General features: G+C 42.7%; 1 protein-coding gene across 1 annotated transcript; it reads right to left on the reverse strand.

Annotated features, from left to right (window-relative positions):
• Positions 1-18,485: 18,485 nt before the first annotated feature.
• On the reverse strand, positions 18,486-47,978 carry emc2 (ER membrane protein complex subunit 2). The gene is made up of 11 exons (XM_039805509.1): positions 47,891-47,978; positions 46,944-47,057; positions 41,081-41,145; positions 39,843-39,930; positions 37,875-37,930; positions 32,340-32,425; positions 31,990-32,049; positions 27,932-28,013; positions 27,565-27,675; positions 25,630-25,734; positions 18,486-19,164 (listed from the first exon to the last, which is right to left on the reverse strand). Exons 1-11 carry the CDS (start codon positions 47,928-47,930, stop codon positions 19,078-19,080), a joined length of 894 nt encoding a protein of 297 aa, XP_039661443.1. The 5' UTR covers positions 47,931-47,978; the 3' UTR covers positions 18,486-19,077.
• Between the last annotated feature and the right edge of the window lie 8,942 nt (positions 47,979-56,920).

Here is a 56,920-nt window from a genome sequence, read left to right on the forward strand (position 1 = left end):
CGTCTACTTCTTGCGAGTTCAAACTTGGCAAGTTGAAGTCGGGAGTCCAACCTCCTGAGAACGCATGTAGCCTACATTGTACACTCAATTTGCAACTGGGACAGAAGCATTCTTGTTATCCATCACAGTGTCTCAGTTCATTTTCAGTTATGTAGCGAGCCTAAAATCAAACCGTACATCCAATGCACCATTGTGATCATGTACTTAAGCCGTCAGTGCTTTGCTCCCTCTTTTGCTGCTGCTACTGCTTTATATATCATTTCATAAGACATAAGCCAATATCGACCTGTAGGCTCTGAGTTTACCTTCCCATATGGGGAGAGTTATTATAGTCACTCCCTATCCTATGCTGTGCTCAGTTTGATTATTAATTGAGATTATCTGGGATTATTAACAACTGGAAATGGTTTGGATCGCAAACAAAAGAAATATATACCAAAATGTAATGTTGCCTCTTTTTCCCAAAGCTCGGCAAAAGTCGGTCATAAATTTACAAAGTCCAACAGAAAACGATGAGGAAGTAAATTTTTCTACTGACATTCAATAGTAACCAAGCCATTTTCAGTATTAGCGCCAATGTGATCTAACATTCAAATCAACAGGAAATGATGATGCTCTGTGCCATGACTGTACGTAGCCCAAACAGTTTATGAATCTGTTAAACCAATGACACACTAATACTCACATATTCTGTTGGATGATATATAATACATTTAATGCTCTCAGTGTAAATTCTCCATTCCTATTTCTCTCCTCCATAGAAAGCAGTCAGAGAAAGAACAAAGGAGTGGATGAAAAATGTTCATACTATTCAAAAGTGATTCCCTGGTAATGCTTGCAGGACTCTGCTGGAGGAAGATAGACAGTGAGATTCAATGTCTTCTGTGGTATCTAAATGTGATAAATCCAAAATATCCACATATTTTCCCAGACACACTATCTCTTTCGTTCTCCGGTCCAGCCAGCAGGCCATATGTATTGAGCTTCACGCTTCCCAAGCCCCTTGCCTGCCTTCTACAGACCACGACTTCCTACCACAGGACCCCTGCCGCTCGGCTGGGCCCTGAAGCCAGACCACTCGTCTACCCAACACTAATGGCTCTGTTTAGTAACTCAGAGCCTTACGCAGTTGAGCCAAGCACTATCCAGGAGTCAAATTTGACATGGAGACCCAGAGCACATTCTTACAGATTTCACACACAAGTGAAACAGGTCAAATTGCTCCAGCATCTCTCTCTACCACAGTCTATTTATTCACCAGCTACCTAATTGTTATAGAGGGCTTTGAGGTTGCAAGGTGTCCTTAAAAAGGCCATATAGGAGGTCCTCTTTCTGGGGAACTCTCAGGGGACCACTACAATACGAAAGACAATGTCCAAGGTGTCCCTCAAGAATCCACCATTGGCTCTTAGCAAGAAATGTATTAAAACTGTTGTTTGCACTTCCTAAACATTTCTATTTTTAGCCATGCTAGCAGCGTGGTTCAAAGGATGACAAAGTCGGCCTGTCAGTTGGTCCGCCACTTTGTTCCAGATTGAAATATCTCAACAGCAACTGGATGGATTGCCATGATATTTTGTAGAGACATGCATAGTCCCCAGAGGATGAATCTTAACCACTTTGGTGACCACCAGACATTATCCTCTAGAGCCACCAGCAGGTCAAAGTTTTTGACTTATTTGTTAAGATCTGCAGCTTTGGCTCTTCCCTTTGTTTGTCCCTCTATTTTCTCTGCCCCTCTTGTTCTGTACATTGACAGTTAAATACATGGAACCACAGATCCCGTTGCTCTGGACGGAGACCAGCGAAGGATATTAGAAGCACTTTTCCGGTGCTGGCTGAGCGTTACTGCGCAGCCTCCAACTGAGCTTGAAGACGTAGATGTGACGTGAGCAACCTGTCTGAAAGTTGTAAGTCTTCTGGTAGCTGTGCCAAGAGACATCTCAATCATTCCCAATCTTGCAGAGACGGAGAGCGTAGGTATATGTAAGGAGATAACATAGACACAGGCTAATTATTTCTAACTAAAATGCTAGTTGACATTAGAAATTAAACTTAAACAGCTAACGTAAGTCAAAACTGTCTGTGAACTTCTCCTGTACTATATTGTAATTCCTTTACTATACGTGGTTATGATACAATCATTAGCCTATTTTTACAAAAACGTCTGCTATGGAGCCATAACGTGAGGTACAAGGTAATGAAGCCTTTTTTACATTGCCGTGTTTCTTTAGAAATAAACAATGGACAAATGAAGTCTTTAAACGCTTCAGATGTAAAGTTATTCGCTGTCAAAGTGACGTCAAAATGCGGAGAGAGACTTACCCCCTTGGTTCTGTGTCTGTGTCTTGTCTTCCCTGTCTGTGCCGGTGAGAGAGGCTGGGCGTGGCCAATCTGGTTCCACTCACCTGCCTGCTTAATCAAACACCTGCAAGTCTTGAGCACTGACTGACACCTCTTCTTGCTGCAGTAGGCTAAGGCTGGATCTCACTTACCTTATTTGATAGCTCCTGGCTCCTCGGCCCTAGGCTGAACCGGAAGTTGTTCTGTCCGTCCTTCGCGAATGCCGTCTCAGAGCTCTAACTCCGCCCATAGAGCCAACAAATTAATGTGACGCCTCAGAGGAAAGGACGTTGCATCCCTCTAAAACACATTACCCAGTCCCTCCAGGAAAAACGCGATTAAGCGATCGCATAATTCAATGCATAATCAGCCCAAGTCCGCATAGTGTTGCGGGGGCTGCATTTTTTCAAATACACTGCACTTTCGCTGCATAAATTGCAGATTTCCGTGCAAAATATGCGGGGCTTGCATGATTTCATAATCCCCGCATTTTCGTTGCAAAAAAGTCACATACAGTACAGGCCAAAGGTTTGGACACACCTTCTCATTCAATGCGTTTCCTTTATTTTCATGACTATTTACATTGTAGATTCTCACTGAAAGCATCAAAACTATGAATGAACACATATGGAATTATGTACTTAACAAAAAAGTGTGAAATAACTGAAAACATGTCTTATATTTTAGATTCCTCAAAGTAGCCACCCTTTTATGATAGCGCTGCAAACCCTTGGTGTTCTCTCAATGAGCTTCATGAGGTAGTCACCTGAAATGGTTTTCACTTCACAGGTGTGCCTTGTCAGGGTTAATTAGTGGAATTCTTTCCCTTATTAATGGGGTTGGGACCATCAGTTGTGTTGTGCAGAAGTCAGGTTGATACACAGCCGACAGCCATATTGGACAACTGTTAGAATTCATATTATGGCAAGAACCAATCAGCTAAGTAAAGAGAAACGAGTGGCCATCATTACTTTAACAAATGATGGTCAGTCAGTCCGGAAAATTGCGAAAACTTTGAATGTGTCCCCAAGTGCAGTCGCAAAAACCATCAAGCGCTACAACAAAACTGGCTCACATGAGGACCGCCCCAGGAAAGGAAGACCAAGAGTCACCTCTGCTGCTGAGGAGAAGTTCATCCGAGTCACCAGCCTCAGAAATCGCAAGTTAACAGCAGCTCAGATTAGAGACCAGATGAATGCCACACAGAGTTCTAGCAGCAGACACATCTCTAGAACAACTGTTAAGAGGAGACCGCGCGAATCAGGCCTTCATGGTCAAGTAGGCCTAGCTGCTAGGAAACCACTGCTAAGGAGAGGCAACAAGCAGAAGAGATTTGTTTGGGCCAAGAAACCCACGGAATGGACCAGTGGAAATCTGTGCTTTGGTCTGATGAGTCCAAATTTGAGATCTTTGGTTCCAACCGCCGTGTCTTTGTGCGACGCAGAAAAGTAAGTAAGTAAGTAAAGTTTATTTCTATAGCACATTTAAAAACAGCTCGCGCTGACCAAAGTGCTGTTAGCCACAGGGTGATAAAATAAGAAAAAATTTTAAAAGGTGAACGGATGAATTCTACATGCCTGGTTCCCACCGTTAAGCATGGAGGAGGAGGTGTGATGGTGTGTGGGTGCTTTGTTGGTGACACTGTTGAGGATTTATTCAAAATTGAAGGCATACTGAACCAGCATGGCTACCACAGCATCCTGCAGCGACATGCCAGCCCATCCGGTTTGCGTTTAGTTGGACCATCATTTATTTTTCAACAGGACAATGACCCCAAACACACCTCCATGCTGTGTAAGGGCTATTTGACCAAGAAGGAGAGTGATGGAGTGCTGCGCAAGATGACCTGGCCTCCACAGTCACCGGACCTGAACCCAATCAAGATAGTTTGGGGTGAGCTGGACCGCAGAGTGAAGGCAAAAGGGCCAACAAGTGCTAAGCATCTCTGGGAACTCCTTCAAGACTGTTGGAAAACCATTTCAGGTGACTACCTCTTGAAGCTCATCAAGAGAATGCCAAGAGTGTGCAAAGCAGTAATCAGAGCAAAGGGTGGCTACTTTGAAGAAACTAGAATATAAGACATGTTTTCAATTATTTCACACTTTTTTGTTAAGTACATAATTCCACATGTGTTCATTCATAGTTTTGATGCCTTCAGTGAGAATCTACGATGTAAATAGTCATGAAAATAAAGGAAACTCATTGAATGAGAAGGTGTGTCCAAACTTTTGGCCTGTACTGTATATCTTAGCAGAAAGTTGAAAAATGTTGCGTTTACTTCACACAAGAACAGCCATTTTCCCCTGTTACATCATCGAAAAGCAGGTTGTTGGGGGAATCACTTTTTTTTCTTTTTTTCACCAAACCGCAGTTTTTGCAAGTTCCCGCAATTCTCGCAAGTTCCTGCATTTTTTTAAGACAACGTGCCGCATAATCAAGGATTTTTGCCCGCAACAATCACAAAAAAACTCCGCATTTTTCTGGAAGGACTGATTACCTTGTTTCCCTCTCCTCGCTTGATTTCCTTACATCTTTCCTATGCTTCCTCGGAGGGACAGGAAGGGCGGTAAGTGGAGGAGCCGGGAATGCAATTTAAGAACCTGGGATGCAGCCTATATAACCTAGTCTGACTCTCCACTCCTCGCCAGTTCATTTTTGAAGCTTCAGTGGTAACTAGCGTTTTTGTATCCTGCTTTTTTGACTTGCTCATTGCCTTTCAACTTTATTTTAGTCTACATCTGCTTGTTGAATAGCAAAGCACAGTTTGGTCAACTGAACTGTCCATCTGCTATTGCCTGGTCTTTCATGCCAATTGACACCAAGTATCAATAGCACACAGCTTTAGGTTCAGGTTTCGGTTATTCTTAAAAACTGGAGCTAAACTCACACCACAACTGTCTCTATGCTTATCCAGTTATTAATGAAAGGATATTCTGTCCATAGGACCACCATGAACACAGTGAGACAGTGTGACAAGACTGCCAAGCCTTAGTGAAGAAAGCAAGCATAATGAAAGTGTCTGGATCCAAGGGTTTATGAGGGTAATAGTGGACTATGGTTTTGTCAGTCAATCAGGGACCATGGTCATGCATTGAAAAGGCAAAGAGACTACAGAAAGAACACTGTGCTCTATGGTCGAACATCGTGACTCAATGTGCTGATTCTCAGAAATATCAAATGCTTTTCTGAGAAGGTATGAATACAGTATCCTCAGGTTGGACTGGTGCTGACTCAACGTGTCAGTAGAGAGCATGTCAACAGAGAGGGAGTAAAATCATGTTGGATGCTCAGACAACACTTCGACACTTCCTGTATTGAGCCATACGATTTATTGAAGGGCCATGACAGCCGTTGAATTGATTTCTTTGTGTGGTCAGGAAGTGAATCTCAGACCTTCTCATGCAGACCAAACATGCCTAACATAAATCCCCAATGGTATATTGTCTTTGCAAATATTGAATAAATGTTCTTATTTCAACCCATGTTAAATGTGCAGTTGAATAAAATAACTAACACATTTAGATGAATTAAAGCCAAGATCAACAAGAGTCTGAGCTACTTCACAAATATACCGCACATTGTCTGTTTGAAATTTTACATGTATGCATTCTACAACACTGCAACTGCTACCTCTGCTGTGCACTTTTTGCTGCTACTAAAAATCGCAATACCTGCAGCTGGGGATTTACAGCCACTGGTTTGTTGTGATTCTAACCCTGTTCACTTTGGCATCCATATAAAGCTCTGGCTTCCCACTTGATTGGCTGGTGATGAGTGACAGCATCCCTGATTCCCAGAATCCAGAGCCAGCAAGATGAGAGGAGGGTGGGCTGAGATGCCAGCGAGCTGGATCAGCGCATGTGTTCCGGATTGGACTGGACAGGCTGGATTGGACGGCCATGAAGAAATCACTGCTTCTCCGCTCCTTGACGATGGACCATTTGCTTTCCTTATTTTACTGTTAACAGACGAGGAATGGTCGACCCAACCCTAGAGGAAGTCTTGGTAATGTTTAACCCCTGTAGCTCTTATTTGGGCTGCAGGGGTGGCTGGTTGGTTGGTTGGTTGGTTGGTGGTGGGCAACGACAGCAACAGTAGCAGTAAGGATAAGTAATGAGATGGTGTGTATTACAAAGGAAAATTATTTTATTCAAATGAAATGTACCTAAAGTGCCAACCCTTGACCTTCCAGTTTTTAATAATGGTGGTCTGTAGAATGTAGCCTGGTTCATTAGACTCCAGGGACTAGCCCTAGCCCAGAGGGACCAGCAAGGATATCTGCCTTAGAATATAAAACTAAGAAAGCTTAAGCCAATCCTGCTCTTACTCCTTCCCCCTGAAGAATGCTCTGGCAACATCACAAGTCAAACTCAGCTTTTCAAATATAGATGTGCCACAGTCCAAGTCTATGTTACCATCTGTTCTAATTGTAATTCAAAGGAGGGAAAGGCATTTCATCTTTCCTGGTTCGAATATGCCCAACAAGCATTCAGGTAGACTTGCAGACTCTACTCCTTTAAGGGCTTGATAACACTCCAACAATGTATCAAACGAAAATAAGAACCATAAGAGTGTTGACGCACGAGGGCAAAACGGCAATGCTCTCAGTCAAGAAACTTAATAGTTTTGGTTTTTTAATCCCACTCGCTGAGACCTCTAGGAGGAAAAATAGCCCAATTTGGGCTTGCAAGGAAACCGGACCGGTCTCAATCTTGGCCTGAATCATAGCCTCCACAACAAAACAACTTTGCATCAATGATTATTTTCCAAGGAGGGAGAAAAATCTTGCAGAATCTTTCCAGAGGTATAAACGGCGCAATTATTGACAAACAGTCACCACAAAGGTAACATTACCCTTCTGACGAGTATGCATCGTTCAGCATGTGATATTCATTACTTATCCAGATCTTTACAAGCGTTGCATTGCTGTACGATACAGTGGCCTTAATGTGAGCAGGCAGTGGCAATTGAGATTATTGAGCTGGACTAAAATGTCTCGCTCGCCAAAGAGAAGGTAAACTTTATTGGACCTTGCAGAATTTGATAGCTTAAAGAAGAACGTGAGCTCCTCATTCTGTTCGCTGTGGTGTCGTTGACGCTCCTTTGGATGTGCTGATACATAGCTACAATATCCAGACTGGTGGCATTTAAGTAATTCTACCTAAAGCCTTGTGATAATATTACGTGAAAAGAAGGCCTTGAATCTTTTTACTGTTATTCAATTGTGGAAGAAATACTAAGATCCATTACTTTAAAGTGACTACTTGCTTTTTTTTGTGCTTTTTAGTGTTTCTGAAGCTCTATTATTTTTCATCTGATGATCAGAAATTACCTGTAACAGAAAACGAGTCTAACAGTGAAAAGAACGCTATTTTTAGATGGTTTTTATTAGTGCTGTTGCTCGGGGTCAGATTTTTCCCGCACAAAATGATTTACGGCAGGTAGACTGTACTACAGAGCACACATTCTGATTTTCACATCACATCATTCACAGATTTCGGCTGAACACCGGAAAAGCCTGTGTTAGTGTATCCAGCCAGGAAGGTAACAGGAGATTTCTTTATGTAGGCTAGGCCCCTAATTATATTTTAATGTAATTTGAGAAGGTATCCGCTGTAGCTATGGCTGATACTTGGACAGGGCCATCACAGGAAAGAAGCAACAGTGTAAAATTAGTCCATCTGCCGTATGTAGAGTTAGGTGATTTAGATCACACAAAAGGGTCGCAAGATAAATCTGAGGGGTTGTGAGATGATTAATACGGTATGGAAAACAATTCTGTAACACAAAATCACTAAATGAAATCTTAAACTGACAGCATCATAGCTGCCAACATCGGGCTGTGAAAAAGAGGGAGATTTTCTGGGGTATCGGTTGGAATGGCCTACTCGCAACGTCCCAATCCTACACCACAAATTCATACAATTAAATACAATGATGTAAATGAAATGACTTTTAATGAGCCTTCAATCCATAGCAATCCAAAATGTACAAAAGTGTCAAATGTACTGTGTGTTTCACCTCTGCCTCTGACACACCTCTCACCTGGAGCGAGTCCATGTTAGCAGTTCCCCTCTGTGCCTCCACAGCCTGTTTATTTTTGCTATAATTAGCATGTTTGCTAATTTTCCCCCACGGCGTTCTACGCTAATGTCTGCCTGACATACTTTACATTGCATTTGTCTTTTTCAGTTCAGCTGACTGATTCGAACGGGAGCATGAATGCACGGCACGTCAGGAGTTTTTTTTTTTGGGTTGGGTTGCCAGGTAGTGCCACAACATATCCTACAGTCTAGACATATTACAGAAACTGTGAAACGCCCATTTTAGTCATATCAGCGGGACAAATTACCAATTGGGAGCAGGGCAGTAGAGAGAGTTAAAGGTAGGGGATTCCCGCGTAAATTGGGAGTGTTGGCAGGTATGCAGCGTGCTTGTCAGATGGTCAAACAGCTTCCGAATCCCCTCCCCCCTCCACCAAAAATTGGGGACGGGGCAATTTCTGTAATTTTTTTCCGAAGCTGACAATCCCACACTCACACCTCATTCATTCAAGCACCGACTGGTCAGTGAGCAGAGGTGAGAAACTAAGCAGGGTTTAACCCCTGTGTTGTCCTAACACAAGGGTTACCTATACGTTTATTTGACGTTTTGTATTGGCCTGGCGTTGAGCTTCTGTTTTTTTTTTCATTTTGGATTGGATCATATGCATCCCATAGCCCAAGTCAGGGCCTGCGGATGCAAATTTAGTTTTTGCAGGGTGGGAGGGGAAGACTCATGAATATTCATTAGTGGACTCATCCCTGAATGGCTAGTACTCGTTGTCTGCTCTGGTTGGGTTGGTTAGGTTTAGGCAAGAGGAGTGGGATTGGTTAGGGTAAGAATGTCAGGGCGAGCCAATCAGTGATGAGTCCCCTAATGAATATTCATGAATCTTCCCCTACCATCCTGTTAAAAAAAAAAGTATTGTGGCCCATGCAAGTGTGTATATATCAGCTTCTCTCTGAAGTGTGCGAAATATTGGACACTGAAACGATAATATTCCAAAAAGGTGTAATACATGAGTAGTATGGATAACTGTGTGTAAATACATGCCAAGGTAAATGCACAGGGGTGCAAATAGCATACATTGATATTTGTACCAGACGGGGTATTAATAGAACACATTGCTGTGTGCACCGGCGGTACAAATAGCATTCATTTCTAATTGCAGCAGGGTAGGAATAGCATACACTGCTAATTGTACCGGGGGTGCAAATAGCCTCGACCTTAAACTTCTCTCTCAAGTTCTCTTTTTTCATTCGTTAACCACCTATTTCTTTCACTGAAAAAGACTCGCTGTAGATTCATCACTTTGAGTGACCTCTTCCAAATCCTCAAATTGTTTTGTGATTCATTGTTACTATGAAGATATCAATTATAGTCCTTTTTAAAATGTCCAAGTGACCTGTGGAAGCATTCTTGATCGTAACCAACCATGTGAAGTATGTTTGTTGTCTGCCTCCATGGCGTGTATCATTATTGTCTCTCTGTGCTGCTTCTGATGGCATAACTGATGAATAATTAAGAATGGACAAAGTGGATCACTGCCAATATTGATTGTAATGCTTTTTGCAATACAATCTGCAATGTCGAATGTGCTACAATTAGCAGCAACAAGACTGACTGCGGAGGCCCTCCATGCAGCACCTACATAATGTGTTTTTATGTGAAAGATCCCAGTTTGGCCTAAGAGGAATATGTGGTGAAATGAGACTCTATGGTTTGGCTCTCTGGGAGACCAAAGAAAAACCTGCAAACTTTAGCCAACACTAATACTGGAGGAAGGTCACGGGGGCAACCGCAATTAAGCTCATCAACTGTGTCATTTAATACAGGAAATGTAATGATTTATATGCGAGAATTTACACCTACCATATGTAATATTGAAGAAACACCATGTTGGACGAACGCCTGTAACTTTAAAGTGATCGCTCACAACCAGATTTAACAAGTACTATTAGTGGCTCTATGGATATCTGGATGTTTTAGTGTTCCTGAAATAGAGAAATGCATAATTAAGAGCTTTTGCTATCCACAGTCCAGATGAACAAAAAGTCCATTACACTGCTGCCATAGTAGGTAATATGGCTTTGTAGCCTATGCTTTTTATACTCTGGCATGGATTCTAACTATTCATTTGGTTGAGGACCCAACTCATAAACTGAGTTCTTTTATTTTGTTTTTCTGTTTTTCTATTAGTCTGTTGGCTATAACTCCCAGTTCAAGCTTTCTCTCTGCGAGTTTCCGTTCCTTTCTTTATGTGTCTCCATGAGCAAAGAATCCTCCACAAGCACAACTCTCCCCCAATTAGCATTTATAAAAAAAATAAAAAATAATCCCTACCTGGAAGTATTGGCGGAAACTGGCTCCAAGATTTGCATGGGTAAGAACTGTTTGAATAAGAGATTCTGTTTGGTTTACACAAAACTACGTAAATGTCTGAGAAATGTTACAGTAGCTGCCAGCAAACTGGAGAAGCACTTTGTCGTTGTGCCGTGGCCTATGTTGTACAAAGTCCAAGTGCTGTGGAATGAGGAGTCTACTGCTGTCTGGGAGATAGAGACTGAGTGGAACCCATCACTATTACCTTGGCTGTTTGTGGTCGTCCGCCTGCCATATCCCTCTCCCCACAAGCAGATGGTAGCATCGCTAGCCTGCCAAGTTTACACTGACGAGAATGTGTGTGTGACACGAGTATCCATTGGTGCATATGTGTGTACGTGACCACACATAAAATCATACGTGGCAATAACACGGTAGAGTTCATTCCCATCCATGGGCGAAAGGCTACTTGAAAATTCCCCTTTATCTTCCACAACAGAGAGTGTACTGTCTGCTTCGTGTCTATTACAGATCATGTCACGGGGAAAGAGAGTGATGGGTCTTGACAGGATATATGTGAGAAAGGATGTAATACGGTAACCTTACTATGCTGCAAAATGAGATGGCAAGTGAACAGTGGGGAAATTAATACAGTCAAAGCGATTAAGCAGACCATATTGCATGTCAGTATGTCCTGCACATGTAGGCTTAAATCTTAAATCTCTCACTAATGCCATCATTTACACCAAACAACACCAGGCTGAGTCAGGCGTTTCACTAGGGATCCTTGTGTGTTTTAAACCAATCCATGTTTGCCAGTTATCATAGTTGGGGAAATTAACAGTGACCAAACCACCCTTAGAGACAGTGGGGGGAGACAAATGGCTACCATGAGAATAGAGGAACCAGCCAACGGATAAATTAAACCATGCATGGCCGCGGCTCTTATGAGCACATATGGATGCAATTAATAACAATATTGCTGGAGATTACTAAAAAGGCAAACATGCTGTTGGAGTTAAAGCAAAAATGCTTTGGAATTAAGCTGAAGACCTCGGCGTAGTGCTTCATACTGTAACAGGTAGTAGAGCTCTGTTTTGTAAAGTTGCAGCCGTTTCAATGGAAGAAAAGGCAACTTCACTGACTTTGAGATAAGAAAATTGTTAGAGCTGTACAGTCAGCACAGACATTTGTTGACTGCCAAAACAGTCCAACATTATAACAAGACAAGACGACAACAGGCGATCGATTGCTCGGACTCATCAGGCAGCCTTCGTACAGAGAGCGATGTACGAAAAAAAGTGGAAAGACCTCCTGAGCAGAGCGAAGAAAGACCAGTCCTCAAAAAACAAACTATCCAACCGCCGGGGGTCCTCCCCCTAAAACGTGCGTTTATAGCGACATCATTGTGGATATATTTGGAGAGGACTCCCCGGCTTTACTGGTTTAGTCGGTACAGAAAGTGACGGTACCGACTTGAAAGAGAGTGCTGTCTCTGCAGGTCGTCCATACAGGCAGCGAGAGTGTGATTTGGGAAGGTGTGTAGAAACGTGCTTAGATTTCGACTTTACGCCTGCTACTGACTTGGCGTAAGAATTACGCCCCCGGTCTTAGCGAGAAGAGGGCTTAAGCCAAAATGGTGCAACTGGCGTAACTCGGACTTAGAACGCTGAGTTGAGACCTACTTAGTTTAAGACCAGGTATAAGCCCTGTTGGTGCAACCGGTTCCAGATTAAGTAAAATTAACAATACCACAATTAAAAGCCTTGCATTTAAAATGTTATGTAAAAGTATTGAAGTATCCGAGTATCAAAAGTACTCTTAACGCAGTAGAGTGACTCATGTCAGTGTTATATCGGCTAATAATGCTAATGTAATTATTAGGCTACAGATTTATTAATGTTTAAGCAGCATTTAATGCTGTAACTGGACGTGATGGATTTTGTTTAAAAAAAAAACACTTTGCACATCTCTAACATTTGACAGCTGCGTCAGAGGGGGACGACTATAAGTCACTGTCTAACGCTGTCGAACTTGCAAAAGCTAATTTAATAGCCGGCACCGTTTCCAGCTAGACAGGAACCTAATCGGGAGTTTCTTTTCGAGCAGGAGTTTGTTTTAAGAAATATTTCAACATTTAGGGAAATTATTTGCTTTCTTGCTGAGTTAGCTGAGAAGATTGATACCACTATACGCTAAACATAAAGCTACAGCTAGCAGCCGGTTAGCTTTGCTTAGCACAAAGACTGAAAGCAGGGAAACAACTATGGTTCTGTCCAAAGCTAACTAAATCCACCTGTCAGGTAGCCTAGAAATCTAGACGCACCCTAGCGGCAGCAGGGGGGGGTCTAGGCACTCTCCGTTGACTTGCGAGCTGGAAAAACCAAAATCTGGTCAGGCCAATCACATCGTGTATAGTCAGTGGGCGGGCTTATGGCTGCTGCTGCTGGGAACAGCGGTCTTCTGGATGACTAAGGGCCCTATTTTAACGATCTGAAACGCAAGTATGAAACGCAAAACGCAAGTAGCTTTGTGGACGGGTCTCGGGCGCTGTTGCTATGATACCGGCGGGATAAACGAGTCTTGCGCCCGACGCAAATCTAAAATGGGTTGGTCTGAAGTAGCTAGGTGTGGTTTGGGCGTAACGTGAAAATAATCAATCAGAGCGTCATCTCACATTCCCTTTAAGAGCAGGCGCACTTGTTCCATGGCGGATTGTTATTATGACGGCGGATTTGCCTGGCGCACGCCAGCGGGAGCTGTCCAAGATGCGGCAAAGTAATAAATGCCCGTCTTGGCCGGGTTGCGATGTTGCTGCGGCCTCTCGGGCGCATCTCCTCAAGTCTGGAGAGGATTGTTGAAAATGAGGATCCAAACACCTGAAGCGCATTTTCAGTAATATTTTTCTTTGTAATTATATATGGTTTGCAAAAATGGGAACTGCTGCGTCCGTGTAGATGAGAGAAGTGTATGCGCGTTGTGCACACGCTACATTATGGCCAAGCATGCGCCCCTAAAATAGCATCTGAATAACGCGCCACTGACTTTAGACTAGCACCACTGACTTTAGACTAGCACCACTGACTTTAGACCAGGTTTTTCCTGGTCAGTGGCAGAATTGTTTTCTCAAACTGCAACATAGCACCAGGTAATGTTTGCGCCTGAACACGCAATGGTGAGCTCCCAGACCCAACATCTTGATGTGGGTCTGGCTTGTCAGGCTACCTGTCAGGATGTCAATTAACAAATTACAGGATGCATCTTGGTTGTCCAATCTGTATAAAAAACCGAAGTGTAAAAATAACATGTTGCAGTTTTACTGGAAATAACCAGGCTAGCTGTTTCTCCTTGTTTTCAGTATTTAGGCCAAGCTAACCAGTTGTGTTCAGTTCAGTCCCTTTATTATCCCAAATGGGAAACTTGATTTGCAGTCAGGAACGCAAGATAAAAAGTACAAATAAATGAAGAGACAACAATACAAAAATGTTTCCTACAGCCTACAAAACACAGAACCAGCTGCTGGCTACACCTGAAAGGTGAGTAGCTACTACAGCTTTCACATAAATCTAGTGGAGTACAATATTAGCTTCTGAAATGTAGTGAAGTGGATGTATAATTGGCATAAAATGAAAATACTCAAGTGCAGTACACGCACCTCAAAACGGTACTCAAGTACAGTGCAAGAGTGAACGTACTGGGTTCTATTTTACCACTGACAGTATGGTGGGTATGTGGGTAATTAAAATGGAGAAAAGGAAGTGTCCACACGGCGTCAAAGCTAGAGTGTGGAGGAATATGTGTCCCATTGTTCCCAGTTGGAATGAGGTTTGGCACCATGCCTCGGAACACACCTTACTGTAATAAAATAGTGTTTACCATTCCTGGATGGTGTCATGTCACTGTACACAGATGAGTGGGTCACACAATGCCTATGGAATAAAATAACACGTTACAGCTTGTATGCATTCATAAACCCATGTAAAGCTTTGTCTGTACAAACCCCCCAACCCCTTCCACATACTCCCAGGCTCTGTTGCATCCCTCTCATGGTATAACATATCCCTCTGTGGTTGCCATTAACATTCACCCAGGAAGCTCAATCAGTAGCCAATTCTGGTTTTCCCTCCTTTTTGTAATTTAGGCCCTAGGCCTTGTGTGGGGTAAGCCTGTGCATTCGGGCTGAGAAGACGCCCTGAGTGGGGATTTGTGGTTTGGGAAGCTGGACTGAAAAGAACAACTGTCTATCGGAGCCAGCAACTTGCCCCTCTCTGATTTGACACTACGCCCTACGCTGCGACAGAGTCTGCAGACAGGATGCAGCCTGGACACGTGCGCAGCCGAGGCTACGCTGCCAGAGAGCCTGGATCTGAGAAGCCAGCGCAACAAGCAGAACGGCACGTTGAGGCCACAGAATATCCATCTGGTAGAAGATCGCAGCAGTCTGGAGCCTCCTGGTCAAGAGGTTTGGGAGTACAAGCATTGCCTGAAGCGAATAGTTTTAATTCCACAGGCAAAAGCTCTTTATATTGTCGAAATTACCACACGCTCTCACTCACATGCGCACACAATTCTCAAGCAGACACAAAGGCATGCCTGCACATTGTCTGCACAGTCATAATCACACTTTCATAACCACACATTCTCTCCCTCAAACACACACTTTTCTCAGGGATGTGCTCTTGCCTTGAGAGGAAATTATTTCCCAGCATCGATGTCCTTGGAGAGAAAATTAAGTTTGCATTCATGCTGGTGCAATTGTGTAGGGGGGGGGGGGTAATACAGAATCAACAAGGAGATATTGTGCAATGAGCAGAACAAAATATCACTTTTCAAGATGACCTTACTACTTCATGCGCAATAATTGCATTTTGTTAGGCAATACAAATCTCCCTCTTTCCACATAAACATGCCACCTCCTTATCAGTAGCCTGTGTACTGGAGCAGTTTAGTCTCTCTGTGCTGTCAGATGGATGAGTGATTTTCTGTGTGCCGATCTGACAGCCACATTCTGCCTTATGATAAATCACTCAGAGTTTTAAGAAGGTGACGGGATAACATTCCCCTGGAATTGTACATTGTATGATTTCATGTGACAAAAAATAAAATAAAATTGATTTATTGAATATTTTTGATGAGATGTAGTCAACTCTCGGCACCGTCGGCCCAAAAACACAACCCTACTTTGATGAATGCGTGCTTGTCAATGAATGAATTTCATCGTTGAAAAGAACATTTAAGTTGACGTGACGAGCCAAGCAAATCTACGCAAATGCACCATAACTAACAAATGTGCATTTATTATGAGGTATGTGCGTTAATGTTCAAAGCTAACCAAAATGGATCAAAAGCTTGGAAGCGTATCAAGAGATGCAGATTAAAGGGAGTTCTGGACGGCCAGTTGTGTGGCTACAGGAGTAGTTATCTCTCCTCACATCTCTCCTCTGCATGTCAGGTGTTATTTGGCCGATCCGTCCTCACTGGTCCAACTCTGCATCTCCATGCGGCGAAAAAAAAAAGAGGGAGTGGGTCAGTCTGTCCCTGCCTGTAGCCAACACACTATTTCATTACCCGGCCCGGCCAGTGTGACTGACTGGACAGGGCAGGATTTAGCGCTGCATATATGCCTCATCCATCTTTAGTGCTCCCAGCCAGCATCTCCCCCTAATACAGACAGAGATGGATGAACTAGCTGGAGCCCTGCTCTCCCTTTCCACTCACTCCCCTCACCTTGGGAAACTTCCCCTGCTCTGGTCCAGAGTTCCTCTGACCCCGCCCCCACCCTCACGGAAATGGTCTCTTCTTCTTCAACCTCCACTTTGATCGCCCGAGAACCCGGTTCCTCCCACCTCTGCGGCCTAATTCCTCTGGCCCTTTCCACCAGCTAGCACCTTCGTCTGCTTCAAATGAGACTGCAGCGATGCCTCTGTGAAGCTGCACTTTAATTTGCCTCTCAGTGCGAGACCGACTTGGGACGGTTGTAAATCACATCGTAGTCATCGCCCCCTTGCTTTTGATGAATAGGCTGATCAGGCGAGTCTCCGTCCCGGTGTAAGCCAATCATCCCAGAGCTCATCCTGTTCGGCTAACCTGGCCACCGTAGAGCAGCCGAGGACAAGCTAACCCTCTCCAGGGGCTAATCTCCCAGGGAATCCAGGATTACAAGCAGCACTAATAGCGATCCTCCCTGCACACACTCAGCTGAGCCAGCAGCTTAGTGGGGGGGTTAGAGGGCTCTCTCCTCGCCTTCCTCCTGTCTTTTTGCTCCGGCTCTGCTGTCCAGGTATGGACCGACGAGATGTTCATAGGCTCTGAACTACTGGGGGGGAAAATAGTTGAAAAGGGTTCAAGGGGGGCTTGAGGTGTTGTAAACAACAAGGCAAGAAGCGATGCTTAGGTTTATTCAGACTCTACCAGACTCGGCCGGGCCAACATGCTATTTTTCTCGACTCTACAAGGATGTTTGATCGCACAGCTGAGCGCAAGGAAAAGATTTATCAGAATTCATGACTGATAACTGATGCATAACCCACTTTTTTTTTCTTTTTTGCTCAGCAAATCAAGAGTTGCAGACAGGCTAGAAATAGCACTACACACAGGTTAAGTTTAGATGTTTAATTGAATGACAGTAATAGCTTACTTCCAGGTGCGTACCGTCACTCACTGCAGCATGCAGTCAAAGGTTTTTTTACCCAGTTCTTCATCCAGACTACAGATGGCACTATTGCCTCAGTATGGTTGGCTCTGGGTACCAACGTCTCACAACGATGACCCATGAAGCTGATTGACAACCTTTATTCCCCCTTTGACGAAGTTCATATACGACCTTAGCAAGTAGAGCAATATTTACATGGCTGCTACAATAAAAATGTAATCACTCTGGTTTGAATCAAACAGCTTTCACCTTGTAACTCTTCAAAAAGAGCTTCATTAAGCCTCAGCCCTATTCCTGTAAAAAAAATAATTCCATTTATGCTCAAATGTCCCCTGGCTGTCATCGGTTCCGCCAGATTGGTGAGGAAAATCAAATGCAGACACATTCATCCACTGACCAAGGCCAGAGAGTATTTAAAAAGTCGAGAAAACGGCTTTCCACACGCCGGGCTTTGAGCTGGTGACCTCTCAATTTAAAAGCAGTCCAAAAAAAGACCATAAACTCAACACTCCCAAGTTTTCCATCGGCCGAAGAGTGAAATTATGAGACAATTGCCATGACTTAATAAACAAAAGAAATGGAAGTAACAGCTGACCCTGCATGGGTGAGGGACAACTTTAGATGATCATTTGGATCAATTCAAGTGAACTGGCCGTACTGTTTTAACAGCAGAGGAAACCAGCGCTGCCTCTCGCAGCACTAAAATGTCTTCCATCCCCCCCCCCCCGGGCATGAAATCCCAGATTGATGAATACAATTTTAGTTTTTTCTTTCCAGCTTGTGGCGTGTTAATTACTGGCAGCGTTCTCTGGGGCTCTCTAAACTGAAATGACAAGAGGTGTTCTTCAGTGTGCTCAAGTAGGTTCAGCTGCTGTCCAAGGTAACTAACAGGCAGGATTTTGCAGCTGGAAATCACTGGGAAAGAAGGGGCCCTTTTAAAAAGGCCCGTTGTTGCCACTTCTGCGTTCATAATGCCAAAAGTCTCTCATCCTTCTCCATGATAATTATAGCAGGTTCTCATGTGTCAATAAGTGTCACTGCTGGGTACAATATGACCATTTTAATATATGGAAATCCAAAAAGAGAAATCGACTAACTGCTGCTACAAACACCCATTAAGAAAATGTATCAGCAATCAGTTCTTTTATTAAGACATTTTCATAGATTAGACAAAAGAAAAAAGTTTTATTAGATAAAGAGGTTTCATTTACAGATAGTAGGGAAACAGTAAAGGACCTCAGTGCCGACAGGTGGGATCTCCACGTTGTCTTTATAAATAACTTTTACTGTATAGCTTCTTATCTTTCCTGGTCACGGAGTTAAAGCCTTGATGTGGATGTGCTAATTAGTGACATCAGTTAGAGATTAAACTAAAAGTTAGCATGGGATGGGGATGGATAAAATAATCCAGTCATTGGGAAATCACAGCTGGGTTAATACCAAGTAGAACGTGTTTAAATGAGTTGCAGTACTTGGAATTTGCGGTTGTAGGTTCCAGATGGGTGGGGACATCTTTGCACATGAGGGAAACAAATGTCTTCCATCGTCCATGTCGAGTTCAATCAATTACATAACTAAACTTGAAGGGATGAAGATTTAAAAAAAAAAAAAAAATTCAGTTAAAAGATCCAGTTCTGGTCACATTGCAAGGCTATTTGAGCAGCCATGTCGCTCCAAGTAATGAACTGGAGGGAAGGAGGAAGGAGAAGACGAGGGTACTAGGACATGGTGATCTGCATGGACTCCAGCATCTCCTCCACAGTCTTCATGGAGCATTTGTTCTCCTTGGTCCCACGACCGGCCATCTGAAGAAAGAGAGAAAGAGAGGAGGGAAGGGGAAAAGAGAACATCGACTCATTAGGTCTCTCCGCCAGCTAGGGCTGCTCGATTATGGAAAAAAATATAATCACGATTATTTTGGTCAATATTGAAATCACGATAATTTAACACGATTACTCATTGAGTTCTGGAAAGATGTTACAATTATTGAACTTAAAAAAACAGTGGAAAAAGTTAACGGTAAAAAAACACAACTGTGAAACTTGCCTGAATACTTTACCTATTTCATTACTGATTAAATTTCGAGTAATTGCACAGCCCTACCGCCAGCTAAAGCAATGGAGAGCCAAACTCACTTAAACGCAGCATCACAGAGGCTGTGATAACCTCGTCCACCCTATACCACGCTTCACAGGGTTTACAAAGCTAGAAGCAGAAATAATCAGAGGTGGCGATGGTCATTAGATAGCACCGGTAAACAGGTCATGGAAAGTAATAGAATACCTTGAATCGGCAGTTTTTTTTTCCAACTGTTGCATAAGTGCCTGTGTGTGTGTGTGTGTGTGTGTGTGTGTGTGTGTGTGTGTGTGTGTGTGTGTGTGTGTGTGTGTGTGTGTGTGTGTGTGTGTGTGTGTGTGAGTGTGTGTGAGAGAGAGAGACAGGATGCCCACACGATTAGTCCACTTCCATGGCCTCTAGTACAGGAGTACATCACACTCCATTCTAATTTCTGCACTGGGTCCACGGGGGTTCCACAGGAAGTGCCGCAAATTATAATCCACAAAGCACATCCAGGATTACTCATGCATGCAAATCGAGGCGCACACTTCTACCCAATTAAGCTTTGCAACAGACAAGGCGTCCCCTCAAAAAATACCAAAAGAGAAAGAAGACTTCCCTAACCTTGGGCAGGGGACCAGGGATAGAATAAAGGGTCCGTCTAATTAGCCTCTCTTCACCCACATTTATATATAGATATAGACATCTTTAGGAGATCTTTCTAAAAGTTCTATTTAATCTATTTTATATTTTACAGTACATGTTTAGTCAGATGCAGTTTGTTTTTTTTGCCAATTTATTCTCACCTTCCATCGTAGTAACTATATGTTAAAACACTACAATGAGACGTATTGCAAAGCTACGCCATTAGTCCGTCCCTCCAGAAAAACGTGATTATGCGATCGCATCATTCAATGCATAATCAGCCAAAGTCCGCATATTTATGCGGGGTCGCATTTTTTTCAAATACGCCGCACTTTCGCTGCATAAATTGCCAATTTCCATGCAAAATATGCGGGGCTTGCATGATTTCATAATCCCCGCATTTTCGTTGCAAAAAAGTAACAGAAAGTTGAAAAATGTTGCGTTTACTTCACACAAGAGCAGCCATTTCCCCCTGTTGCCATGGCAACGTTATGAAGTGACATAATTACGCAACATCATCGAAAAGCAGGGTGTTGGGGGAATCACTTTTTTTTTCCTCCCGCAATTTTGCAAGTTCCCGCAATTTCATTGTATAAAATTGCATAAATATCCCGCATATTCCATCGCATTTTTTAAGTAAACGTGCCGCATAATCAAGGATTTTTACCTGCAACAATCACAAAAAAAACTCTTTCTGGAAAGCCTGATTAGTTATTGCTAATGATAAAAGTCTACAGCCATGCTACTGCCTGGGTGAGGCTGCACTTAGGCACAGCGGTGCTTTGAGCTAAATGCTAACATGACCATGTTCAGCAAGTACAATGTTGACCACGTTCGGAGTTCTTGGTTTATCGTATTAGCATGCCAACATTGGCTGCTTAGCACTTAATACAAAGTACAGCCGAGGCTGACGGGAGGGTTATTAGTTGTGCAGGTATTTGGTCGGAAACCAAAAAATGTAATTGAACTGAAAATATTTTGAAGTGATGATGGCGCTAGATGAAAAGTCAGGGGCTTCACCGAAGTCATTACAATTCACCCTGATGGGGACATAAAAGGTCTTCACCAAATTGGAAACATTTGAAATTTACAACGTGATATCATGACTTTGGGTAAACATACATGGCACTTTCTAAAGCCAAGTGGCGCGTGTTATCTGTACGCATTATGAGCCATCCGCGTGTAGGTCTACGCAGAAGAACGGGACGTTGCATTTGGAGCTATCCGCGCGTATGTCTACGCCAGAACGGGATGTTGCATTTGGAGCTCAGGTTGGGTTTAGGAAAAGAAGAACGGGGATGGGTTTAGGAAAAGAAGAACGGGGATGGGTTTAGGAAAAGAAGAACGGGGATGGGTTTAGGAAAAGAAGAATGCAACGGTTGTGATTACGAAATGTGACACACGGGACACGATCCCCGGTCTCCTGGGTGAAAAGTCCAGTGTTGTTTGACCTATCCACCACCCCCACCAACCTCCCTACGCGGATTCTCGGCATTTCATACTACTCGCTACGGCGTAAACTGACACGCAATCGCAAGTCAATGGAGGCCAAATGGCGATTATGGCCACTGTAGAGCAGCCGATTATGAGTCTTGATAACACGCCAAAATGGCATGGCGTGTCATACATACGCCACTTCATGAGATCAGTCTGGAAATGTAATAAATTTGTGGAAACAAAATAATTAAAAAAAAAATATCTCAGCATATCAATCATAATATAAAGATCCAGAGACACAAGTTAAAGAAAAACCTGCTGCTGTATAGAAGCAGTTCAGATAGGTCAGCAACAACACAGCTGAACAGCAAAGGACAAGCAGAAGGCAACAGCATCAATGAAGTCCTTATGAAAACACCATTAACCCAGTCCAACACAGGCAGGGGATACTGCTTCAGTGCTGCCTCTGGACCAGAGAGCACATCCTGCATGTCCTCCAAGGTGAGAGAAGAGCCCCTTGAGAGTGTGTGCACACTTGGTCAGACACACTCATTGTAAACATAATCATTCCAATTCTTGAGACGCACACAGTTGGCTGAAGAAACTGAAGGCTTGCCCCCTCACCAAAACCATCTTGACTTTTTCTTTTTGTGGAACAATGCTGCAAATAACGGACAGAACTCGACCCCATGTTTAACATAAAGCAATGCTGTGAGGCATTTATTCATTCAACCTTTTGGCCATGCTCAGGCTTCTACAAACAGGAACTAACTGTAGCCTAAACCTAGCCTATACTGTATTTCCATGGCTAAAGTTTTTTCCTTCCTCTTTTGCCAAACTCCATCTTAGACAGGGCAGTTGGCTAAGGTGTGCAATTAGCTACGTCGTTTCCAAGTGTGACTCATTCTTCTAGGGTGTGTTTTTTGTGTGTGTGTGTGTGTGTGTGTGTGTGTGTGTGTGTGTGTGTGTGTGTGTGTGTGTGTGTGTGTGTGTGTGTGTGTGTGTGTGTGTGTGTGTGTGTGTTAGCTATAATGATCAGTGCATTTCATTGCCTTTGCTGCCTAATGCGCCATTACCCCGGGCCCGGTAGTCAATTATCTCCGCAGCCTGAGGTGAGACCACCACATTAACTCCTGCCCTGTTCTACAACAGTAGGAGCAGAGCAGACAGCCCCACATCTATTTAGAGCATCTGATAATAGAGTCATGACGCAGTGGGAGCCTGTGGTCCGTGACAGAGGAGCTAATCAGAGAATGTGTTTAGAGAGTTAGGGCAGGAGGCCAGGCCATGCAGTGCGGCTTTGAAGCCCCCTGCACCTACGACCCACACATCACATGCCCGGGTCTTTTACACGTCAGCCGACCCCACCAAAAGGTAATTACACTGCTTTTTAAATTTGAAAATGGGCCCCAGTCAGTCGTGACCTCTCGCTGACGTCTGCTCCCACTTGCACTCACCTGGCCACCTTTTTCTCACGCTGAGGTATGACAATCACCAGGTACCGGGGGCGTCATAAAAGTGGACGACTGACACGAGCAACGCTTTAAAGGGGCCATCAATCAGCAAGCACAAGCCCACAGCAGCCTGCAGCTGTGTGACGGAGGCCCCACGCCGCCGCTCCCTTTTAAAGATCTCACAAGTAATTTAACTAGAGGTGCGGAGGCAACCTTACACCTTGTCATTTCACTTGTCTCACACAGCGACCAAAAAAAACAACACCACATCTACAAGCGCACATGTGCGTGGTGGCAGGCTTGCATACACATACTGTACAAACACACTTACAGCAGAGTTGAAATCCCAGTACAACCTCACTATTACCGGGCAACTTAAATAAATACAAGAGGTTGTAGACCTCGTGTGTCTCATGGTCATCACCAGGAGGTCAAAAACGCACAAACTCAAAACTGTTTAGCACTTAACGTTTGTTCACTGGCTTCTAAGTATCGCTGAAGTATTTCAGTCTGTCATCATAACAACTCAACCTCTGGGCCACTACAGTATCACAGTAGGGGCCGTATCAGCTCCCTGATTTAAATATAACTGCGGTCTTGCTAATCCATTTAAAGGTGTTCGGTTTCTTTTGGGTCTAAATCTTTTGTTATAACATTTTTCTATAAAACCACTGCTAAGTGTTCATTGACAGTTGAATTCTATGCCCAAAGAATCTACTCAACTGCATATACTGTAGGCTTATGTAAGGCAGTGCTGGGGAGAAAATAGCTAACTAGACAGATGTGTGCTCCCTGTCTATGGTAAAGCCTCTGCCACACCTCCTTGGCAATAAAGAAAATATTTAAGCAAGGAAAACGAGTGCTATAATACTTTATGCTACTGTCTAATCCCTGTAAGTACTTTCAGATGAAATCCCAAACTTATATATAATATAATAATATTTTTCCACGTGTACAGCCAGGTAAATGCCAATAAAGGATTCATAAATACAAAGTTTAGTGCAATATGTCAACAGAAAAGAAGGTGCGTTGACAGACAGTATCGGGCTGTCTGGCTGTCCTGTCTGATGCCTCGGACCCTTCTTATTCACGGACTCATGTTTTTTCAGATATTTGGACACTGCCGACTTCCCTCCAAATAATAATATTGTCAAACACTTTGTCCCTCTGCCGCTTTTGGGCCTCTGTTTCATTATTAAAAGTTAGCAGTTAGAAATAATTCATTTTGTCCCCTGCAGGGATCAAAGACGTTCTAAGACAGCGAGCATAATGATCAAAGTGACGAGGAGTGTGTGGACTTGACATCAATCGAGGCCTTTGATTGACTAATCTTGCTGACCAAACCACCTCAACGTTTTTGCCATTTATCAAGGAGATCTATATCTGCATACATATGAAGTGTTAAACCAAACAAGCTGCAGCTCTTCAGCTGTGACATTCAACAGCCTAGAGCTCTTCCATGACACTTCTGCAGGAGCTCCAAAAGAGAGCAACCATTCAACGTGACGTTACCAACACTTTTTCCAATAGAGCCCTCATACTTGTCTGAGGGCTCAACATGTGAAATGTGTCTATAAGGCGAGGACAGCCGAGTGTGGTGAGAAAAAGTCTTTAGAGGCTCAGCGGGAAGTCTCTCTCTCTCGCTCTACCACACATGCTGAGAAAGGAGCCGCTTATTACATGTTCAACTGTTGATGCCTAAATAAGCAACACATATGGCCCACATGGCAAAAGTCTTGTTTAAAATATGCTTTTATACTTGGGTTGCTATGACAACGACATAAATCATTTTAGTGATACCATCTGAGCAGCTCCTCACTTTTTCCCCTCCTTGCTTTGCACTTTCTTACTCTCTGTATAGTAGTAGGTCAGAGTCACAACATTTACATCAAAGGTCCTAAAGTTTGTCTTGTTACCAACCCTCAAATGGGTTCATTGGCCCCTCATTTTCATATTTAATTTCAGGGACTCCCAATTCTGTTAAATTTATGTATTGTTGAGAGACACTGCAACTAAAAAAAACAAACAAAAAAAACATTCAAATCTATAATTAGGCTCTTGGATTTGCTGGGGACCTCAGAGATTCAGTTCAAAAAGGTCCTTGGGGGTCAATGAACCTCACTTTGAGAACCACTGAACTAGACGACTCTCTGCTACAGTTTAGTGTGATTGCGGTCCTCGGGAGAATCCGCCTGTGGCTCGGCGAGAAGCTCATCTGCGAGACCAGGGTGTGGAATAAAGTCTTAGCAGACGCTGTGGCCTTAAATCAACACATTAACAGTAAATGTACCCAGACACACTGAAAGACACTGGGGTTGTTATTACACTGGTCATGCAAGCCGAAGGCATCCTTCAGGACAGCTGTGCGTTCAGGGGTCATTTGGTGGTGGTGAATGCTTTTCACATACTATGCAAATGAGGGGAATTCTGGATGTCTGGATCCAGATATTGTGTGCAAATACCCCATGGAAGATAAAACAGAGTCATAAGAAAATATGATTGGTGGTTTTCAGTGTCTGGCGGAGTGAAGGGGGATGTGGGAAAAAAATAAAGAGAGCGAGAGAGACACTAGAGATGCACACAAGATATGGAGGCTGGGCAAGAATAATAAACATAGTGGCAAGAATAAAGTGACGGTAGATTATCAAGCCCAATGACGATTGTTCTGCGACTCACCTTATAGGCTCTATTTATTTGAGTTGCAGCCCAGGCAGCGTACTTCATATTGTCCTTCTTCACCTTGGCACTAACTTTTGGACTGGCAGCGATGTGACTTGCAGACTAGAGGAAAAAAAGAAAAGAAGGAAGATGAAGCAAAGGAGAGAACGGGGAGGGGGGGTGTGTTCTTATATCTAAACTTGGTGAAACAGCAATAAAAAGGCGTAATTGAGATGAATGTGCAACCACTCTTACCATCTACCACTCCACTAGTCATTGTGGCAGAATGAAGAAGAAGAAGAAGAAGAAAAAAAACAGACCTTGGTCTGATGACAAGAGAAATCATTTCTGGGGAGGAAAAAGTGAGTGTTGTAATGCTTCATACGTAAATTGTCACTTACTGGGCCTAATTTCTCCAACACCATCGATTCACTGCGATGAAAGGACCTTGTATGTCTTATACAATTTTTTTTTTTAAGTGCCCAGTGAGAGGAGCGCTGTGTGAATCACGATCTATGCCTGCCCCAACAGCTCCCCTCTGAACCACAAATCCCATGTCTTTCCCATGTTCCTGCCATCATCTCCACACAGCAAACCCCAGAGGGCTTACCCTGCATGCACTTCAAAGCCCTCCCTACTAGTGTGCTGAAACTTTAACTACACACCAACCTGGCCCTGTTTTTTCAATGAAATGGTTTGGCTTCGGATTTTATTTTTATTTTTTTTAAGTACGCATTTTCTTTTCTTTTTTTTAACTAAAGAGCAACCTTAATTTAGATTATGTCAGCCCAGTTAGGCTATCCCCGAATAACACTGTTATGGAGGGGAATCCCCACGCAAGTGCTGTGAGTAACTAACCCACAACCCAACTGTGGTCAGTGCTACCCGGTCTCCTGTCGAACTGACTCAGATGGTGTGAGATGGTGAAAGTTTCCTGTCCTTTCACTGAACTTCTTGCACCTGTCAAGACCTGGACCACCGAGACTTGCTGACAATCTGCAAAGCACACTCTTAAAAACAGATCTGTGAATAAACTCCCGCCTGAAGTATCCATTAAAGACCTGAGTGTCAGTGGATGACTTGTCAGGAAACCGTACAGGGCCTGCTCTGTCTCCAGCCGACGTTGAGAGTTACCAGAAGTGAACGTCTTGGTTTTGACCCTGCCCTGCGCCTTCTGTACTCTTGCCTACACCTTGGAGCGCTTTCAGAGGGTGAGGGCTGCTGTGAGGTGTTTGGACTACCTGAAGAATCCCAGTGCAAGCGCTGAGGAAAACACTGGGGCTCTCTGTAGTAGACCTGCTTCCCCTCTCCACGTTTTATTCACTGCACCGCTACGTTTGTGTTTTTATGTCAAGTCTCAATTACATATGATGCATTGGCACTGGCAGACAACATCCTGTTTAAACAAATATGTAGATGAAAGGGCTAGAGACTACAATCAAACTGGCACCTGGTTGGATAACTTGCCAGTGGCAAAATGTTTGCAGCAGTTGTACCGCTCTCGCTCTTTTCTCTTTATTTTTTTTTTATTTTTACTCTGGGACTACTTTATTTATTTAAGTCATAAACATAAAAAAACGTCTCACCAAAGGGGTATTATTACTAAAATAAAGAGCTGCAGAGGGGCAGACTTTTCCGATGCTGGACTTCACCGTCTGAGTCAGCATTGAGCTGACCTGTCTGAGAGCCCCTTCTTCGCTCTCCCCAAAAACACACACACACACACACACACACACACACACACACACACACACACACACACACACACACACACACACACACACACACACACACACACACACACACACACACACACACACACACACACACACACACACACACCTCAACCTTGACAAACCACAGGGTTACAAAAAAGGCTCTACTGTTTTTGTTTTTTCTTTCTCTCCCTCTGTCTTTCTCTCCCACTTTCTCTTCATGCAAAGCAGTACTCACCATGTACAGACCAAACAATGCCCTCATGTTTCGGTTGTTCAGCCTCAGCGCCTGGGCAAAATACTTTCTGGACAGCTCCAGGTTTTCCAGCCCCCCCTGAGTGTACTTCACCTGTGTGAGGAGGCATTAAACACGGCCAATAAGCTGTGCTAAAGGGCAGCTCAAGCAATGACAGCATGACATCTGAATAAGCAACACATGACAACCCTGTGTAAACACATCTCCTTTCATGAGCCTATATTCCCAGTGACGTTAAGTGCGTGTCGGTGTCTCTCGGTTTTACAGAGAGGCACCATTCACAGAGAGCTAACATTTATTCCACAGTTTGCCCCCATGCTTGATGACGGACATCCAAGCGGGTACCTACCTCAGCGTACTGCTCACAGTACAAGTGATTGTGAGGATTGGTCATCATCAGCTCCTCCAGACAAAACGCGGCTTTTCCATAGCTGTGGAAATGACAAGGAAAACAGTAAGCCGATTGATACAGCTGTGGATGTGTCATCCTTTAGCTTGCTCAACTGTGAAGCACAACATCTATGCCCAATAAATTTACAGGTATAAATTTGAATTGAAAACTACATGGGGTACGGGTCAGTTTACATGGGATGGAGTTAAAGTCTATGTTGTGGAGATCTGTTAAGATCCACCACATGACATGGTGTTTATTTACAGGCTTACAGTAAAGGGTGCTCAGTCCAAACAGCTGGCAAAGGTAAAAGCCTATCTAGTGTGGTGATCCCCCCCCTTTGGGGGACGATGAGGATCAATCTTGTCATTCTGTGTGTTTTTTCAGCCTTTAATGTGTAGTTAACTACCTTCCTGAGGTCAGCACTACAGTATGAGCTGGCACACTGTGCCTATACTCAGATGAGATCACTTCTCAGCGGCAGACTGCTGAGCTGTTGACCTCACACTAATCTGCTGCCACTCCACTTCTAATACACAGTTTCCCATTCACAGGCCAAGTTGAGCTAAGATACAGTATATCACTGAACACAAAGCCATAAAACGTCTGTACACCTAACAAAACAGAAGCCAACGCACACAGATCAAGGCAGAAGCAGACTTAGCAACAGAAAATGGGGCTACACTGCTCGTCTATCCAAGCAATGTCATTTTTTGGTCATGTTGCTTTGTAAGATTTAATTTGTTCTTAAACGATCCTTATTAGTTAACAGAAACCCCAAAATACCACTGCTTGCATCTGCACACTTTCACACTGGGATAAATGGGGAGTAACTTTTCACTGCTTGTGAGAAACGGTAAGATGCTGAGTTTTTTCGTTGTCCAAATGTTGCCTGCCACAACACGAAGAACCTATCAGTTTATTTGAAGTCCACCATGGTAACTAGCTGAAAGATTAACAGCATAGGAGGGAAAGGAAGGTGGGGACAGAGAAAGAAAGAAATAAACAGGGGGAAGAGGTTTAGCAGAGGGGGGAGATCAGAGGGCTTGGAAGGTTGGGGGCTGTTTACAATTACCACTTCCTCTCCATAAAGACTTTCAGATGTGCTCATGCAGTGGCCGTGGCCTGCAACAGAGCCTGCTCCATCAGCCATCAACCAGAATCTTGTACCAGAGCCAGACCTTTACCTCTTCTACTCTTCCTCTAAGCCATCTAACCCCACCATCACCGAGCTACTCTCTATGGCAGTTCCTGAGCTCACTCTTTACCACAGTGTTCGAGTAAGGTTGTAGCCACCATCATGTGCGAGACTGTAAGAATCGTATGTGTTTCTTTTGGAGGTTAGTAAAACCATCAGCAGTGGCTTTCCCCCATTTCAATACCACATTCTGACTGCAAATAGGACAAAAATGGATCCAGACTGTGCAAAGTATGTTTGAAAAATGTATTACTATTTATCCTGTAATTCTGGATGACCAGTCCAATTTTGTCAAGTCTCATAGGCTGGGTCAGAATGAGAGCCAACAGCATATTTCGACAGTGGCTATGTGCAATACTCAAAATAAATAAATAAATAAATAATAATCCCCCGTCTAAACATCGCTGGCATAAGGATTGTTTTAACAGTGTCAACTCAGCGGCTATTAATTACGTTTTCAATGCGTTAACACTGATGCCTGCTGCAACCCTAAAAATCGCAATGCAGAGACACGCTGCTTTGTTTATTTTTAGCTCCCAGGGTGTTGCGCAGTGAGGGGAGAAGAGTTTATTTCTCTTTCTCGCTTCTCCATCACCCTCTGTTTTCCCTTAGGATGGAGAGGGGTGCCACAACCTTCTCCTGGGAAAAACAAGTGCTCTCTCTCTCTCTGCCCCGTGCTCCATCCTTCTGGAAAAGAGTGGTGATAATGCCTGACTATCCGGAAGAGGAGGAGGAGGGGAAACAGGGAGTTTGTAACTCAAAAAAAAAGAAAACAAAGAAAAGAAATTGACACGCCTGTAGATAAGGGTCTGTGGGAGTGAATGGTGTGATATTAGAAGTGTTGGGATAAGCTGGGAGATAATCCGCTCACCCCTGGATTTCCTCTGGCTACTACAGAAATAAAGCCTCCCAGACAAAGGCATGAAATATCCAATAAGTAGCCTTCTCATTCTTTTAAATCACCTAAAAAAATATAAAAAACTGCGGCTACCATTACAGCGCAACCACGCAGCCATAACACACACACACACCACACACACACACACACACACACACACACACACACACACACACACACACACACACACACACACACACACACACACACACACACACACACACACACACACACACACACACACACACACACACACACACACACACACACACACACACACACACACACACACACACTTCTGAGCCCCAGACAATTAAGGAGGGATAAAAGGTGACATAAACAAAATCTTTTTTCGTTTCTTACAATGCTCTTGTCTGTCTGGCAATTCTCCTTGGCAACTGAGATATCAGCGGGAGGCCAGGGAGTCTTTCTGCTCTCATATGTAGGAGAGGAGGCTTAAGACTGAAATCCTATTAAACTACTCTTATGTGACAAACATGGACAGGGCTCCATTCAGACCCCTGGCTGAGTTAGGCATCTCACCGCCTTCCATTGTGGCCATCAAACGGCCTTCTGGAGATCAAGCCATCAGTCTGATGTGAAGCCCTGTTAAACTGACAGATACAGCGGTGCTCATAAGTTTATGAACCTATGCTAAAGTTGACTACAAAGAGGAATAAAAAAAAATCATCTTTTGGACTTGGGAAAAAAAAAAAAAAGGAGGAAAATCATCACATAGCCTTCACCATACCTAGAGATTACGATACATTATTCATTCACAAAGAAAATTGGTGTCCTTAAAGGTTGGATTTAGTGATTCACCGAAATGAAAATTCTTGGCCAAAACCGAAAACCGAAAGAAATTAAGCCAATTATTAGTACCATTGCATTTATGGCTGTGACTGTGTACTAACTTTACTAAAATCAAGGCATTGCAATTGTATAAATTAATATTAAAGTTTAATTAAAAAAATATCTAGCAGAAATATGGCTACAATCTGATAGTCACATACAGTATATAGTAGCCTAAGAACAGAATAGCTTACCTATTATTATTATTATTTGAGGCACTTTCTTGCAGGATTTCACTGAACATAGACAACGAGGGTGCATGCCCCTCATCTGGTGCAGAGAGACAGGTCTTTTTTTTTCTGCGCTCTGATCCTCCGTCTCCGTCTCCACGCGGGTTCTCCGCATCCATCGCGGCCTGGATCATTTCTCGTGCTCCCTGCTTTATTTCCGCATCCAAGTAATGGTCTTCATAACGCGGATCAAGTACAGTCGCGATGAAGTGCAGAGGATCCGAATAGATCTCACTGAAACGTGTGCTGACAGACTCTAAGAGCACTTTTCATTGTTTTCACTCCGTGGTCCGTCTCAACCTCTTTGCTTAGGAGACGCTTTGCAGGTGGAACGGATCGGGTACTGACACACGTGCAGGTCGCGGTTTCTGTTTGCGTCATCACAACATTTTCGGCCGTATTGTTTCGGTGATAAGTATTTCGGCCGAAAACCGAAAATGCCCTTTTGGGCCATTTTCGGCCGAAAATGTTCGGTGGCCGAATATTCGGTGCATCCCTAGTTGGATTTTTCCTAATGGTTTTTAAATTAAGGCATTAAGATCAATTTCCAAAAGATGATTTTTTTTATTCCTCTTTTTAGTCAACTTTAGCATGTGTTCATAAACTTATGAGCATCACTGTATGTCTCAAACATATGACTGTTTACTGGAAACAACCACTTTTTATATGATAATATATATAATATGAAAATCTATTATTAAAAAGGAAGAGTTCACACTAAAATAACATCTTAACACAGCAGATACACCTCAAACATTCTCTTCAGAATGTATACATTTTGCTATGAAGGATGTTTGGACCTATCATACGGTCACTTCAATTATCATAATGTATTTACTCGTGTTCGTTGATGTAGAGCTCTGACAATTCGTGCCACGCTTCTTGGTCCCCAACAAACCTGTAAACAAAAAATGGCAATACAGTATCTTCCTCAAACATAATGTGTCAAGTCAAACCAGTCCTTTTAGGGAATCGCATTTGTTACATAGTAAAGTAAAAATGTAAGTATAATATTACCAATACAATAATGACAGTGATCCAACTGTCAAGGTAGGATAAACCCTTTGCTGGCATTTCATGCACAAGTTGTGCCAGCTCAATTGAAAGCAAACTCGGTTTTTAATTAAAATAAAAGCCAGGGGAGGAGGGGGTGCCTGACCCTCTCCCCCCTCTTGTAGAAACACTCACTGCTCCAGATACTCATTGAGCTCCCGGATGGCTTCAGCGCCCTTCCCCTGGGCCTTCAGTATGGAGATCTTGCGCTTCCTTGCTGCCTGTAGAGCACAGAGTAAACAGGATTAGGAGCTCAGCTCCTCGAGTGTTTGTCTGAAGGGGGGATGAGAAGATGAGTGAGTGTAAGAGTTGTGAGTTTAAGTGTGTACATTAGCGTGTTTTCAGTGCACCACAAATGTGTTCCACGTTCTGCTGTGCAACTGAATCATTTCAAGAAGATGAATCAGCACTTTGGTGCAATACACATCAGCCATCTATCATCATGCAGGAACGTCTGTCTGTCTCTGTGTCTGTGTGTTATGCGCATAGCTCTCGAAACGTTAGTCCGATGGATTTCACTTGACAGGTGTCTTGCTACGGGCACGAGTAAGTGCAGTGCAGATGTTTGGAGTAGAAATGCAAAAGATATCGTTAAATATAGATCGGTGAAAGAAGAACACATTGGCTTTTGCCCCAGCCGCAGGCCACTCCCCCTCTCGCACTGCACACTGACTGAGCAGAGCACCGGACCAGAAACAGAGAGGGTCGAAGAAAGCAGTGGAGCTTTGCAGCTAAAATGTGAAATACACCTCATCACGACTGTTGTGTGGAATAAGGTTGGTGAAAAAAAAGCACTTCAGAGCGCGGTGCAATGCGAGAAAATCTCAGAGCTGAACCGGGCTGACACAGCACTTTTCATCAGACTCAACCAGGGTTAATTAAGTCTACTGCTAACTAATAACATTACCGTTGCCAAAATACCCACTCGAATCAAATCTCCTACTTCACCGTTAATGGTCAAGCAACTAACTAACTAACTAACTAACTAACTAACTAACTAACTAACTCAAACGGGCCGGGTGGGTAGTGCACTGCCATGAGTCGGATGTCTGATTACTCCACATTTACTTTTTTTAAAGATTCTTTTTTGGGCTTTTCCACCTTTATTCGACAGGACAGCTAGGTGAGAAAGGGAAGAGAGAGAGGGGGGAGACATGCAGGAAATCGTCAGAGGTCGGATTCGAACCCTGGACCACTGCGTTGAGGCAGAAACCTCTAATTATATGTGCCCCTGCTCTATCTGCAACGTTCTCTGTCAGGTCAATCAGTAGGGGTCCTTCTGTAAGTAATTTTGGGGTATAATTTGGTTTTCATGAATTCTACGAGCAGCAATACCACAGGCCAAGCAATCGGCCCGTTCCAAACGGGCACATTTTCGACGGGCGCTGCACTAGTTAAAATAAAAGGTCAGACACTTTTCACACTAAAGTTAAGTTTGTCAAATGTATTTATATTATTGCTGGGGAATTTAAACAAATATAAGCCTACTAAAGGCATAATTGGAAATGGTTAGTGGCCATGTCCAACAGATGGACACACACATTATGAGTCAATGTTTGAGAGTTGGAATGAGCTCAGTGGCTGAGATAAAGTGGTGAGTCATCCTCTAACCAAGTGGGGAAAATGGCACACTCCCCCAAACCCCAACGCCTGTCTTCCTGCCGACACGGCACGCATCTAGCGCTGCACCAGCCCAACTTACATCAGCTGAAAATTGCTTTCCGCTTCATTTTGATGTTGAAGTGACCTTAAGGTGGATTAGATTCTCATCAATCTGAATTAGAAAGTATTACTCCTGCTGCTGCAACTTTTCCAAATGTTTTTACTCCTCTCTTCCCCCACGCCACAGCCTATTTTATTTATGGACACTTGATTGAGTAGGGCTTCCTCTCCTGCGCTCCTAGCCAAAGCCATTGAGGGCTGTGTATGAGTCATGTCTAGGAGGCTGTAAATGTGGGCCTCTTTTGACACTGCCATCACAAGAAATCCACTTATCCATCAAGCTGGGACAGGGACCTACAGAGACACTGCAGCTTCAACTGACAAGCAATATTTCAGCCTCTCGGAGAAAAAAAAAAGCACACAGGCAACAGAACATTTACATAAAGCTGCCCACACCCCAGTGTATTATTCCTATATCTTATTCCTAAAAACACACAGTTCACATCTGTAGAGGTGTGTATTTTTAGTATCAGGGTGGTCTAAAGGGAAATTGAGAGAGAATTATTAAAATATGTTATGAAGTTATCAAGCAACAATTAACAGTGAAAGGTCAACCCATTATTTCTTCTTATGAAACAAAGATCACACCATTTTACATCCAGTGCATTTCGCCAGAACGCGATGCTATTTGAGATTCAGGAATTTATACTCACTTCAGACTAAATTAAAAGCATGTGGGATCTTTCCTTATCCAATACTGAAAAAGGGAAGCAGAAATAAATTAAACACTACAGCTATGTTGAATGTGGATTTTTGCACTTGTACGCTCCCCGCCATCACCACACCCACTTCTCTTCTCTCCCAGCTCTTTTTCCTTTTCTTTCCCAGATAAAGAACCACTTGGGGCTCAAAGGAACATATGGAAGTTGGTAGCCCAGAGAGTCACACAGCACTTTATTAAAACGAGAAGCAATTCCAAACCACTCCTCTCTCTCTCCTGCTTTCTCTAACTAATGATCCAGAAAAACCTGGCAGTGGGTCTGATCCCTCTGTTGCTGCGATTCTTTTTTAATTAGCGCTCTGAGGAGACCTTAGGAGTGAGGACTGGATTATTTAAAATCACCCCTGGCTCTTTGCTACGACCTACCGCAACCTTCCTTTTATAATAAGAAACATCACAGCAAGGGTGGCACACCTACATGTAGCACTTTACATCTGTGGAATTGGACAGAGGAAGAAAGGGAATTGAAAGAGCGAAGGACAAGTCCATACAAATATTAATGTTGCTCTAATGATGCTGTTAAGTTTTTTTTTTGTCATCTTTACATAGCAGCGATGGAGGCGTGTATTTATATATACACGATTACGATCAGTTACACACAATGAAACATGACGCCACTTTTTATTGCAAGTCCAACTTCCATTATTTTTGTGAATAGACTTCACATTCATGTGGTCAAGTAATTCTGAATCGGGGCTTTTAATTCCAGATGACTTGACCCAAACAAATACAATCTTGTCCTACAATGAATTTGTAATTGCATGTGATTAGGGGTCAACCTCAGGAGTCGTCTATGTGACCTCAGTGGCTTATTTAAGAAATGCTAGCTTTTTATATATGTTTATATTGTATAACAATTAGGGTGAAATGAGAGCGCTGGAATGCAATATTAATGAAATAATTGAGTCAACTCAATGTTAGAAGAATAAGAAATTTGTGCATCCTCGTATGCAAATGTTGTAGGTACTACTGCATAATCCAAAAATTTAAAAAAGGTTGAATAAATGCATTACGCATGCAGACAAGAATTTTGCCAGATCATTGCTGTAGGTATTGGAACATAGCAAGCAATGGAAGGGCTAAGAGTTTGAAACGTTTTGTGGACGCCGCCATGGCAAAAAAACCTTGAGCAATTTTTGTTGATTCAACAATTTTGGTTAATGGGTACCACATCTATTCCACAGCCTGTAATTACAACAGCTCAGTTTCCAATCTCTGCTTCGCATGCTGGGATGCCTCGCAAGTCTTCCTTGCGGTCGCCAATTTTCCGCCATTTCTCAGGCCCGTCCCCTGCCCGATTCTTAAAGAGCGTGTTGGAGAACATGTAGGGAGGAGATAGCCCTCACTCCAAGACAGGTGACCTAAACGATGCCACCATATCATCGCTCCACCCAAGTCATTCAGGACAATGATTGTGGGAAAAGGGGTTAAGGTTAACATCCCAGGGACAGAAGACCAATTTGTCTGTTTTGTTCCATTATCGGCCCCGGGTTTGACACGGGACTGACAGCCTACGCTCGCTAGGGTGGCAGTATCCAGCATGCCGAGACCAGGAAACTGACCATTCCCTTTCCGAGGAGGTCCCTGGAATCCGTGGAAGATCTGTGCCATGTCGGGGAGGTGCCCTGGGATTCACTGAAATTACAACTCCCATTGTCAAAACAGTGGTTAAATGTGAAGCAATTTGTTGCAGATTACGCCAATTACTAAAACATAAATTTCATAGAGCAACGCAAAAATGCCCGCGTTAGTAAATTACGTGATTTGTGGCTTTTACTTCAATCTTCTATTGGACAGCATGACTGAAACGTTTTTATTTAATTTTTTTTCCAAAGTATTCACTGCAACCATCGCAGTGTTATTACCTTGTTAGACATGGCATGGATCAAGATGACTTCAGCATAAATAAGGAACTATCATACAGATGTTTTTGCTCATTATTTGTGTCGCCTGAGATGCGTAATCCATGAGAACAAGATATTATTATTATTAAGTCTGTTGGGCAATCCTTCAGTTGCTTGTTCTCGCAAAATTTTGTTGTGACATTGTGCCATTGTGCCTAACCCTTGCCTTAAAAAGAAGTATATGGTGTGACCCAACCACATTTTAAACTGAAATAAAAACAGTCCTGTCCCTTGTTTTAAAGGCTGAATTGCCAATCTCACTTGCAAACTTCCAACAGCAACTAAAGCAGAAGGTAAACAAAGACGGTCTTGACAAAGTGAAGGTGGGAGGCAGCAGCTGTGGCTCGATAAAGATGAGGCTATTCCTCTATGCCACAGTGAGAGCAAGCGGGGTGGGGTGCATCAGAGCGAGGGAAGGATTATTAGTTTTTCAGTAAGCCTTCTATTTGTTTAAAGCAGATAACTGACGATGTGAAGAGTCTTCGCATGGCATCCAAAGCACAAATGTCTATGCTGTGTCCGTAGCACTCTGCCAGTGGAGAGAACATGTCCAATACATCTAAAGCAATCCATATGTCAGCATGGTAGAGGAAACTTGTCGAACATCTTTGGGGTGAAAGGTGAGGGGTATAGCCAAAATAAATGAGGTCATGGTTGTTTTTTTAAAACCCTTTAAAAGATTTATTTTCTTGCATGGCCACATGACCTTATGGAAACAATTAAAAGCAGGTACGTTATATTTTGGGTTGGTGGTGTGGGATTGGCAGAACACTGGCTAGACATGCTTCTGCCCATCATTCCACAGGGATGAATAGTATATTAAGAAAATAAGATCGCAAGGAGAGAGCTTCAGAGAAGTATACGTTTGGGCTTGTCTGTATTAACAGCAAAGGGCACAGCAGACTTTGCACCTGAAGCGAGTAGACAGCAAGAGAGGAGGTGGGACAGGAGCTCAGCCTTGTTCACTCACGGTGGGGGTCTGAAAGGTCCAGTAAATCACCATCTTCAAAGGCCAGACCTTTATTTACACTTTACTTCCACCAAACAGGTCTTCCACTGACTAAGACCATGAATCACCCCCCCACCCGGCCCAGCCCCCTCCGTCAAACACTTTTCAGTTGTGTGGGTGAAGGGCTGATGAGCACTGTGGTTGAGGTCAGAAAGGCCAAGGGGAGTTTGACTGAGCAAACTCACACCGCTAACACCAAAGTGCCTCGGCAGATTTAAAGCCCTCCAAAAAGCTGCGACCACAAAGTGAAACAAGGTAGAATGCTAAGCTGAGGGATTTTCCGCCCCCTTTCTTTCCCCACTTCTCAGACTTACCGTATTGGTGGGGTCATCTTGGAGGATGGCATCATAGTGCTTGTTAGCCTCGTCGTTACCTTCGAGAGAGAAAAAAAAAAAAAAAAAAAAAAAAAAAAAAAAAAAAAAAAAAAAAAAAAAAAAAAAAAAAAAAAAAAGAGAGAGAATACAAATTTGTTTTTTAACTGATCCCAGTCGGGTAAAACTAGGTGGTGGGGAAATCAAACACAGTTCAAGGTAATCAGGTTTCTATATACAGCATGGCAAGTTCCGATGATTACAGTGAGGCTGTGCAGAAATCAGTGGTGATTTAAAGGGAGAAATAAACACTCATTTAAGTTTAGGTTGCTGGTCACACTGCCGACATTGTGAGAGGCTTATATCGCTTCACAATGAGTCATGAAATCAATACAAACAAAGCGCTGTTATGAAGATTGTATTTTCATTTGATGGAATCCAGTTTGATTCACCTTTAAACAAAATGAAATTGCTGCTTTTACATCTGTCCAGATCCGCAGCTAAGTTGCTGGTTCAGTTTTCCGTCTCTTGGCGCATACATAATACCGTCAACACACACATATGAACCTGATAAGCAACAATATCCAACGCAGCCCGCCTCAAACTGTTCCTGTCCCCACATGATTCTGTTTAAATGGGAAATTTATGAGCTGTAAATATCAAATCATACGGTAAAGGAATCTGGGAATAGGAGGTATGTGCACTTCACTTGTCATGTCAGATCAGGCGCTGAAGGATGATTTTAGAACTTTTTTTTCTATTTAGGGGTAATCTACAACGCTGACGTTTAAGCAGCCAAAGGCAGGGTTCAGTGATCAGAAACTGTCCCGCCCACAGCCTACAATAGACAGAAGCAACTCTGGTTCCCATTAGCACTGAGAAGCCCCACTTCAAGCGCTGCTGCTTCCCTCACATTCACTTTATTACTCAGCCACACTTTGGGAGATTTCAGATGGCACTAGGCGACCACTCACGAGCCACTTTGATTTGCTCTATTTATTTAGGAAGTGTGTGTGTGTGTGTTGTGTGTGTGTGTGTGTGTGTGTGTGTGTGTGTGTGTGTGTGTGTGTGTGTGTGTGTGTGTGTGTGGGGGTATAGCCATGCTGTTTGAAGCTGTGTCATTCAAGTGTAGCTCTGCCTGCTGCCAATTAGATCACAGTGTGCCGTTTATTTAATCTGACAGTGCCGAAGCAATCACTCTCAATTATCACATAAACTCTGACACAACCGATAAACCAGCAATGGTGATCCGGGTGGGGAATGTGAGCGAGGTAGCAAACAAATTGAATTACCCTTATTTCAGCTCAGTACAGACTAAAGTACCCCGTTTATCTTTCGTGCTCATGTTCTCCATTCTGCTTACTTTTTTTTTTATAACCTGCAGATTCCCCAAAAAAAATAAAAATAAAGAACAGATCATTGGAGGCAGGCGGGGGGAACAAAGTTGAGATTGTGGTGACATGTCATTATTTATGACACCAAGACATACTCGCAACAAGATCAAAACAGGACAGGAAAGAAAGCATGAAAATAGAGAGGGCAAAGAGAGAGAGAAAAATACAGAGAGCAAGGAGGAATAACAAAATAAGGAAACAACGGAGGAATAGAAACCAGAGAAGATTGAGGGACCCCCAGAATAACAGTGGGATCCGACCACTTCCTTCCCGGGAATCCCTAACTCAGGCTTAAAAAGGGCCACAGGACTACCCAGTGCTGAACCTATCCTCTCTCCGTTCCCTCTTCTCCAAAAGGAATGCTTGGTGATCCAACATAAACACAACCTACCCCGCCCCCCCCCTACACACACACACACACACACAGTGTTACTTATACACACCCAGGCCATTGTACCACTTAGGATCTGCTTACAGTTTCTCTCCCCCAAGCCTCCCAAAGTACCATACATAACAGTGAGGCTGAGCTTTTTTTTTTCGCCTCCTCTGCCACTGGAGCTTTTGGTACCCGATGCTTACCTTTCCAAGGCTTCCAGCCTCATGCCCGATAATCGCTTCACTCTGTGGCTATCTGGAAACTGCTTCCTCAGTTCCTGTAGACAGGTCTGCAAGGATGTGGGCAGAGGGGAGAGAGACCAATTAAAGTTGGCTGTAACTAAAGTTTATGTAACACGCTCGCTTGCTCACACACACACACACACACACACACACACACACACACACACACACACACACACACACACACACACACACACACACACACACACACACACACACACACACACACACACACACACACACACACACACACACACACACACACACACACACACACACACACACACACACACACCTCCCTCTCTAGGGATAAGAACCACCTGTCTTGAAAAATGTTAGATTTTGCCCATGTTTCAGCTAAAAATACACCAATTTAAAAAAAAGGCCAATTTCGCAGTGTTACACGGGATAATCTGCGGTTAATCATTTAGGCAGCTACGGCTGATACTATAAAAGGAGAGTGAGGATGCTCTCTGCCACTTCCTCCTCTACACAGAGCTTGGATTTGTTTGATCATACAGTAGTTAAAGAGCTAATTGAGTAAGAGAGCAATGGTTATCATCACATTCAGCATTATCCTGACAGAGTTAAAAAGGCTGCAGTATGACCTGAATTGTTCGCACTATCCATCAGCTGAAGGCTAGTCCTTATGCTTCTTCTGGCAGCGGGGCTGTAAGGACAGCCAACAGACAACTAATTCCAATGACTGAGTTCTGTCCTTTCTGTACTTAATGAGTCATTGTTTTTGCCGGGGGAGTTGCTGCATCCATACTGATTGGATTGGAACCATTCAATAACCATGATCTCGTCTCTTTTTTTTAAAAATTTTTAACCCATGCAGGTTTGAACATTTTTAAAGCTATGAAAAATTCAAAACATAGTCAGAAACATCGCATTAAGCTTTACGGATGGCAAATAAATCCTGAGGGGAAAAAGCAGTTGAACTCCATAAATGATGGCCAAGTTCAGCTAACACTTGAAGCATGCTTCTCCACTCATTTGCTGCACCCTCTAATTCCAACTTTCAGCAAATTGTTTTTCCAAAGTACAGACAGAGTAATACCATTTGGCCAAATAAAAATCAGATTTTCGCATTTGGCAGAGGGGGTGCAGCAGAGTAGGAATGGCTGCCTGTGAGAGAGTGAACGATGCCTTTTGAAGCTCTAGGGCGTGTGAGGAAGAGTGGTAAAAACTTACCAGAGCCAAGTCATCCCGACTGCAGTCCAGCGCCGCAATCATCACCTGCTCATAAATAATCCATACTGGGCAGAAGAGACACAGACAAAGAAGACTGTGTTAACGCCCTTTCCATTCCACCGTCTGTTGTAACATGAAAAAGTGATAGATTGAACTGTACACTTGACGTCGCAACTTACAAGTCTGTCCCCCAACAGCTGCACATCATGTTTTTAGACACGCAAACAAGCTTCAATGATGTGAATCAACAGCTTATGAGTTCATTCAAAGAACTTACCCCTTAATATGTAAAGCTACATTTACCATTTTCTGTACGGAATACATTAAAAAGGCAATGTTCAAAAACCATACGTTCATTTAAAACTTGGACAGAACTACAATCCTAAATGCAGGACTATTTCAAGTAAACGCCCTTGTGCAAGGCTTTACAGTCATGTTATTCATTTCCCCACAGTGATTTGGTAATAAATTACTAATTCAATTTCAGTAATAAAGTTACATTTAAGGAAATGAGGTGTAACATTATCAAGGAAAATAAGTTAAGTTATAGAGACATGGAAAAGGTGATCTTTGGAGGTATCTGAGGAAAAAAGGACGGAGTCTCAAGTTGGGCAGTTAAATGAGAGCAAAGCTAGTTTTTAATAAAAAAAAAAAAAGGTGAACAGTGTTGTTCACATGCCAGAACAAGTTTCAACAGCTAAATGTGGTTGGGTTAACAACACCATGAGTCTGTTTTCACTAAAAATACTAATGTAGTAAAGTTTCAATGTAGACACAATCTAAAACCTATTTGATCAGTGAGTGGTGCTAAAGCATTAGTGATATGTTTACATAAAAGGTTCAAAGTATCTTGACATTTTTCCCCACAAATAGAATTATGAATGAATTTATACATAATAGATCATTATTTTTGAAAGGCGATTACATTTTTAACCCTCAGAGGCTTCCAGAAGGCACTAATAGTCATGTCTTAAAATATAGACTTTTGTACATCTGTGCAGCTTGTCTTTTTGACATACATGGGATAGATAAAGACAATGTCTTACTGCTGTTACATAATGCTATGATACTGATCTGTACATTATGTTGTAATTGGTCGTACCAACTATTGTACTAGAGACCTTACAGTTGAATATTGTCAAACGTGTGATTTAATCGCCACATAAAACCAATCTCAAGCAAGTCTGAAAATGTCACCATTGTAATGTTTATTACCATATTGACCACCATCATCATTAACAGGCACAGCCATTCCTTTAACATGTTTCACTTGTTGGTTAGCTATTAAAAAAAAAATGAAACGTTTATTGAAATGTTTTTTTCATTCAGTCAACTGTAACATTATAACATACTGACTAATAGCCTGGCTATAGAAGCCAATTAATGGAATGAATACAACATGACAGACAGCTCTGACAAGCAAACTGGACATGCTCAGCCAAATAAACACCCCGTTAATTGAAAAGAATAATCCAACTCCACCCAAAAACTGGCAGGTTCTGCCAAAACAAACAAATGGCTCTAGTTTTTCTTGACTTTAATGATTCCAACTCTTGTTTTGATAATTGCCATCTCATTTCACAGCCAATTTAAGAGCTGGGTTCAATAAAACCATGGCATGTTAAGTCTTTATCCGCCTCTTCTGAAGAAGACTGAATCATATTGACTCGGGAAAAGGAAGAGTTTTATGGGGAACTGTTGGAAGGGACACAATGACCTTTGATACGTTTATGGTAAGTAAAACTCACTCTGCTTAAAAAATTAAATCTTAAGAGATCAACAGCATACTGTACCCAGTGCATTACTAGCCAACATACTTTGCTTTCTATTGCACCTTTCAGACCAGTGTTTCCCCACACATAGACTAATGTGTGGCGGTGTGCCGCACTATCAACACCGGCCGCCGCACATTGCGTTTCGTTATTCTAAAAAAATAAAATAAAAATGTAAATGCTATTTAAAAACACGTTCAGCTGCATTTCCTTTAAAAAGTGCTATAAAAAATATTTTATATTCTGAATACAATGTTGTCAGCGTGTTAATGTTGGAGTCCCGACCCGAGCAAACAAGCGATTGCGCCCGCTTTAGAAAGTTAACTAGTCGCAAGTTAGTTAGTTAGGTTATTAATTTGTTTTTCAATATTTTCAGGTTTCAACCAGTGAAAGACAGGGTCAGGGAGAGAAAGAGAGATTCGTAAGGCATTGAAGTAGGAGAGAAGGACAGCATCACTCAGTCAGTTTTTTGATACTTGATAGTTACAAAAACAACAATCCAATCAACAAATTGCTTTCTAATCTGTGGGAAACACTGCAGACTATTACAAATGACGGTCTTCTTAAAGGGATACTTCACCGATTTAGCATTCAGCTTTGTATCAGTAGAACCCCGATAGTATTTCTGAATGACCGTGCCTCCCTCCCTCATGTCCCCCTGAGACGAGAGATTTCTGCATTTGGGGCCTGGAAAAAATCTTCCGATGACGTAAAATGACGATTTTTGCGTCATTGGAAGATTTTTGGGTCAGAGGCAAAGGACTACAGCCAGTAGTAGGATCTACTTCCGTATGTTTTCAACACGCCCACAGGGGGTTGGACTGCCGAGTCTGGCCGAGGTATTCCGAATGAAAACGACTGTCAGCCATCTTGAATCTTCGCTAAACAGGCTCTCGGTTTTCAGCAGAAAACATTTACAACAATTATCTGCATTCAAACTACCGGACGTGTGTACCACCGGGATACATCGGTACAGATTGGAGAATATGGAGGAAACGTTATTACAGACGGAATACTCGGCACACTACGTGAGCTTCGCCTGCACGGAGACCAGCGGTGTCGCTCAATGCCACTAGCCGGCTAGGGGACATCCTCATCGGCTAGGTGGAAAGCTAACGCTAGCTGTCCACCTGTCCCAGCCATCCTGCTTGCAAGTGTCTGCTCATTAAACAACAAGCTGGACTACATCCTCCTTCAAGCGAAATCCAACGTGAGTTCAGTGACTGCTGTGTTTTTGTTGTTGTGGAAACATGCCTGAACAACAGTGCACGGAACGGGACTATCCAGCTACCAGGCTGCTCTGGCGCCCCGTGGAGGTGGGCTGTGTTAAACGGACTGGTGTAGAAATAAAATCCAACTAGCTACTACTAACTGCTGGTGGAGCTTGTGACTGTTAAATGCCGACCATTCGACATTCCACGCTAATTCACGGCTGTGTTTATACTGCGTTTAGCTACACCAATGCTAGTATGCGTTAGCTGAACTTTACGGATCCTGCTTGCAAGTGTCCGCTCATTTAGACCACAAACTGGACTACATCCAACTTCAACGACACTCCCAACGTGAGTTCAGAGACTGTTGTGTTTTTGTTGTGGAAACATGCCTGAATAGTGTACTGGACTGTCCAGCTACCAGGCCTGCTAGCCCTCCGAGCTAGAGATGCTCTGTCGCCAGGTAAAAGAGGTGGGCTGTGTTAACAGAGTGGTGCAGAAACGTGGTGATTTGTATCCATTTAACTGCTAACTGCTGGTGGAGTTTGTGACTGTTAAATGCCGACCATTCTACATTACACACTAATTCACGGCTGTGTTTATGCTCGGTGTTTACAGCCCACCAAGCGCTAATGCTAGTATGCGTTAGCTGAACTTTACGGAGCCTATAAAGTGTGTGTACTAAATGTAGACTGTTTTCGTATGTCGTTTTTATACAATGTCGTTTTTATATATGTTAAATGTGTAACACCACTTGAGTCACGATGAAACGTTGTTTCGTGTATATGGTTGAAATGACAATAAAACACGCTTGAGTTGAGTTGAATGCCTCTGTCGGTCTGTCCGGGTCTGTCAAGCGGTAGGCGTGGCTTGGGAGTGGACTCAAAGCAACAAAGCAGGTGCATTCTGGGATTTGGTGTTTTTCATCCATATAAGACCAAAACACATTTTCTGGCTTTTCTCGGCCTAGAAGGCACCAATTTCAATTTTTTTTCTCACATTTCTACTACATAAGTGACCCAATTTAAAGATATATTCAGCTTTCCAGCGGTGAAATATTCCTTTCACGGTTAACTGCATCCCTGATATCCCTAGATATCGTTAAATGTTTAGGGCCCTATCTTGCACCTGGCGCAGCGCAAAGCCCGACGCGAGTCTCTTTGCTAGTTTAAGACCAACGCAGTTGTCAATTTCCCATCCAGCGCCCTCGTCGTTTAAATAGCAAATGCACCTGCGCCCGTCTGTGCGCCCATGAGCATGCTGGTCTTACAGGGAGGTGTGTTCAGGTGCGTTCTTGGCGTATTGCTATCTTGAGGAAGCGGGAAGTGATCCATTGATGGCCAACAAAAACCTGGTCTAAAGTCAATAACGCAGAATTTCATTGTTATTTTAACGCCCGCTTCACCTCGTGGAGTTTTGGTGGAATAATGCTTGTGCTATATATGATCTGCTCGCGTGCTTTCACTTCACACACGAGCAGATCAGTTTCTTCTCCTGAAAATCTCTCCTTCCAGCTGAGCAGATCCACCATCATAATAGCAATGCGCTAAGGTACAAATGTGCTTGGCTTTTAAAGGGAATGGGAGATGACACTGATTGGTTTATTGCATGTTACACCCAAAACACCTATGATTAATTAAGACACTAAGTACAACCCTTTTGAACCATGCGCCTGAAGCACGGACCCTTTTTTTTCTACCGTTAAACTAGCAAAAGGGCATTCGTACACAAGCTAAATGCACCTGTGCCAGGCGCTTCATGCCGTGCGCTTAGAACGTTAAAATAGTGACCCATATGTCTGGAATATAGTCCGTTTTCAAAGTTATTTTCACCTTTTACTGATAAGCCCCTTAGTTATTGTTTGTGAAGGTGCCCACTCATCATCATCAAAGTCACCAAAGCAAGATAAAGAAAATGTTAACCGATTTCCATGTTAAGTATTTTACCTCCCCACAAATCTCCTAAATATCTATTTAATGGAAGTGGTCATGTATTTATGTGTCTGTGTTTTCCACATCACAGGAAAGCTAAGATCCGGTTTAGAAATGTGTCCAAAAGAAAAAATACATAAGACAAAAGAGGAGAGAAAAACAATCTAGCTAGCAAAAAAGAACCCACTTAGATCAATCATATTGCACACAGCTGTACAGATGAACCCACAGTCAATAACATTAGCCTGACTGTTTTAACAGAAAGCCATTCAGTGGTTTTCGACACCACAAAGCAGAAGATCCTCATTTAAAAAAAAAATGCTTTTAAACTTTGAAGAGACATGCAGGCTGTAATCATCTCTTGGGAAAGGAGAGGATAACAAGCTGTCTGTTGTGTTATTACCAAAACAGTGGTGTGTTTCCCCTGGTAAAGAGAGTTTGTCATAAAGGCCACTAATTCTCTACTTCCGTAGTTAACAGTCACCTGTTTGTTATAAAATGAACTGAAGACTAGTGTAGAAAACTGGCATTTTCAGCAGGCTGCCTGATTTCATTTCTAATGCTCCATCTGAATATAACATTCATCCATCTATGTTGTCCAAATGCTCTGTGTGTTTGCTTGCTAAAAATCTGGAATCTGGGGCGACCTCCAGCTCACCCAGTAAGAGCGTGCGCCCCATGTAGGCTGATTCCTTTGCAGCGGCCCAGGTTCGATTCCGACCTGTGGCCCTTTGCTGCGTGTCATCCCCCATCTCTCTCCCACTTTTCCTGTCTATCCACTGTCCCTATCAAATAAAGGGAAAGCCCCAAAATAATATATATATATATATATATATATATATATAGATATAGATAGATAGATAGATAGATAGATAGATAGATAGATAGAGAGAGAGAAGAGAATGATGTAACATTATATACAGATGTATTTAGTCGTGGATACACTTACTGTCATCTCCCAGTTTTGATGCATGTTCACTGATCAGCTCTTCACCAACATCCACAATTTGTTCACTATTTCTGCAGTTATCTTCTCTCCATTTACGCAGCTTGTCTCTCATCTCTGTGGACAAATTGTTAAACCATAGGACAGTTCTTATCTGAAACAACAACGGTTTTTGAACATGTAAGCCTGGTCCTATGACAGCATGAAATGCAAGACATATCAAGCTTCACTGGAATGTGCAGTAAGGTTTTTTATTAGTTATACGTCATCTGAACTTAAGTCACTGATGGGACTGACGTTACTTGGACTAGTCCAGACATCCCAGCAGCGACAAGCAATGCATTTAGTTAAAATTATCGAATTAACAGAAAAAATAAGTACAACTTTTAACGTTAACCACTTCGGATTTATGTTCGTGCTACTAACGGAAGTACGCTTGCAAGTGGACAAGATGGCACTAACATTACAACTGCATTATTATTACAACGCTATAACGTTGTGTGTTTTGCAGCTGCACAATCAGAAATCTATTGCGACGTAACGTTTGCTATAAAGTTAGCCGAAGCCATGACTGTCTAGCAAGGACTAGCTAGCATGCTACAGGCGTTGGGTGGTTGGCTATCTGAAAGAAGACAGGCACCGCTTAACGCTACTGCTTTCCATCGAACGCTACCTTAGCACCGCCAACAAATAAATTAGAAATGACGGTGATTGAGCTAGTGCGGATAATAGGTCTAGCTAACGTTACTGGATTAGCTAACCATGCTAACTAGCATTAGCTAACTCTTTTTCATGCTGACTTGTATGCTCGAATTTTAGTCTGGGACAGTGACAACTCTTCCCCATGCTCTTGCACAAGACAAATATCAAGAAAACAGCGACTGCCTTCAAAAATATAAAAACATGTCTCACTGACACTTAGGGAGAATCTATTTTATCTTTTGTCTTACCTTCCCAACCAACATCGTACATTTCTGATACCGACGCCATCTTTTTCTCTTTTGACAACAGACGCCGTGGCTACGTCATGAGCTTGCCAACTGTGGGCGTGCCTGACGTTAATAATACAATAAAATACATACTTTTAAATTTTATTCATAAACAGTTATATTAAAAGAAATGAAAACACTATGAGGTCAGATTCACTGGCATGGAAGCTGCAAAAAAATAATGTTAATGACTTCTGGAAAGAACTAAAAACTATGAATAATTGCAAAACAACTCTCCCATCTAGATGGTGTGAGTGGTCCTGATGAAATTTCACAGTTATGGCAGAAACGATATTATGAACTGTTAAACTGTGTAAAAAGTAATCTGTTTGTAGTGGATAATGTAGAGTTTAATGATGATGCTGTTGTCACTTCTGCTGAAGTTAATGAAGCAATATTGAAGTTAATAAGGCCTGTGGTCTGGATAGGATTACAGCTGAACATCTTAAACTTGCCAGTAAGAAACTGTGCCCTCTGGTAGCTATGTGCTACACAGGTTGTTTTGTTCATGGAGCATTACCTGATTCTATGCTCTCTGTTGTGCTAGTACCCATTATTAAAGATAAAGTGGGGAAGCTGAACAGCTCAGATAATTACAGGCCAATAGCTCTGGCCAGTGTTATGTCCAAAGTGCTGGAGACAGTTCTATTGTTTAGACTTGAGAGGTACGTCCTGTCTACCAATAACCAATTTGGTTTTAAAAGACAGCATGGCACTGATTTATGTATTTTTGCACTAAAGGGAATTTTAGAGAAATATAATACGCAAAATTCCAAAAATGTTCATGTGCTTTATTGATGCTTCTAAAGCATTCAATCGTGTTAATCATTAAAATTGTCTAAAAGTGGGGTCCCTGGTTTTTTAATAAGAATCTTGGTTAATTGGTACTTGCATCAGACAATGAGAGTGAGATGGGGGAATGTCACATCGGTCCCCTTCCAAGTGACCAATGGTGTCCACCACGTCGGAATTCTGTCTCCTTTTCTTTTTAATGTGTATATGAATGATTTGTCTTTGATTTTAAATGCATGTGGTACAGGTTGAAGGGTTGGTGACTCACTAATTAATCACCTTGTGTACGCAGATGATTTGGTCATTTTTAGCCCATATAGTGCTGGTCTCCAACAGCTTCTGAGAATATGCACACAGTATGGTGCTGATTTTGATATAAAATACAATGCCAAAAAGAGTAAGATCATGATTATCAGGAGTAGAGAAGACAGACAGTCAACCTTCCCTGACTTCTGTCTGTCTGGCACTGCACTTAGGGTGTGCAGTGAGATTACATATTTGGGCCATATTATTGCAAATGACCTGTCTGATGATAAGGATATCTATAGGCAGCGTCGGAAGCTGTATGCTCAAGCGAACATGCTGTGTCGTAAGTTTAGCATGTGCTCTGTATCTGTGAAGATCTCACTGTTCAGAGCGTATTGTACACCTTTGTATACTGCCCACCTGTGGTGTCGTTATAAGCAAGGCAGTATTAGAAAACTCATATTGCTTATAATGACAGCATGAGGCTGCTGCTGAGAGCTCCAAGAAGCTCCAGTGCAAGCCATATGTTTGTCAGGGTCGGGGTACCTACCTGCTCTGCTGTTTTACGTAACCTGATGTATAGATAGGTAGGGTATCTATACCCTACCCTATGTGTAGGGTATCTGAGTCAGAAAATGACTTGATTACTGTTTTGGCTAACCCTGTACGCAGTTCTGTCAGATTTACTTCCAGACTGTGGAACCATTGGCGAACATGTCTGTATGTCAGACACTGAACTTTGTGGAAGTTTTTGTATTTTTGTGTTTTATGTTATACTCTGTGTGTGTCTTTTTATTGTGATATGGATCCCCCTGAGTCTGAAATAAAGTTTATATATAATACAGTAGTAATTATTCTAACACTGTAATATCATTATTATTGAGCAACACAGTGTCTTTTTATTTTTTTTTTATTGTGATAGGATAATATAAGATACACCTTTACTGATCCCCAGCAGGGAACATTTGTTATTAAAAAGAGGTACATAAACTTAAATAAGAAAGAAAAGAAAAGAAACTGCACATTATATTATTAATTTAAAATGCTCACATATTTATGTCAACGTAATCACATGATGTTTTAAGATTTAGACTTTTAAGCCCAAATTATACATGTTCTGGCTCAGGCACAGGACAAATGTGATTCTAGTTTACTGTAAACCTTGCATACCCATTCCACTGTTCAGCCGTCAGCAACATGCTGCATGATGGATAGCAGGACACAGCAGAAATTTACAATCCAGATGATGTTGTTCTTATGCTCCATTCCCATTCTTACATGATTCCCCTATACTAAATATTGGATAGGACAGTCAGCTGAGCCTAGAATCTATCAGTTTCATCCTAAAAAAAAAACTGAAATGTGCTTTCCAAGCACACCTACCATTTTATCCTGATTTCCCTCAGGAGCCTCTGTGAATCTCATCCCCTCGCTGTGAATGCTTACTAACACACTTCTCCCTTACCGCACTTGTTGATGTGGCCCAGCACAAACTTGCTTACAGAAACATTTCACAGATCTGATGTCATATCCAGTGCTGCTCACTGCACATAGCGTAGCCTACTGTTATGCTAACTTTGCTGATGTTCTATAGTGTGAAAGGGCAATAAGGGGAGTTTTTTTTCCTTCTTCTCAAGAACACTGACATTGTAAAAACAGCTTAGCATCATCAGTAATGGGCAAGTGCACAAGGGAACGATGAAATCTCATCATCTCTGTCAGGGATACAAATAATAACACAGTGTGTAGAGTTTAAGTTACGCTCAGCATTGGCGATCTGTGCACTTGTAATTTTCAAGTCTGCACATGGCAGTCAGTTGATATGTGGTTGGGTTTTTGCTGGAACATGAAATACCAAAGAAACCACATTAAAACAATCATACACTGTCCTTTGGGGTAGAGGGCTTTCCCCTGTCTGCCAAGGTGCCACTGAAGACCAAGGCCCTAACAGCGACCTGCCATAAACACCATGCAGCGGGTGTGACTCTTGAGATTTCAGGACATGATGGTAAAAGCACTCTGTGAACAAGCTGTCTATAACTTTGAGATGCAGCTGGATGTGGTGGCGTTGAAAAAAGCCTCTTGACATAAGGCGCCTGTTAAACTTGGAGCGGCTCTCTTGTACAGAAATGTCACAATATGGGAGATCAATTGCAGCCATCTGAAAACCCAAATTGTACTACTTGACTGGTGCTTACGTAGGTTTCCATGCTCTGGAAGCCCCCACATATGGCACACGGGACAAGCATATATATATATTTTCCTTTTCAGTCTCCATGTATGAAAAAAAAAGGAAAAGAAATATTCCAGTAGAAACACTTTCACAGGCATTTTATTTTGATTTCTGACAGAAGCAATCAGAGTTGGCAATCTCTAAAATGAACAGTTACGGACTAAAACTTGAGGTAAGTTTGAGGTGCTCTCTGTGGTTGTGAAACAGTTCTTGTTCCATCTAGGTTTCTTTTTCGTTGGTGTTGTACAGTGAGTTGCGGAAAATGAAGACAGATGCAATTAGCAACAATGTTTGGACTCGGCCTTCTGGAGCCGGCGGCACTGTGTTTACTTTGAAATCTGATTAGGTCCCCTGTCTGACCAAGTTGCTTTCACCTTACCGCGAATAACTCTGTACAGATGACTTCAGCACGCTTTGTCTCTGATGGACTCCCTCTATTGCACCTTTGACCTCACCCATATCCTGAGTGAGAGGCCCTGAGCGGGAAATTATGGCACATCACAATTAGGCTTCCTCACTCTCCTGCTCTTCTCTGTCTTGCCTTCGGTGCCAAGAACAATATCCAGCCCCATCATGTCAGAGCAGCACCACGCTGCTAATTGACGTTCCTCATACAGGACGAAGCTTAGGATGCATTGCTCCCCCGACACCACGTGTAGTAGCGTGATTGCTTATTGTGGATTGGAGTATTACCACATGTAGTATGTTACAGTATGTGTTGCTAGATTGGTTTTAATAGCCAATGGACCTTTCTTATTACATTTGAACGAGGATTTAACATCCCCATGCATGAGATTACCTCCAAAAGACTTGAGCGCAGGCTGTAGGTGCTGGCCACCGTCATCACTAGAGGTCATGGTAACTTAGAACCAGAAGAACCCATCCCTGCAAGCTTTGGAGACCAAAACTTTCCACATGAGCACATTCCTGTGCTCCTCCTGGAATTTATTACAGTAAAAAAACAAACATTTGAGCCTAATCTTACATAACCCTCATGCAGTCTTATTAAAGAGAAAGTTTGATCTCTAAGAGAGTATTTGGCAGTGACGTGACCATTTTGACACCTCTGAGCCAAATATTGAAATTTTTCACTCTCTCGTATCCAAGAATCACATCATCTCCATCCTAAATTGTGGCAACTGGTGAAGTTCATTCATTCCAGCCCTTTTTTTTGTATAGTTCCAATTTAAAATGTATAGCACTTCTACAACCTCCCAAGGGGTCTAAATTGAGGTTTCATGTTCATAGAAGTCCTGGCTATTGTTCATTGGTCTTACTCTCTTTCCATTATATCAAGAGTGGTTTCATTCAGAGACCTCCACTTAGCTCCATAAATACACACAATAGCAATTATTACAGAAATTGAAATCCGCAGGAATAGGAAAATTCAAATCCCATCCCCTGTGCAGTGGAAGCCTGTAACTTAACTGCATAATCTGGAGTTATCAGATTTCACTTTTCTTTTCTAGTAAGAATGATCATGACCGCAAATTTGGAGATAGCGCCATGTTCTCTGTAATGTCATGTTTTCAAAGAAAATTGCAGAGGAAGAGTGAAGTTATGCATAACGAGAGGAGCGAGCATGGGAGCGGAGCTTGTCGAGGAAGGATTAGAGGGGTCAATTATTGATATTGATATTGACTCCCCCTTTGTGACTTCTGTAACATTGCTGATGTGTGAGTACAGGTCACTCCGTGTTTGTGCAGCAGAGAAGACATGTGTTGCGCAGATGTTCTGCCATGCTTGGTGCCTTTGGGTGCTCGCTGGAAGTTTGTGTTGTTTTCTAGCCCACAGGCCTGGTCGATAACCTTCATCCCATTGCCATCGAGTGTGACAGTGCTGAAGTCAGCACTGGGCTCCGAATCCGGAGTGTGGGCCGTTGATTTATAACCTGACACGCACTCGGAGCGAGGTGATGCATATCTAAAAAGTTTACAAAAGAATCATTGAAATTCATATGAGATGCTGGAATTCCAAATCAGAGCTGGGATGCTTGGCTTTGCAACATCCAGCGGCGAGTCATTTGTCTTCAGGTCTCATTGATTTATGTTTTGACAGATATTAGAACGAGGCCAGTGGTGGGTGTCTTTGGCAGTGTCATCTCCTCTCCCGCTCTTGGATTCATTTGTTGACCAAGAAAGCTTTCAGGGAACCGGAGAGCTGAGGTTTTTCATGGAATATTTGGCCCATCACTCCAGCGCCCTTAACGTTTATCCCATTAAGGCCGAGTAGTATTGGTATATAAGTATATTAAGACAAACACGTAGGGTGATGGATAACTGTTTTGCATGCTGCAATGTGTTGGTGTTCCTGACAGCATTCTTGTATTGAACCTGGGTATCATGTGGTCAAAGCCATCACTGTCTGCAACTGTTCATCCTTCTAAAGCACACACATGCTTTGATTTACAGAGACAGAAATGGTGGATGACTGTTCATATTTACTCCACTTGAATGTGCTTTTTTAAAAAGGTTTTTATAAGCATTCGGCCCAAAACTCTTCCTTCGCTAGCCCGACTGGGTTCTATGGGAATTGCTGGGAACAAATCATTACTTACGTTCACCCTGTTGGTTGGGTTGACTGAGAAGCACCTTGGCAGGAGGAGATTACAGAGTTGCAGAAACATCGCCAAGTCATATTTATGTTAGAGAGCAGACCACCGTGAACTGTATCCACACAGAGGTTGAATCTGACAAACAACAATCAGTTTGCAGTAACTGCACAATTGCACAGTCTTGGCCTTAATGAAATAGTTTGATGTTTTGAGAAGAACGCTCATTTGCTTACTTGTCGTTAAATGAAAAGATCAATACCACTCTCATATCTAGGGGCAATGCTGTATTCCTCTTTATCGTTCCCAGTTTAGTACATGTGAAGTGACATGAAGCTTTTAAAAAAATAAAACAGCTGGCTAAACTATTTAAAAATGGCGGGTTTGTTCAGGACACCCTTCACGTCACCTTTTGGTATTGCCTCAGCTCGCTTGGAACGTCGACTGAGGTGGTACTAAAAAAAGGTACCTTTTAGCAGGTACCAGGTACTTTTTTCGTGATGGAAAAGCAAAAAGTAGAGTCGGGGCGAGTCGAGCAGGTACCTTGTTATGGAAAAGCGCCATGAGAGACCTCCAGGCAGAAGCGTGAGTACTGATGAACTCCGTTGTGCGGGACCGGGCGTGTATGCATGGTCAGAATCAGTGGTGGAAGAAGTATTCGGATCTTTTACTTAATTTAAAGTAGCATTGTAAAAATACTCTGTTACAAGGAACTGGTAGGAGGGGTAAGGGAGTGACCCAAGCACGGCAACGGTCTTTATAGCGTCGTCACTTGACTTTAGCGCCATATACAACAAACATGGAGGAGGCAATCGGAATGTTCCTGTTGGCAGTAATGGTCAGAAACTCAACAGGAGCAGGCGGGATAGGATGAAGAAAACTGTGTAATGTATTACCGTTACTGCTGGGTATAGCTCGCTCTCCATCGCTCACTAAAGTACATTCAAGGACAGATTAAAAAATGAGAGACCAGAGATGTTACACTGTAGCAAACTCAAACATTTCAAGCATCAGCGATGTAACTTTCAGAATGAATGCTTTTGTTCCTGGTAATAGCTTAGCCAAATGGCTAGCTGTTATCAAATGGCACGTGTACTCTAACATTGCTAGCGGACGCATCTATGTCATGGCAGGTGTATTGCTCAGGACACAAGGAAGCACGGTGCCGAGTGTGAAGTTGTTTGCAGAGAGGTTCACGAGAAAGATGCAAGCACGGCCAAGCTATCGGCCTGTTCCGGACAGGCACGTTTTCAACGGGGTACTGCACCAGTTTAATAAAGTCAAAGAAAAGGAGCCTACATTTGTTTGGTCAGCGTGAGACAGTGTCTGAAAGCATCATATGATTAATATAGCTGATACTCAAGATATTACTGAGTGTCCAGCAGGAAATTGTCTGGATCCATCCCCATGAAGTGTTTTATTGTTTGTATCAGTCACCACGGGACCATTTTCCCAAATCCCTGCAATTCATGGGCTTGGCTTTGCTTTTCTCTAAGGGGATGGATGAGCAAGCTGGCACTGGACCTTTTTAAAAACATGGGTTGCGCATAGTTCAGGCCTTAATGGTGCTCAGTGAAGAGTGAAGTCTGGATTTTTGTGGGTTCAGCATGTTATTAGCAAAATAACAATGTGGTGTCAGGATAGAAAACTGAACAAAATATGAAAAAGGGAATTATCCTGCACGTTTTCCAAAATACTACTTCACAAGCACCTTTTTTTTAAACGAAGATTGGCTGGTTGAAACAAGAGAAACCAAAGCAATTTGGCCTTCATATCAGTGTTTAAAATATATCGTTTCTTGTCATTTTGGATTTAGCTCATGGTACTTAACTATCTAAAAATGCTTATTGACTTTCCCTGGACCGGTGAAGAGTCTTCCCACTGCTTCCTAATTTAATATTGTGTAATAACAAGTATTATTGCCTGCACATAAAATCCAACTCAAATTACATTGAAAATGGACAACATAGTGAATGTCTTTATGTTTCACACGGAAGAACAATTATTAGGTTATGATCATTTTGCACTAAAGTAAGTTTGGAAGGACACAGAGGTTTTCCTGTTTGGTAATTCAATTTAATGCAATTGTATTTATAGTGTCAAATCACAACAGAAGTTATCTCAGGACACTTTACAGATAGAGTAGGTCTAGACCACACTCTTTAAGTTACAGAGACCCAACAATTCCCCCCAAGAGCAAACATTTGATGCCACAGTGGCAATGGTAAAACTTCCTTTTAACAAGCTGGAACCTCAAGCAGACCCTGGCTCTTGGTGGGCGGCTGTCTGCCCCAACCGGTTGGGGTGAGGCAGATTTACAGAAATATAACTAATAATAATTATAGCAGTTGGTATAATGACATACTGAACAATGGCAATCATGGTAACATTCAAAATAATAGAACTATGACTAGTAATAATAGTGGTAGCAGTGCAGGGCGTAGAGCAGGACCACGGCAGCAGCTGCAAACACGATCCAGGTGCCGCCACGATCCAAGGAAATCTGCGAGGCGAGAAAGCACAAGGACTCCTGGGAAGAAGCCAAGTTAGTAACATGCATTTAGTGCATGGGACATGAAGGGACTGTACAAAAAGTATTAGTGTAATGAGGAGGGTTGAACCTTTGTAAAAAAAAAAAAAAAAATAACTATGGCCCTCCCCAGGGGTTATTGATGTTTTCTTTCAACCCCTCCTCGAGACTGGACATACGATTTGTACATGTATATATCATATATATTTAATTTACAGCGTTGGTACAACTTGTTTTGTCACAGCAGTGGTTGTGAAGGCTTTGGCACACGCACGCGCACACACACACACACACACACACACACACACACACACACACACACACAAGGCTGTGCACTATCTTTGTGGGGACATATCATTGACATAATGCATTCCCTAGCCCCTTACCCTAACCTTAACCATCACAACTAAATGCCTAACCTTAACCCTTACCCTCACCCTAACCATAACCTAATTCTAACCCTAGTCCTAAAACCAAGTCTTAACCCTCAAACAGCCCTTTAAACTCGTGGGGACCAGCATTTTGGTCCCCACGAGGCTGTGCAGACCCCACAAGTATACTGTAGTCCCCGGTTTTTGGACCCCACGAATATAGTAAAACAGGTACACACACACACACACACACACACACACACACACA

Source organism: Perca fluviatilis, chromosome 7, assembly GCF_010015445.1.
Source record: "Perca fluviatilis chromosome 7, GENO_Pfluv_1.0, whole genome shotgun sequence".
Lineage (NCBI taxonomy): Eukaryota > Metazoa > Chordata > Actinopteri > Perciformes > Percidae > Perca > Perca fluviatilis.

What these genes read in the sequence shown, in the direction of transcription:
- emc2 (XM_039805509.1), bottom strand. Translation starts at nt 47,930, where the DNA reads ATGGCGTCGGTATCAGAAATGTACGATGTTGGTTGGGAAG. An exon ending in CTCTACATCAACGAACACGA is followed by an intron (nt 28,014 to 31,989) that starts GTAAATACATTA and finishes TCATTTCCACAG; the next exon opens with CTATGGAAAAGCCGCGTTTT. An exon ending in AAATAAATAGAGCCTATAAG is followed by an intron (nt 19,165 to 25,629) that starts GTGAGTCGCAGA and finishes CTCTTTCTTCAG; the next exon opens with ATGGCCGGTCGTGGGACCAA.